The 66,736-nt window shown below is 46.9% G+C and overlaps 1 protein-coding gene, 1 long non-coding RNA gene and 1 other non-coding gene across 6 annotated transcripts; all 3 read right to left on the bottom strand.

The window, feature by feature from the left end:
* Window positions 1-28,005: 28,005 nt before the first annotated feature.
* On the bottom strand, window positions 28,006-29,304 carry LOC146829301 (uncharacterized). Its single transcript, XR_014962229.1, has 3 exons — window positions 29,166-29,304; window positions 28,398-28,498; window positions 28,006-28,220 (listed from the first exon to the last, which is right to left on the bottom strand). It is a non-coding gene; the product is annotated as an uncharacterized LOC146829301 (long non-coding RNA).
* A 795-nt stretch (window positions 29,305-30,099) lies between these two features.
* Window positions 30,100-36,472, bottom strand: RBMX (RNA binding motif protein X-linked). 4 transcript variants are annotated; one of them, XM_085607967.1, is made up of 9 exons: window positions 36,211-36,472; window positions 35,316-35,436; window positions 35,034-35,140; window positions 34,826-34,934; window positions 34,218-34,340; window positions 32,711-32,825; window positions 32,508-32,624; window positions 31,492-31,571; window positions 30,100-30,669 (listed from the first exon to the last, which is right to left on the bottom strand). In XM_085607967.1, the coding sequence occupies exons 2-9, from the start codon at window positions 35,422-35,424 to the stop codon at window positions 30,365-30,367; spliced, it is 1,065 nt and encodes a 354-aa protein (XP_085464093.1). In that variant the 5' UTR covers window positions 35,425-35,436; window positions 36,211-36,472; the 3' UTR covers window positions 30,100-30,364. The 4 variants fall into 4 exon arrangements, with proteins under 4 accessions (XP_085464093.1, XP_085464092.1, XP_085464094.1 ...); XM_085607966.1 differs by having other exon boundaries at window positions 30,100-30,683; window positions 31,497-31,571; window positions 36,211-36,343; XM_085607968.1 differs by lacking the exon at window positions 34,218-34,340 and having other exon boundaries at window positions 30,100-30,683; window positions 31,497-31,571; window positions 36,211-36,343.
* On the bottom strand, window positions 35,206-35,274 carry LOC146829303 (small nucleolar RNA SNORD61). Its single transcript, XR_014962364.1, has one exon. It is a non-coding gene; the product is annotated as a small nucleolar RNA SNORD61 (small nucleolar RNA).
* Window positions 36,473-66,736: the final 30,264 nt, after the last annotated feature.

Consider the following 66,736-nt stretch of genomic DNA (forward strand, 5'->3'; position numbering starts at 1 on the left):
GCCCCGTACATTCCATGTACCTATTTTAAATGCAGACATAGTTTAGACAATGTACTGAGCAGCTGTGCGTCTGCAACAGTCCAGCAAACATAGACAGCGTATGTAGCCCAATGATGTACAACTTCCCCAGCATAGTGATTCGCTGCATTTTGCGCTGTGTGAGTGCGGCATATAATAAAACCCATCTCATCATAAAACAGGGACATAACCAAGAAGAATTCCAAAAGGGCGATAATGCAACTGGCAATCGTCCAAACCCTCAATAGAGGCAACAGTCCAAAACGATCTAGAGGGATGCACTGCGTATTACGTACAAATTACTTACAATATATGTGTCCAATGTTCTAGAGGCTCCCCGTCCACAGGCATAATACAGTATAATGAAAGCAAACGGTGCACCCCAGCTCAGGGACACCCTCCAGGCGAACCATTTGTACTGATGCCTGCGCAGTAGTGTCAAAGCATGCAATCAGGACCCGCCCTCCCCTCTAATATCATGAAGCCACTCACCGTTCCATGTGGTGCTCGGAATCACAGCAGTGGCTATTACATATTACTATAACATCAACGACTACATACTCCCACATATAAACCGTATTACCTCAGGTTACAGTTCAATCAAGGATAGAATCTCGCATTGTTCATATGATTAAGTCAGCTGTCTGCGGAGTAACGTCCGGCTGTTCAGTCGAGTCCTGTGAGTTTTACAGGCCATATATTCTCTCATCGTCGCTGGATAGGTCACGCAGACTGGAATTGGATGCGTTCTCAGCCACCAAAGAGCCACTGATCTCCGCCACCGCCTGCAGGGCATCTCATTGGCCGCTAAGAATGAGATCCGTGTGCGGTCCCACCGCAGGCAAGGGCGGCGTCCGGGCCCTCAGCGATCTTCGCTCCCTCAGGCAGCGGCGGCGGAAGGGGCACCTCAGTTTCGATAGGGTCACCGTCGCAGTGACGTCCGGAGGTTCTGCAGTAGTAAAGGTGTCTAGCCAGTCCTCTGCCTCTTCTGTCCTTCGAGGGTGGTTTCCAGAACGGTAGTGCGATCCGTTAGCTTCCGGTGATCTGCTTGGAGGTGAGTGAGGTCGATGGCCACCTTGTCGATCTTGGTTTCCAGGGAGGTGTGGGTTTGATTGAGGGTTTCTTCCATTCACTCCATTGCAGCGAGCACCGCATCTAATTTATTCGCAGTTTGATCTGCATGGCTATGTTTCGCCATTTTGTCTGCTTTAATCTTAGATGGCAACTGCGGGGTCTGCGTCACTCCCGTTCAGGTCCGTGCCCGGTACCTCCCGACATTAGTTATCATCGCACTCCTGTGCCGCTCTGCGTACGGTAATGTGTGGAGACGATGCCCCTGGGCGTGTATTTTACAACGGGGCCCGTAGCGACATCAGTAAGACGCTAGCAGCAGCAGCAACTGTCTCATAGCCTCTGGCTTTTAGTGGTAGGGGATCCTCACTGTGCACAGGTGCCACCACAGTGACGCTATTAACATTCACATCTCATAATCATGTGGGTTGCTTTAGGTGACGGTCTTGATGTTCGTCTCGGGAGGGGTAGATCTCTCCCATGTCTGTGGCGCAACTATCCGTGAATGTCAGCAAAGTTCACCTTCGAGCACCACCCAGGTGATTTGCACAGTGCCGCATGAGTGCGGCATGCCGGTGCGGAAATTCCCTCTCGCAGTAGATCAATAATTGCCAAATCAGCTGTGCATGTCTCTGCGCCAGTACAGGCTCCAGGATGTCACATACCTGACAGGCGTTGGTGTCACTGTGCGGCAGTGGCCCAGAAGGGTTCGCAAACACCTTCGCTCTCGGGCAGCAGGCGGGACAGACACAGGCCCTTGTCAGTTACCACCACATAGCTTTCACAGGGGCACAGGCAGTTTGTTCCTCTCCTCTCAGCCACAGGAATGGTTTAAAATATCTGCATCACAGTTTTCAGTACTTGGGGCAGCATCGGCTGTGAGGGCGTTGGCAGTCCAAGAACAAAGCTACTGGTTGTAACAAGTCACTCTGGGTTCATTCCACTGGATCGTGCCTGAGAGTCAATTCTATTACCAGCAATCCTGGCAGCCTCAATGTCCTAAATGTCCATCACTCTCCACCAGTGCCAGCGACAGCCATCTGCTCGACCGGGGGTTTCGCTCGCGGCAACCACCTACAGGCGGGTCGGCGGAAGCCCCAGCAACTCCTCAATACACAGCTGCAGGAGGCATTCAGGAGAACGGCCGGGCAAACAACCACAGCCCTCCTCTCATTGCAAGGTCCGCTCCGCTGCGAAATGGATGCGGGGGCAGTGCAGACAGTTCAGGCGGTATTTACGGCCATCAGCCCGTCCCTCTCGTCACGGCAGACAGCAGCCAATTACAGGGGCACCTCGCAGGGGAAAGGTAGAACCGGCCCGGCAGGGGCTCCGGTCGCGTCAAGCCGTCCGCCGCTGCCCTCCTCCTCGGATGCGATGAAATCAGCCTCTGTTGTCCTCCGCTGTCGGGGGCCCATAGAGCACAGTCACGCCGTGAGGGCAACGTCAATGCAGGCAGACCAGTCAGCGTCGCCCTCTACAGGTCACTCCCGCCCGGCTCAGCAGAGAACAAACGACCAGAGGGCCACAACTGGCGAGAGTAGGTAGGCGACCAGGCGGGGGGTTCAAACGCCGCTCGTCGTCCATCAGCTATTGATTTAGTCGGCAGCAGGGTTTGAGCCACAGCCCGATTCCATCCAGTTAAAAATGCTTCGCCATCTTGCGTGGCCTTGTGGGCGGAGCCAATCCCCGGGCTCGCTTAGTTTGTTCCTGCCATAGGGATCAGGCCCTGAGCGGTCCGCTCAAGCAAAGTCCACGGAGCGAGGCCCGCGAAGGACAAAAACAGCATCGGGGGCCCGGGCCATGTTCTTGATAAGGTGATGCCCGGTGAGGGCTGCCTTCGGTGCCCACAAGCGGAGTGTAAGGCCTGTTTGGGGGAGCCTCCGGCATAGCTCTACCCGGACAAGTCGTAGCCACGCCCCCCTAAAGAGGTGGTCTCTAATAGAGGGGCAAAATTCACGCCTGCATTATTTTAAGTCTTTGTGGGATGAATGTGGAGTGAGCTACATGTTTACCATTCCCCATAACCCTTAGACAAATGGTTTGGTTGAGAGTTTCAACAAAAGCACGAAAGGCATGATAATGGGCTGCCCTGAAAAACTCAGAAGGAGATGCAATGTCCTGTTACCCTGCCTGCTGTTTGCCTACCGATAGTTGCCACAAAAGGGGGTTGGATTCAGCTCTTTTGAACTTTTGTTTGACCATCCTGTAAGGGGTCCTCTGAACCTAGTGATGGAAGGATGGAAGAGACCTCTCAAAGAGCCTACGCAGGACATGGTGGACTATGTACTGGGCCTGCGTTCATGTGTGGCTGAGCATATGATAAAGGCAAATAAGCAACTACAGGCCAGCCAGGAGCTTATCAAGCACTGTTATAACCAGAAGTCAGCACTGGTTAAGAACCAAAGTGGTCAGCTGGTGTGGGTGTTAGAGCTTATGGTTCCCAGTGCCCTCCTGGACAATTGGAATGGGACCTATCCAATCTTGAAAAAGAAAGGGTAAGTCACCTACTTGGTAGACTTAGGCATCCATTAGAGTCCTCATTGATATCGCCATGTCAATCGCCTAAAACTTCACCAGGACAGAGCTGACATGACTATCCTGAGCGTCAGCGACAGAGGTCAGGAGGAAAGTGGATCCCTCCTGTCAAATAAACCACAAGATGTCAGTCTACAGCTGGTGCTGAAGGTTTCTGTCCTGTCCAAAATTACATTTAAATGTCTGATTGGGTTGCTCACTTTTCAAAAGTGTACTCCCCTGGCTCCCTTGGAAACACTGCCCACATGGGGTATACATCTCCCCAGTGGTCAGGGTAACGTGGTGGGGACATGGGACAAACTTATGCAAGCCAAGCAACTCTCTATTCTCGTCTCCTCACTCTCATCAATGCTGGGGAATCCAGATTTTCCTCAGGCATTAAAAGGCACTTCCCTCTCTTGTTGGCAAGTAGCTAAATGTAAACGCATAGGGGATCTCTTTGACGTACCGGGCCATTAGATTTCTATCCAATAAAGGACTTTGGACTCCCAGACGCTGAACACTGGCATTACACTGCACCTACTCAATATGTGTAACGCCCACCAGCATGCGAGTAGACCACTCACACCTTTTGAGAGGTGGCTCCTCTTTAGATGTAATGATCAACATATCCTCTCTGACATCTACGCTTTCCTGAACACTGCCCCAAAAGCCACTGCCTCACCCGCCCGCACACAATGGGAAAGGGAGTGTGAACGACAGTTCACCGATAAGGAGTGGTCTGAAATTTTACAGCAGGTCAACACCTCGGTGTGTAGCGCCTCCGGCAAGGAGACCATTCTTAAGCTGGTTCATTATTGGTATTACACACATGCACGCACAGCTCAGTAGAAAAGCGTGAGACGACAGATGCTGGCGCCACTGTGGTATTACGAGTACCCTAGCCCATCTGTTGTGGCACTGCCCCAAGCTACATCACTACTGAGGTATTTGCAGACATCAACCAACGGTTTCAAAAGGACATACCTTGCTTTCCCAGTTTCATCCTCCTGGGTCTCCCCAACACACTGACATACCCCTTACGTTCTCCCAGGGGAAGGGATGTTACTTTGACACTGTGCAGCAAAGGAGGTCCTGCTTTCCAGGTGGAGCACAGATGTGGTGCCCACACACACAGACTAGCTCTGCAAATTCTGGGACCTTTTAAGTATAGTAAAAGTATAGTAAAACTGACGGCCAATGTAGAGCATACAGTTCCCCCGATTTGAGAAAACAAGGGGCCCATGTTCAAAGTTCTTATCCACCACTCTCCGCGAACTCTCCTGTCCAAGATACCTCCGGGTACTTCGTCTCACGGTGGATAACAGACTCAACGTAACCATTTTCCTATGACAAGAGTTGGCATGTGAGTTGGGATGTAAGATACAAACTTGAGAGCATCTTCCTATATCCCCTCCGTCAACCTTCCTCTTTGAGGTCCGAGTTTCCTACCCCTGCATCCCTTTATTTTCTTCTCCCCGATTTCTCTATACCCTCACCAGCCATTGGATTTAAGTGACTTGTTAGGTTACCCCGTTTCTCGCCTTTCAAAATATAATAAACATTTATTTTAATCATAAAGCAATAGTATATTAATATTGGAACTGGTTCAAAGCTCTTAAATGTGTTCGGTTAAGTCACCTGAGACAGAAATTATAGAAGTGTCTCACAGATTGATTCAAATAATTACTGCAAGTCCAGCAGAGCAGCAGATAAGAGTTCCATAATCATAGTTAACAGACCTGGTATTTTATTTTGTTCCTTCTTCCTGGAGCGTTAAGCCTTTCCCCCCTTTTCAGTTATGTTGATTTGTAAAGCACACTAATCAGAAGCTTGGGCAGGTGTGTGGTTCCCAAGGTGCTTATACAGAGAGTCAGGTCTTCAGCTTCTTGCAGAACTCAAGAAGCAAAGAGAAAGCTCTGATGAGTTGAAGGAGGTTGTTCCATGTCTTAAATGCTTTAGGAAAGTGCCCCCTTGTGTATGGTCACCCCACACTTTTTTGCTCTAAATGCCGATGGTTAGGACTCCGATAATGGAGTCTGCTGACTAGACCCCAGTTCCTGTGCTCTCTCCTACTGTTATGTTCGACTTGGTAATCCCAAACTAGCAAAAGCTTTACCCCCTTATAAGACCCTAGAATATTATAACAGGGAAACTCAAGGCATTGGTGGCAAAGGGGGCCCTACGGCTCCAGCACGGTTTTGTGCCACCCTGGGTGGCCCATGCAAACTACTGACAGCAGGTCTGCCATTTCAGACTGCAGGAGCAGTGCAAATTGATCGAACTTGACCGTGCCCCCACCATGTATGACAGTCACCTACACTGCCTTTAATGTATGTATGGCACCCCTAAGATAGGCCTCCTCAGCACAGGAAGCAGGGTGCATTATATTAAAGGTGTGGACATATCAGTGCAAGCCTATATGTCCCTATAATGGCGTTCCCAATTGGAAACTACGTGTTAGCGGTCCATAGGATAGCATAGACTGTCAAAAGGGCACTCTCGAGATTGGCAGTTCCATTATGGTACCAGTAAAATGTCACATTTGGTATCAAACAACCTGCCTTCTCACCCGACATGATTCTCGTGCCCTGGGTGATGTGGCTTGCACCTAGGTGGCACCTTAGAGGTTGCCCCTTCTTTACTGTGCTCCGGCTGGCCAGCCTGTGCCTGCTGCCACCAAGACAGGATTCTGACCTCCTGCCAAACAGTGTAATCACTCCCAGGAGTCTGAAACAAGCATTTACAATGCAACGGTCTCTGCATTGTTAAAGTTAGAGCTATTGGCATTGCTCATGACAATGCCGTTTCTTTAAATGTTTTAGAAACAAAAACATAAACAAAAATAATGTCATGAGCAATGCCAATAGCTCTAACTTTACCAATGCCGAGACCATTGCATTGTAAATGCTTGTTCTCCAATATTTTATAAATTCATTGATCATTTTGTTCAGGGAAATATTAAAACAATCTAAACAATACCCCTTGGTGATTTTAGATTTTTGTCTAGCTTCTAGAAATGTGTACCTTTCTATATTCACCCTATGTTTCAATCTATTTTCCTACTAATGCAAGCGAAAGTAAAACAAATTGGCGAATGCTAATACAAATTAATGAAATAATGGTGATAAGAGTTTATGTTCCTTTAACACAACAAACACTTAGTTTAATTTGTTTTTGTGTATACCCTCCGCATTTTTTTCTGCAATCCATCTGTGCCACCTTTAGGGAAAAACTAAATTTGTTATATTCAAGCTATATTTTAAGACTCCTCCGAATTAACTCACAAAATCTGTGCCTTAACAATTCCTAACGTGGGAAGACGTAATTTTTCCCCGAGCAAAACTATAGAATAAAGCTTGCACAGCTTAAGCATGAACAGTGTTAAATGTTGAGAAGTGCTAAAATGGCAAGCAGGGACATCTTAAGGATTGTGGGGGCCCTGGGCCAAATATTATTCGGGGGCCCCCTGCTCAGAAAAATTCTGAATTTATTATACATTTTCAGATCATAAAATCCCTCAGCAGCTATAGTCTGATCATCAACAACCATCTTTATTGGTTAAATTTTTTTTTAAGGGGGCCCTAGTCCTTCAGGGGGCCCCCATTCAGTGCAAAGCCTCTGAATATTTATGAGGTATTAGAGACCTGGGAGCCCCCTTTTCATATTGTGTAGGTAGCCCTATCATTTTTGCGTTAAGCCACTGTCTGGGACTGTCCTGGATGCTTAATGATGGGGCCCCTAGAAAGGTGGAGGCCCTGGGCCAGAGCCCCTTTTGCCCATGCGTTAAAACGTCTCTGATGGCAAGAAGGAAGCAATTGGCACCAGCAGGGTTGATTAATGACAGCATTCACTCACTTGGGGCCACAGCACAGCAACTGCAGAAGCGATGACCTTTCCAAGAGACGATCCATGCTTCTGATAATGGGTCATAAAAAGACTGCATCCAGGGAGTCACTTCCTACAGCAGAATTCAAACCACAGCCTCACCATTAAGAAGGCCATAATGCGCAGGGCGGGGGGGGCAACATACCTGTATCCCTCGCTGTGACTGCACCAAACTACTACACTTCCTTCTCCCACCCCCTCCACAACTATTGGGGCCCCTGAGGAGGGGGTACATAGCTCGACCTCACAGATAATGTTCTTGCCTCTACACCATTAACAAGAGAAACAGGTTCCTGATTCAGCTGGCAGATGAGGGTGAATAATTCGCTCCCGCCCCCCACCCTCTGCCTGCGAGGCACACATTGCACAAGCGCTTCCTGGTGCTCAACGGGGCGTGCTCGGCCTCCTGGAGTTGTTTACTAGCATACGAAACTGAAAGACACAAACTAAATTCGGGGGCTGCCATTTTGTGTATTGTACAAACCTGGAAAGCCTTCCCGAAATTCCCCGCTTCTGTATTTCTATGGTCCCGGCTCCCTAACGTTACATTTTCTCCTTTTTCGAGGAGCACGCGGTTGCCAGCCCTTCCAGTGACACCCACTGCATTCTTTCAATCCCGCTCCGGCAGCTTTTGGAAAACTTGTCCGGGCAAGAGAATCCTTAAACTGTAGCTGGCCGGGGGGGAATATTTCCAGGGAGACGCTTTCTAGCCTATTATTGTATGTCGTTGCGAATAAGGTGGCCAAGTTAGTAAACACCACCAACAGATCTTGAATCAGTGGGTCATGAAGAAAAACAAAAATAAAACGGTATTTTAATATGTTCCATTAATAAAAGCAGGAAGGCGTGAAAAACAAAACCACCGAGACGGGAATGGAGACAAAAAAAAAATTGTTAACGTGTGAGCGACCAGCCATGGGTAAAAACAAACTGAAGAAAGAGAAGTCAACCGACTGGCGCCGCAGCCAACAAACGAGATCTAAATTCCAAGAAAGGGCCAGGACATACACAGCACTCGTACAGTGAAAAACAAGTAAAGAGGGCACCGGAAGACACCACCGCCTTTCTCCGAGGCAGAGCAGAAATGCCTCGGAGAAAGGCAGCGTCCTTTTCGGATTCGGTGTGTTTTGCTGTTGTCTCCTCCTTGAGACTTCTTGCAAAAAACACGCCCCCCGATCCGAAAAGGACGGGGCCTAATCTGAATGACTGACCTCTTCTCAAATGGCTGGCCAGCATTCAAGAGGCCAGCCAATGGAGAACAGGGGAGAAGAGGGGCGGGTTCAAGCCCCTCTTCTCCAAGTCATTAAATCTCGGAGCGAGAATGCGCAAGCGCAGCCTTCGCAGCCGAGACCTAAAAAGGTCTGGGAGGGCGATCACACCTCCCTCCTCCTTCTTCAACAGCTGGCTAGTGAACTGACACATGAGAGAGTTGATCTTTAAAAGCTGAACTGCCTCTGATATGCATAGTGGCACTAGTCCTCTGGAACTTGCAGGTAAAAACACTCAATGGATCCAAACAATCGCTGGCCATCAGCCCGTCAGAGGGACTGCCCAAATCCAGGTGGTCCAGTGCATTGTGGAAAATTTAGTCTCGACTGCCACAAAGTTTCGGGACACTACATTACTCCCCTGGACCCCATGAAGGTACAGAAGCTTTTTGCTGTGCTTACCGCTGCCACGGTTGGTTGGTCACCAGTCCGGTAACTGATCCCCACACTGAACACTGTATCTGCAGGGAACACCGTGCAACCATCATATGACCTCAGCAGCTGTGTACCTGTTGTTGTTTTGCTGCTTACAGGGTGCTGCAAGAAAAGATGTTAAAACACATCACCCGCAGCTCCCGTTCAGTACCAACAGCCAGAACAACTCTGCACCTGGACTCCATGGCATAAGTAAAATTGGACTGTTTTATTGGTGTGTATTTATTTGCATAAGTTAATTAAAACCTTTGCAATACAATAATAAAAATATATATAAGAAAATTAAAAACATTGTAAAAAGCAGAGCCATAATCCTGGACATGCCAATACGCGAGAATTAAAAGTTCTAGTAAAGTGCAAGTATTGAGTGCCTTCATTTGGCTGGGAACTGGTTTTCATGTTTACATATGTCTTTAGCTCTGCGACCGACCCCAATCATCCATCTGACTCTCGGAGTTCCTGGTCTTACTTTCCTCCCATTCTCTTCGGGTGCAACGTGTTCCATCATTAGACCAATATCCCAGGTAAAGTGCTTGTGCACTGCCGCTTAGCCCAAGTTTGAAGCAACCTTTTGTTGAGTGGTGTTTGTTGGAAATCTCCAGTTGCAGGGCAGGGACGGAGGTCTGTCGGAATGCTGAGTGCTCCATCTACTGTCATGTCTTCGAGAGGGTACGTAAGAATTTTCCTTTTTTTTTTTTGTTGGTCTGGTCAGTGGGTTGGTCCTGCTCACTTCACTTTAAAGTAATCCGGGATTACCTTTTGGACTATTCGAGGGCGAAGTTGGGGCCTGGGGCGAGGCTATATAAATCACTCACAGTGGGCCAGCATGTAGGGTTCCTTTTGAGTAAAATATGTTGCCTAAGCCTCTAGGCAGGTACTTGCTTTTTCTATCAAGTATAGTTCCCTAAGAATTCTTTCAGTGGCTATAGCTGGGCAGCAGCACAGAAGGTGCAGCCATAATTCTCGTTTGTAGTCACATAAGCAACATGCCCCACTTGTTTTTGGTTTGCCCAAGCCAGGCTATCGCTATCTGGCAAGGCCAGCAGTCGCATGTATAGGATCTCCCTTCAGGTCTTGGAGCTGAGAGCCAAGCTTAGGTTTGGATACTAAATTTGATGCATTGAGCGTGGCCAGGAAGGAAGATGTTTTTATTGTTTCCTGGTCTTGCTGGAATAAAACTAATTGCACTTGCTTATTAATGCACTTTTTCCAGGTAGAGTTTGAAATAAAAGGCAAGTGCTGATTTGGTTTATTTCTGTATTGATCCAGCTTTTACAAATGTTATCTTTGAGGCAGCTCTTTAGAGATTGCTCCGGGGCTTTCAAGATTAAAATGTAATATTTTTAAAAGTCTGTGTCAAGAGTTAGATATTGTTTGGTCAGACCAAACTCCAGTCTGAGTCTTGCCCTGAAAAGATGTTTTGGAAGTTCGAAGATCTTTTTGTAACCCAGACAGAGCTCGTTCCAGGATTTCCAAGCAAGCACCGAGGAACATGTGATGCTCATATGAGAGTGCTAGCAGGAGGGACTTGCGTGACTATCGCTATGCTCTCTATTGGCGGACTTTTTAGCTTGTTAAGTTTGATTAGACTGTAAATAATGGCCGTCGATTTCTTAATCAGATCTTTTTTTGGGCAGAGGGTTCAGCGGATTCTGTAAACAAGACCCCCAAGTATTTGTATTTTGGAGCGAAGTTGATAACACCTATGTTGCAGGTGATTTGCTTTTTGTACTTATGCCTAAGTACAAGAATCTTGTTTTTTTCTGAATTGACGATTAGATGGTTTGATGTACAGTACATAAGTAGGCTGGTCAGAGTGCGTTGCAGTCCTACTTTCGTGTGATCCATGATGTAAATGTCATTCGCATATTGAAGAACATGTAGGGGCGGTAGCTGAGTCAAGGAGGGACCAGACAGCTGATGGAGAGAGCTTTGCCCAGAGCCGCTGTTTACAGGTTGAAGAGTAAAGGGGTTAGAACACAGCCTTGCTTCAAACCTCCAGCCACATACATTTTAGCTGACAGAGATATGGGGCCTGTTTTCACGCGTATCCAGGTTTCCGAATGGAGGGATATTATAGCAGTTAGGAGCGAAGGTTGAATGCCCCACTTTGCTAATTTCTTCCAAAGAGTTTTTTTCTCCACTTCGTCAAAAGCTGCTGTTAAGTCGACAAAGCAGCCGAGGAGCGGGGGTTGGTTTGTCTGAGTGACTCTGTGGCAGAGGGCACGATAGTGCTATTATATTATGAGTAGTAGCTGCTCCTCCTCTAAAGCCTGTTTGAAAAAAAGGGAGTAGCTTATTTTTTTTCGCCCAGGTTTCCAGTAAGGTTCAGGCGTATGCTTTTGCCTCCAGGTCTAACAAGGCTATTAAACAGTAATTACGTGGATTCTGAAGGTCGCCTTTTTTGTGGATGGGGCATAGTATTGAGACTCTCCGGGATTCAGGTGTTTTACCCAGGGTGTAAGCGGTCTTAAATACCGAGGTTAGGAGCACAGCCCAGCCCTCTCGGGCCGATTGAAAAATCCCAGCAGGAAGCCCGTTTTGGCCAGGCACTCCAATAGCCTTCATAGATTTAAGTAATTTTACTATTTCCATGGATGAAATTGGGGCTTGGTGTTCTTTTACGTTAGGCCAAATAGTCTCAAAGGTAGCTGTAGGATTGTGAGCGACGAACTGGCCCCTCACGTGGTTCTCCCATACTGTTGCTGGAACTGCATTTGCCCTTAATGACCCTAGGGATTTTAGCCTGTTCACATACTGCCAAAAACGGGCTAAAAATCCTTCCTTGAGCATTTCCATTTTTTTTCCATTCCTCCTCTTGACATGCTCGTTTTAAGGCCCAGACATTTTGTTATGTGCTTTCCGTGCCTCTTTTGCAGCTGCTAAGTTTACAGATGCTAAGTTGGATTTGAGCAAACTAGTTCTCCTTAAGTTCTGCCGCGTTAGGTTAATACTCAGTTGCTGCAGGGGATTATTGTGCTGGCTGGGGTATTGCAGATTTCGCTTTGGAAGTCCCGTGTGTCCCTTCAGAGACACGGCCAGAGTTTTAGTCATGTGTTCCCAGGTTGATAAATATAAGTCCCCTGGTTGGTCCTGCAGCCAAGTGTCCCGTCCTCGAGCCATTTAGCCACTGGGGCAAATGGTAGGATGCCACTTAATTCACCTTACTAATGTGTCTCATTCGTCTCCTCTTGAGAAGCCCAACACCTGGCCAGTATCAGCTTTCTGGTGGTTTAGGTTCAGGCTTATCACCAGGGGATTATGGTTGGTTTCTGCATGAGTTAGTATGTCAAAGCTCTGACGGTAACTTGTTAGGCAGTTTGCCGAGTGTTTCTTACACGTAGGGCTAGTTACGTTCTCAGCATCCATCTGGGTCTAGTCTGACGATTTTAGACCAAATATGGATAGTTCGTTGAATTGGACTTGTTCGTTGGTATTTTGCGCAGCATTGTAGTAATGACGCAGGCATTTAGTATCGAAGTCCCCTGCCAGGACAATTTCATTGGCTGGGTAGTTTTCAATGATTTCTTTAATGCCCGAGCACAGGAAGCCCATGGTCCATGCTTAAGATTTAAAGCTTCAGATAACAGTTGATGAGGAGCAAGAATAAGGTCTTCTGGCCACATTTTTGGCCTTCTATTGATTAAGCTTGTAAGTCCCTGTAATATTGCATGGGTATGGAAGTTGATAAAATGTCTTGATGAAGAAAAAAAAAGAAGAGAAGAAAAAAAAAACATTCGAGGCGCCCCCTGAAAAGGCTTGTTTGCGTCGCCGGTTGGAAGATTTCATATAATCCATATATTGTAGCGGGATTCAATTACCATGTCTCCTGGGGGCGTAAAATGTTAATAGGATTTAAGAAGTAGCGCCCCGCCATCGCCATCCCGGAGGGCTACAAGATCGTCCGGAGGGACCGCAACGCCAACCAGATGGGAGGAGGCATCGCCATCATCCACAGGAACACCATCCGTCTCACGACCAGCACCGACAACTCCCTGACCACCGCCGAACACCTGCACTTCCAGATCCACACCGACCCAAACACCACCCTCAGAGGCACCCTGATCTACCGACCCCCGGGACCACGCACACAATTCAGCGAGGACATCGCCGACTTCGTCAGCCCGCATGCCCTCCCCTCCGCCGACTACATCCTCCTGGGGGACCTCAACTTCCACCTGGAGAACAACAACGACCGCAACACCAGCACCCTGCTCGACAACCTCGCCAATCTTGGACTCAAGCAGCTGGTATCCACCCCCACCCACCTCGCCGGACACACACTCGACGCCGTCTTCTCATCCTGCAAAGACATCATCTTCAACCACGCCACAGAGCTTCAATGGACGGACCACAGCTGCGTCCACTTCACCTTCAAGAGAACGACGACCCACCACCACCAGCAACAGGCCGCCCGCAGAAGCTGGAACAAGATCACAGCAGACCAGCTCGCCTCCTCCCTGAGCCAGCACCCCCCTGCCAGCTCAGCGAACCCCAGCCAGGCCGCCAACAACCTCACACAGTGGATCAGCGACTGCGCGGACGAACTCGCCCCGCTGAGGACCCCGCCCAGCAGACCCGGCAGCAAGAAAGCCCCGTGGTTCACCGACGAACTCAAGAGCTCCAAGAAGAACTGCCGAGCCCTCGAGAAAGTCTGGAGAAGGGATCCCACACCGGACAACAGGAACACCTTCAAGCTGGCCACCCGGAAACACCACCAGCTGATCCGCGCCGCCAAGAAAACTGCTTTCAAGGACCGGCTGGACAACAACGCACACAACTGCAAGGAACTCTTCAACATCGTGAAAGAGCTCTCCAACCCCAGCGCAGAAAACAACGACATCACCCCATCGCAAGACCTCTGCAACTCCCTCGCCTCATACTTCCACAACAAGATCGCGGACATACACAACAGCTTCAGCAACCAACCAACGCACACCAAGACCGAACAACCACCCCTCACCACCACCCTCCAAGCCTGGACTCCGATCAGCACCGAAGACACCATCCGCACGATGAACTCCATCCACTCCGGATCACCGACCGACCCCTGCCCTCATCACGTCTTCAACAAGGCTGACGCTGTCATCGCACCCCACCTGCGAGACATCATCAACACATCCTTCGACACCGCCACCTTCCCTGAGAGCTGGAAGCACGCCGAACTCAGCGCTCTACTCAAGAAACCCACAGCGGACCCCACCGAACTCAAGAACTACCGCCCCATCTCGCTCCTCCCGTTTCCAGCCAAAGTCATCGAGAAGACCGTCAACAAGCAGATGGCCGCCTTCCTCGAAACGAATGGATCCCTCGACCCCTCACAGTCCGGCTTCCGAGCCAATCACAGCACGAGACCGCCCTCATCGCCGCCACCGATGACATTCGAGCCCTGATGGACAACGGAGAAACAGCGGCCCTCATCCTCCTAGACCTCTCCGCAGCATTCGACACTGTCTGCCACCGCACCCTAGTACAGCGCCTCAGCAACGTCGGAATCCAGGACAAGGCGCTGGAATGGATCATCTCCTTCCTCGACGGAAGAACACAGAGTCCGTCTACCACCGTACAAGTCAGAGGCCACCGATGTCATCTGCGGCGTCCCTCAAGGATCCTCGCTGAGCCCCACCCTCTTCAACGTCTACATGAGCCCCCTCGCGGCCATCGCACGGCAACACAACCTCAACATAATCTCCTACGCCGACGACACCCAGCTGATCCTCTCCCTGACCAACGACCCCGCCGCCGCCAGAGCCAACCTACACGAAGGGATGAAGGACGTAGCCGAGTGGATGACGACCAGCCGCCTGAAGCTGAACTCGGACAAGACGGAGGAGGTCCTCATCCTGGGCTCCTCTCCCTCCGCCTGGGACGACTCCTGGTGGCCTCCCGCCCTGGGCACCGCACTCAAACCGACAGACCATGCACGCAACCTGGGCTTCATCCTGGACTCCTCCCTCTCCATGACCAGGCAAGTCAACGCCGTCTCCTCGGCGTGCTTCAACATCCTACGCATGCTACGGAAGATCTTCTGGTGGATCCCCACCGAGACCAGGAGGACCGTCACCCAGGCCCTCGTCACCAGCCGACTGGACTACGGCAACGCCCTCTACGCCGGTACCACCGCCAAGCTCCAGAAGAGACTCCAGCGGATCCAGAACGCCTCAGCCAGACTCATCCTCGACATCCCACGAACCAGCCACATCTCCGGACATCTGAGAGACCTTCACTGGCTCCCCGTCAACAAAAGAATCACCTTCCGCCTCCTCACCCACGCACACAAAGCCCTACACGACCAAGGCCCGAGCTACCTCAACAGCCGAGTCAACTTCTACGCTCCCAAACGCCACCTCCGATCAGCCAACCTCGCCCTCGCCGCCGTCCCCCGCATCCGAAGAGCGACTACAGGAGGAAGGTCCTTCTCCTACCTGGCCGCCAAGACCTGGAACTCCCTCCCGACCGACCTGCGCCTGACCCAAGACCACCTCTCCTTCAGGAAGAAGCTGAAGACATGGCTGTTCGAGCAGTAGCGGCACCCCCCCCCACCCCCAGCGCCTTGAGACCCTACGGGTATGTAGTGCGCTCTATAAATGTCACTGATTGATTGATTGATCATAACTTCAAGGCCAGCCGTGCCACATTCCAACTGATAGAAAGTTGATCTTTCAATGCATGTCGACTGATCTGAGGGTGCAGGAGGGGTATGGAGGAGAAAAACTCCATTGTGCTAGGACGCATGATCAAAATTGCTGGCCCTCGATATGCCAGATTTCCACCTGATGGACCGGTGCGTGGAGCGACAGTGTACCATTCAAACACCAGCATTGGCGGATCTTGCCTCCCCCAGCTCCCTGGGAGCGGCATTGATGGAATACTTCAATCACAATGTCGGCCCTACAGATTGCCCCTGAGGGAGTTGGGGGGGCCTTTAAGGCCACGACTCGAGGTCACTGCCTAGGCCTCACCTGGAACATCCATAAGCAACTGGACACATCTTTGGCAGCTATTGAGAGGAAGCTCCTCCACTGGGAATCCTCGTCAAACACCAGAAGGCCAAAACATGGGACACAATGCAGACAGCAACCAAAGCTCCTGGATAGGCTGCAGTGTCATAACTATCTGGCTCACTCGGCACGCACCCAAGCAACACCTGATAAAACGGGTAAACTACTGGCAGATCTAAAAAGACAGTAAAACCCACACTGCCCCCATACAGTCGCTCAAAGACAAGCTGGGGCATGTGGCATACACACAGCTGGACATTCATACGGTCATGACCAGGGACTACTCTGCTCTACACATCCAACCCACATTGGGACTCCAAGCAAATAGCCTCATTCCTGGAGTTTGTAGAATTGCCTAATCCCTTGACCAACATCTAGCACTAGAATCCCCCTTATCACTTGCGGTACAAGAGGCATTCCAGTCACTGGCCTCTAGGAAAACGACAGGACCAGACAGACTCCCTACTGAGATTTTTTTTTTTTTTAAGACATACACAGAAATCCAAGTTTGCACACACTCTTCACCTCTGCGAGACAACTCTGCTCTGCCACCTTCATTTTGCATGGCCAATGTGATATGGTTGTTGAAACTAGGGAGAGATCCCACGGCCTTGGGATCCTACAGGCCCCTTGCTTTCTTAAATTCAGACTATAAAATATTAGCAAAGATTCTTGCTAACCGCCTTGCATTCCCTCATTGGGACACACGGACCAGAACGGGTTCGTCTCTGCTCGAAACACCTCTCACCCTCCGACACTACTTTAGAGTGGCAGAGTATGCCCCGTCAAACAGGCCACACGCAAGTTGCCTGGTGCTAGACCTGAGGAGGGCTTTGGACTCTCTTGAATGGGACTATCTATTCGCAGAGTTACCCAAGTTTGGTTTGGAATCTTTCTTTATTAGCATGGGTAAATTGCTGTATAAAAACCCGACAGTCCATGTGGAAACTGTGCCCTATATATCAGATTCCATCAAAGTGGGCTGCGAGACCCGTCAAGGCTGCCCATTATCACATCACTTCTCCTTAGCAGTAGAACCGTTGGCTAAATATATACACTCGTGTGGACATGCACAAACCCCTGGGAGATGGTATGCACCTTATTTCACTGTACGCCAAATAATTCTGCTCTATGGGTGAGACCTTCATTCCATCTTCTCCCCCCCCCCTACATATTTAGCACTTGCATTATTTGCCACAGCATCAGGTTTGCATGTCAATGCAGCAAAGTCCATTCTCTTCACCTTCTCCTCGGGCACCCTTGCCCCTAAGCACTCACTGGGCAGCGTTCAGGTGCCATGGCGTATTGGCACATTGTTAGCTGGGTGTCTGCATATATTGGAGCAAAGCTGACCTTCAATGGCATCACTGTCAGAGCCTCCACCGCTATTCAGTCACAGATGGCCTTCTGGGAAACACTCCTGTTCGTCTCAGGAAGAGTAGCCCTTAAGACGGCGATTCTTCTGCACCGTCCCTACTCGTCTAGGCATAGGGTTTCCATTAAGAAGCTTTATCTACTGGCGTGACAGGGTGGACTCTCGTTGCCCAACATCAAGCACTATTACCTAGCTGCTCAGCTACAATGGATAGCCAGAAGGCTAGCTTCCCATCACCTATCCGACACAGCCACACTGCATCCTCCCACACCACATCACACACTGCTGCACATGTTCCATTCCTGTGCAAAGCCTCAACGCATGGATTTCTTATTGCTCTCCATAGCCTACAGTAGAAGCCTCTTTCTCACCCACATCATCACACCCTATGCCCCTACTATTCTCCTTCATGGGACTTCAAGGGGATGTTCTCTTATCACAGCAGCTGACTTAAGCAATTGGGATACAGCAGGAATCCATGAAGTGGGGGACCTGTATCACGATGGTGCCCTCATACCAAGCTCATTTCAGAGGAGGGTCTTCACACAGGAAGCTTGCTACACAAAGCGCTCATAACCACTCAAAAATGGGGTAACCCAACTACAGAAGCTCCCACACACTGCATGATCCAATACTTACATATAATGGGGGTAGGGGGCTACGGTCCATCAATATAGTGATCTCACTGGCTTTCTTGAGACCACATTGGGAGGAAAATTTGAGTCAAGCCCTCAACACAACTCGCCCGTAACCAGCGCTTCAATCAGATTGTTCTTTATCCTCCACAGGACATACCTCCTTCCAGCCCACATTAATTGGTACTTTCATTGCACAGACTCAATCTGCCCCAGGTGTCATTTAGCCATGCTGATCTACTACACATGTGGCATTGCCCCACCCTGGTGAAGTACTGGGCTGGAGTTGCAGCCACCATGGCTCACTGCACAGAACAAGACATTCCTTTTTGTTGGGAGGTATGCATCTTACACCTCTTCCAAAGGGACAGGAATAACGGTCACTTCCTGTTTTCTGGGCCTAGTCACTGCAGTGTGCCTTATCACCAAACGATGGACAATGCCAGTGACCCCACATGTTAAAGACCTGGCACCACTCTTTACTTAATTGGGCCATGGCATAAGTTATGGCCCTACTAAGGGAGGACATCCTGGAGCTTTGCAAATTTCCCCTAGCGGATAGGGAGGGGGGTGGGGAGGCTGTGGCTGATCTGCTGGGACTGGACACATTTTGGTTTACCAGGGGAGGGATATTAGTCAGGTCACACGTCATAACATAGGTTCATACACCAGGCAATGCATATGGGTCGGCAAACCACAATACCCTGTCAGCTAGTCAGATATCCAGCACCTCAGTAAAACATAAGTTCTCGTCATAGTTCCTCACAGCAACATGTCACAGGTAGTCTCCCCTACTCTTTCTTGCATTTTGTCCTCCTTTGGTTGAACCCTCCCATTGTTCATGTTTATGGCATGCCACAGGGGGATAAACCATGATACACATTAGCGCACATGCAGTTGTTGTAGATGGGTACCATCTATTGTATGCTCTGTTTTTTCAACTGCATACAACTCTACATTTACCGATAAAGCTCCAATGCCAACAATGTGTGAGCTGGTCACAAAGTTATGCTATTGTATAAAACAAAATAAAAAGATTCAAACAAAGTGGTTGTACACTGAATGCCATTTTACATTTGCAACCAGTTTGCGAACCTCAAAAGACTTAGCATTTCTGACCCTTGGTAACTTTGGAAAAGTTTTCTAATTTTTTTAGTAAGGTCCACCAGCTAAGTAAAAAGTTAGGCACAATGGAGGCTGGTCAAAATTCAGACCTAGCAGTCATTCCAGCCTTGAGGACCATGGATGTAAGGGTGTTGTGCAAAAGCAAGGGGGATTAGCTACAAAATGATAGCTAAAAATGAGGACCTGGAGATGCTCCTCAGCTCCTATAAGAATGAGAGAATATAGAGGGATGGTCATGCCTCAGAAAAGGACCCTGAAGAGGATGATGCCCTGACCCAGAATAATTATGGGGGAAAGGTGAATAACCTCAACTCTTCACCCTTTCCCAGACCCCCCCCCCCTTTAGTGGAAAGTGACACTAGTCTTACCCCTCCACAAGTAGGCACACTTGCAGATGAGCTTGACCAACTCTCCCTTGGAGGCGGAAAAAGCTTAAACTTGGTGAGAAAATACTAGCCCTTGAACAGAGATGCATTAAGTTGGGCCTTCGCCAAAAAGGTGGTGGCAGCAGTAATACAAGGGACAAAGCGGAATCCTTTAAGCACAAGATCCCCAAAGGGAGTGTCCCCTAATTTAGTAATGGTGATGACAAGTGGTTTGTTGGCTTTGAAGGGGCCTGCAGAATGAGGATAGCACACCAGCGCTGGGGTTCGCTACTTTGGGAGTTATTTTCAGTGAAGGGCAGAGATGGACTTCTAGCCCTTAATAAGGAGGTAGCGGAGTCTTATCAGCTTATGAAGAGGACAGTGTTAGGACGAATTTGACTCGCTACAGAAGAGTGCAGAGACACGCAAAGGTCAAAACCAGACCTGGGTGGATTTTACCTTTTATCCAGCCATCTAGTTCTTTGAAGAGCCCGCAATGAGGTGGGCACTTAGGACGAGCTTTATAATGTCCTTATTAAGGAACACATTTCAACTAGTACCTCAGAAAAACTGCTTCAGCATTTGGCGGATTTTAAATGTCTTTTCGAAAAGTTGGGTACGGTAGTTGACAAAATAGGTCAGATTCAGAGTGCCCAGAAAAACCCATGGCAGGAGTGACCACAAAATGGGTTCAGACTTCCCGGAAGGGGGTGAGCAACAAACAGAATAAAAGGCGCTCTGAAGGCCCAGGGCAAAGGGTACTAGGGTAGAAACTGAGATCCAGCAAAAGCCTCTGGCAGGTCATAGGAAAGGAGATGTAGCATGCTCCAAAATGTCCCCCAAAGGTGGACAGTCCGAGGGATTGGCTAACAGGAGTGAGGGTAGAGGTGTACTCGAGGCCTGAGTTTACACAGAGGATCTTTTTTTTTTCAAGTGGGGTGGATATCCAAGCCCTGGCTGACCTGTCTCTTTGCTTGGAGAAGGATAGACAAAGGCCACAAGATCAATGGGACAGAGGTAGAGGGGCTCTGGGGGCTACAGATGCCAGTGTCACTAGGATGGCAGCTAGACTGGTTTCAAAAACAACTATTGATGGACAGAACGCAGAACAATGTCATACATTCACCCCAGTACAGAGATCTGGACCTAAACCCATTGTTTTTTGCTCACCATGCCATTGCAGTTTGGACCCAGCCATATGGCAATCAAGTCTTGACCCGTTACCCAATGGGAGAAGTCCAGCCTGAACTGCCAGGCCAGGTCCTCCCTGGACTGGAAACAAGCATCCAAGGACCGGTTTCGGGGTTTCACCCCTCTTCAGCCAGGATAGTTTGATTCCAGTGGCATGGAGTGTACAGGACTCACGTCTGCATACCAGTCCCACTCGGGGTGACAATTGCAAAAAGAACTATTGGACAGAAGGCAGAACAATGTCATACATTCACCCCAGTACAGAGATCTGGGTCTAAATCCATCGTTTTTTGCTCACCATGCCATTCCAAAGAACGATGGATTTAACCCAGAATTTGACTGGGGAGAATGTTTGCAATGTCAGCACTCAGTCCATCATTTGTTTCCTGTAACACTTTTCGCCCCAAGTGGGATGGATATGCCCAGACGTGGGTCCCTTGCTCACTGCCACTGGATTCAAGCTAGCCTGGCTGAAGGGCGACACCCTGAAACCGGTCCCAGGATGCTCATTTCCAGTCCAGGGAAGGCCTGGCAGTTTGGTCTGGACTGTTCCCATGGGGGCACATGGTCAAGACTGATTTGCATATGGCTGGGGTGGTGTAGTGGGCAAAAGAACGATGAATGTAACCCAGATCTTTTGACTGGGGGAGAAGGTTTGCATTGTCAGCATTCAGTCTTATCATTTGTTTACTGTAACAGCTACACTGGATTCTCCAGGCAAATTGTAAGTCACCAGGTTACCAATGCAGACAATGAGACTAAGCTCCATCTAATTGCCTAGGTAAGCTTAGAATGGGAAGCGGTTACTGGCCCTATGAAGGTGGTCTTGTGCCCTGCCATTCCAGTGGATTGTCCGTTCTTAAATGATCTTGAATTTTCTGCAGAGGTGAAGGGGGAAGGCGAATGCAGAAATACTTGTCTCCCAGAGTGGGTGCGTTACTACCAGAGCACAGGCAGCACATCTGTCCACTGTTTCAGTATTACTAAGTGACCCAAACAAGCATTTACAATGCAACGGTCTCGGCATTGTTAAAGTTAGAGCTATTGGCATTGCTCATGACAATGCCGTTTCTTTAAATGTTTTAAAAACAAAAAGATAAACAAAAATAATGTCATGGGCAATGCCAATAGCTCTAACCGGCCCCTTTAAATTGCATACGGAAACTACTTTGTGATGGACATGTTGGAACGAAATGAGCCGACGTCATCAATTCATATCGTGGTCAAGGGAGCTTTAACATCCACCTATGCTCACCAGCAAAGGCACGCTCACATGGCTGTGTGCGTGGAGATGCGAGGTGCTCAGGGCTGTGAGGCTGAGCGGCAGCTCGTCTGTCATTCTAACACTGCAATTTCCTGACTTGTGAGGTCAAAACACAGCTATTAATACTGGTAAATACTCAGGCAGGCAAGCTTAAAGAACTAGAAGTCATTTTAAGAGGTCGATGAACTAACCGTCAAAACTCCTCGGGCCAGACCATTTGGCAATAGGGGAGATGTGGTATCACAACATTTTCACAAAGGCACTCCTTAGTGCTGCCACAGTCTATGTTAGTTATCAGTCTTACTGTAAATATTGATAGTTGTTCGCCAACAATAATTTGCGCGAAACTCACCCATAGACCTGTACCCCCCCTCCAACAAGCAGGTAGAACTTACAAGATGGTACGTTCCACAGCAGCTTTTTTCCCCACCCCTTAAGGGGGGCTCGCGCTCCGCTCGTTGGTGCGTACCAACGCACGAGCCAGCTGGAGGGGCAGGGGCGGAGGAATGAGGAGATTACTTCAGTCTTTTGTCTCCGTGCCGAGTAGCTGATTGGCTATGTAAGCGGTCGAATCCAAGAGAGCCGAGGAGTACCGGCTCGACGCTCCGAAAGTAAAAGCGATAGCGTGTGTGCGCGGGAGCAACGCCGGGGCACCACCGCCTTTCTCCGAGGCACAGCAAAAATGCCTCGGAGAAAGGGAGCCTCATTTTCGGATTTGGGGGCGTGTTTTGCTGTTGTCTCCTCCCTGAGACTTCTTGCAAAAAACACGACCCCCGATCCGAAAAGGACAGGGCTTCAACGGAGTGACTGGACCTCTTCTCCAGTGGCTGGCCAGCATTTAAGAGGCCAGCCAATGGAGAACAGGAGAGAAGAGGGGCGGGTGCAAGCCCCTCTTCTGAAAGTCACTCCAACTCATTAAATCTCAGAGCGAGACTGCACAAGCGCAGCCTTTCGCAGCCGAGACCTAAAAAGGAGAAATGAAAAGTCTAAGGTAACTCCTAAGAGGTCACAGGACCAGGGAAAAGTCTCCCTGAAGAAGGTGCTCTGGTGCCTGAAGAGGATCTGCAGCTGGTGGAGTCTGGCCTGACAAACTTTAGTGCAAAGACCAGTTCACACTCTTGATGGCCTTAGGCAACAAGCTGCAAAGTGGGATGTTAATGGTACCCACAGGGTCTACTGGGAGAATGGGCACCTGTTGAGTCCAGGGACCCTAAACCATATGCAGCCTGCGGGTCTCCAAATCTACAGCAAGGTCATCCTTACTTAGGCCCATGATATTCTTCCCCCCCCCCCCCCCCAGGACATCTGGGACAAACCAAAACCTGAGACATGTGGCTTGCCTACTGTTATGGGCCCTAGGCGTCTGAAAAAGTGAAGTGGTCACTCCTGTAAACAGATGCAAGACCCGTGCAAAACCCAGGGCTCCCTTAGTTCTACTACCAGTGGTTTGACTGATCGGGTAGGGATTGCCATTGGTCACCTTGACCCTCAGACTGCATCTGGGAACAGATTTTTGGTAGTGGACCATGCCACTAGATACCCAGAGGCAATTCCCCATAGGTCTGCAACTGCTCCTGCAGTAGCAAAGGTCCTCCTTGGTACCTTAAACAGGGTTGGGTTTCCTAAAGAGGTGGTCTCAGAGGGACCAGTTTCAGGTTTAAATACCTCAAAGCTGTGGGAATGAATATGGTGTGAGCTGCAAGTTCACATCCTGGGTACACCAAGTTTACATCCTCCATGTCAAAAATATGATTTACAGGTTGTCAGACAAGTTATGGCTTGCATCAAGACATTCAGCAAGATGTTAGAGCTTGAGGTTATTGAACCTTTTGCCAGTCCCTGTACTAGCCCTGTGGTGCTGGTCACCAAACGTCACGCCAAGTGTGGGAAACCTGAGATGGAATTCTGTGTGGATTACAGGGCTCTCAATGCAGTTAAAACAGATGTTCACCGTTTCAAGAGCAGAATCGGTTGACAAGCTGGGTGCAGCCCAATTCTGGAGTACCTTTGAACACTAGACTCACCCAGAGAGCAAATGGGGCACCATTTTTTACTCCCGGTCACTACCAGTTCAGAGATGCAGTTCAGGTTAAGAAACGCACCTTCCAGAGGTTGGTAAATAGTGCTTTCAGGATTGAAGGACACAGGTGCAGCATATACAAATTATTGCTGCTTTAAGCTCCACCTGATCGACCTCAAGAGTAACAGGCCCTGCATTAGCCAGGCCCAACTATCAAGCCCAGCAAGTGCCAGACATGGCAGAGTTCTGCAGTGTACTTGTGCCACCTAGTAGATGGAGTCCACATACAACCCTCTACAAACTAAGATTCAGGCTACACTGGACTGAAGCTCCCAAACCTCACTGAAGTCTGAGCCTTTCTTAGCTCGACTGGGTACTACAGGTGGTTTGTATACCATTGTGGCCCCTCGCTGATCTTTCCTCAAAAGCAGGCTAAAACAGCAATAAACTGCAGGATGTCAAAGGGTCCTTCACACCCTGAAAAGGGCTATGCACGTGGCACCAGTATAGACACTTCTGAACATGGAAATGAGTGTTACAAACCAATGAGTGGCAGGATCAACAAGTTTACTTAATCAGCATGCAACTCCTCCCTAGAAGGGCATAATTGGAGTGCCATTTGGTCCCTGAAGAAGCTGGGATGCTTTTTTAGGATTCGGTTCAAGGTTTAGACAGACCACAGGCCTGTCAGCAGAAGCAAATTAGAAAAACCCCAAACTGTTGAAGTGACCATCTCCCTACAGGATACAGACTTGTGGAACACAGACCAGGTGCTGACCATGGCAACACAGATGGCCTTTCCAGGGGATAGGTTGCCTAGAATCTTTCATGGGGGGGGGAAGGGGGGTTGGTGAGTCATGAAGTAACGTGCCACTGGAATTATGCTGCAAGGTTGATTTAATTGTGCAGCAAGAATACTTATGCAACACATTTTGGATTAGTATTTCCGTTTTTTTAAACTTTGTTTTAACACTGTCTGGGCAGTGGTTGCACCTAATTGCCAGTATATCAAAAAGTCTAAATTAAGCTTTGCAAAGGGCCTTTCAGACCACATAGTTTAATTTAGTATTTGTTAGAATCAGTAGATTATGCCCTAGAATTACGTAGCAAATCCATAACTATGTAGAATGCCTGCACCCACACAATCAGTGACCGTGCTGACGACATCTGTGGTGAAGACCCCTACCCCCTTTCTGGGCTGCACCACCATTTTGTGCCTTCCTGGGTGACCTAAACAAACTAGTCAGAATGCCTGCCATTGCTGAGTGCAGGAGCAATGCCAACTGCTCAAACGCAACTGTGCCCTCAACATATGTGGCACCTCTAAACAGCTTTTAAATTATGCAAGTCTCCTCAGCCCATGAGGCAGGGTGCACTAGATTGAAAGATGTAGATGTACAAGTGCAATAAGTCCCCAAGTCGTGTTACCTATTGGAAACTAAGTGGCCTATAAGGATAGCATGAGCCGTCAACAGGGCAATCTAGAATGACAGCTCCATTATCGTACCACTAAACTACATCACCTTGCACATGGGCTGTCCCAAGAGGCAACAGCCCTCCCCAGACACTTGCACCTGGGAAATTGGCTATACAGGAGGCATCTACCCCCCATTAAGGTGACCACACCTCTAGGTTGGAAAGCATGGTATAAATTAAAAGTGCCATTTAATAGGGGAGAATAATGGGTTCTGGGTAGAAAAGGACCTACATCAAATGTGATCACCTTTAATAACCCATAATCTAGGATTTAAGGGACACGACCTACATCAGATCTGATAAAACTTATTTAAAAAAAAAAAGAGAGACTTGTATCACCAACTTAGACCACCAGCAGAAAGCAAGATACTGTCCTGGAGGCAACAGACATTGAACAGTGTGCAACCCTCCTGGACCAATACTAGACTCCCTAAGAGGTCCTTGTGGAAACCAGTGCCATTGGTCCCCCTGGACTAGTGGAACTAGTCCACTACAACTTGGGGGTAAAAACATCCACAAACATCGCTGGCCACGGTCACTGTGGGACAGCCTATACCCAGGTGGTCCAGTTCACTGGAGTGGTCTCACCTACCAGGAATTCAGGACACTACATTACTCCCAAACTATTAAGTACCAAAAGCTTTACTACATACAGGTGCCACGGCTTGTAGATCACCAGCACAGTACCTAATCTCCACACTACTGTACCTACAGTGAACACAGTACAATTACCCAACCTCAGCAGCTATACCTGTTTTTTTGTACTGGTTTCTTGCAGCACTGTCAGTGGTAAAACAGCACCACCTGCAGCTTCCGGTTAACACAAAGGACAGCCGGAATGACAGATTGTCCAGTGTTAAGTGAACTTGAGCAAATTTCTGCTCTACATGCTCTTCTAGTAAAGCCTGACTGCTGTTCACTACCAGAACAGCACTAAACATTGTGTGAATCCGATGGGCATTATGATTGCAAAGCAACTCCGTCATACCACAATATTCCACATTGCAACAGGAAAGTTACCTCTAGTTTTGAAGATGTAGGAAGCAGAGTATAGGTGCTAGATTGGTTGGGGAAGTATTCAGGCCCTTTGTTGTACAGGGATTTGGACTAGGCTTGTGAAAGGGGAACCAGCGAAGCTATCCTTACCCAGCTGTTTGAAGTTAGTCTTCTACCCCCCCCCCACACACACTTTTGGGCAGCCATTCCACTCTAAGTGCCCTTTTGAACAAACGCTTTGCAGCATGTATCAATTCTGTTCTAACTCCAGCCACTACTCCAAACAAAAGTGGTCAGTTTAAGAGAAAGATGCGGCAATCGAGACAATTCATCAGAAAACATGTCACAATGTAGAATTGAAATAAGAGGCAGAAGAAAAAAGTAGCTTAACTACTTTAGATTAACAGGTTACTTGTTACTTTAAACAGTGTTTATGGGTCACATGCATCAATAGCTTTCTGCAGAAGTGGCCATTTGAATTGCAATTGGAAACACTACTGAATCGCAGTTCGGAATTGTGGACACATTCAGTGTGTGTTTAGGGCATCCCTTCTTGATAATACTTCGTACCCAAGAATATTTAGCAACTGGAAGGCGTCGCTAAACTACTGTGGTAATCTATTTACCCCTTGTGAAAGTCGTTAAAAAAGTTTAGAGCAGGCACTGGTATGTGTGACCATTGCCTGTGCTTAGTCATTTTAAGGCAACCAGTTTAAGGGAAAAGGGCTGTAGCCTGCCGACCACAGCAGGCTACCATCCCTGTGATTTTAGCGATTCCTAACAGATTGCAAATTGCGAACTCAATATTGAGGGAGGTTGGTTTGCACGGTATTAGGAAACCCTAAATGAAAAGGAGCTCATACATTCAATTACTGGAGATTCTGAAAATCATAATTAGGTAATGCTATTTGGAATAATACGTGTGGCATTAGGTGCACAATTTAGTATTTTTCCAGGCAGCAGACCACTAAAAGTGCCACGGCTCAGCATGAACCTCAATGAGTGAATACTTACAAGTACAAAGAACTTTTAGCATCTCAGCATGTAACCCAGGATAGCCAATAAATGATCAACTCTAGGTGCACATGGGACACTAATGGCACTAAAGACACGCACTGCACCAAAGCCCCCCCCACCCCCCCAGCTCAAAGTTTACCCATGCTAGTGTAAATATGGCTACTAAGAAACATACTGCATGTTACCACGACTGAAGTCAGGCGCTGGTTTAAAGCAGGTATTTTGTATACCTGATTAGGAGACAGCCACCCAGGCGCAGAATACAAATCTGCCTCTTTGAAAACCACCAGAAAACATAGAAACTTAGTAACAAGGAACTATCAAGAGTAATAAATTACAACAGGCATTTACAAGAATTTCAAAAGATTTTTATTCTGTTTGTTTACCATACAAACCCTCGGTATGGACGGAACGTTTAAAGCAAATGTGGGCCTCACTGAATCGGACCCATTAAGATTACTAGCAGACTTTCTTCAGTTATCACTGCAATCCAAGAACGAAGAGTTTAAAACAGCTATAAGACGATCTGAAGTGTTCACCCGCTTGGCTGCAACCCGGGACCTGCATGTAACCAAAAAAAAACGGGGGGGTCAATATAGCCCTTTAAGTGTTCCACTGACCACTAGCTTCATACAAAAAGTCCACTAATCCAACCGATCCCAAAATGAAAACGAATTCGGAACTCACAAACCAATGTTAGAGAGCACGCATTGATAGTTTAGAAAGCACTGTGCTTACCTCACCACATTTCAACGCTGTGAACATTTCGGTACTGTTGACACGTGGAACAGCACATCTTTTAAACTCAAGTCACTTCCATCACCCACTTACGTGTCAACCTGGAAGAAACGCTTCAGTAAGAACAAAGTATTGAAATTATAAACCATACCACCCCAACCCTTTATACCCATGCGCCACCCAAAAAAAAAAAAGCACTTGCGAGCAAAAGCTGTCTAAGTCTAACCATTTATGGCAAACTACACATTTTCGTTTACTTGTTCCAGATCAACCACTCCCTCCCATTAAGGACACTTGTGGGTTCATTTTGCTTGGATAGGAGTTTCTTGAATGAGCACTGCTGCACAGCTCATGAACTGCCACGGTTTACTGAGACATGTAACCCTATCGTTGGAGCCATTTTTTGCAGAATATCGTAGAGCAAGACTTCATCCTCCGGTTATTCAAAATATTGTTAGCGATTTTACTTTGCGACAACTTGTCCAAAATGTAGTTAAGCACATTTGACCAGTAGACCAATCTACATGCTGCAATTTATTTTAAGATTCGTCGTTACTTAAATGTTGGTTGATTACTGTCAGCCAATTAAAAATGTAGATAATCCTTGAATCTACCTACACTGAGTGACATACTATTTCGTTAAAAGGCAAAGAATTCTTCCAAGTTAAGATTGTTGTGGCTATTGTTTTCGAAAGGAAAATACCCAGCACGTTTTTCTTTGCTAAGATGAACTGTACTAGTGTGGTAAAGACTAAATAACTTGCTTACCATCGTTGCCGTTCACTGGAATTTGATGCTTTAATCTGTTGAACGTATAGCTGAGCGACTCCTTGTGTTTTGGTGGTGTTAATTTGTTGCACTGATTACCTTATTGCTTCATTTGACTTTAAAGGTTGATCCTTGAAAAGGTGAGAGACTGCAGAGTTGCAAACAGATTTAAAACAGTAACATAATTTGGCAGTTTTGGCAAGTGTGATGTCAGATCGCATTAACTAAGAGAAAGGCGGATTAGGACGCTATATATCCATTTGGTATGTGAATGTAGACATTTGCCCTCAGTGACAAAATGGAGTTGGCTCTCGGGGAGTTTGGCTAAGAAGTGGTCAAAGGAGCACTCAAGCTTGTCTGTCAATGTAATCGCTAATACCGAGAATTCCTTTCAGAACTTCATAAGGCAATTTACAGGTCTCAACCCAATACGTATTTTCCAATAAGCGTTGCATTTTCCTTAGTTTTGGATGTGTCGATGCTTGCAACTTTCCCTAGTGTTTTAATGCATGTGGTTGATCCTGGAAAGGTGAGCCTGGAGTTGCAAAAAGATTTAAAACAGTAATACTTTTGGGGGGCAAGTGTAAAGTCAGATCGAATAACCTCAAACTAGAGGCAAGGGCTAATTAAGGAGTTAAATTCATTCGGTACCTAAAAATGAAATGTAGCCATTTGATCTCAGGGGCCAGAATTTTGAGTTAAACTATCAAGTGGTCAAAGAAGCTCTGGATAGGTTGTGAATGAATTTTCCGTTTTGAGCTTAATGTGGCAATGTACAGGTCACCCCATGTTACTTTCCAATAAAACGTTGCATTTTCCATCAAGGTTTTGGATGTGTCGAAGTTTACAGGTTTCCCCATGTGTTTTGATACATGTTGGGTAAAGCTGGATATCCATTTAGAAGCATTTGTGTGGCAAGTAATCAGGAAGAATATTTGGTTTCAGAGAAACTTTACTTTAAAAAATTACAACACTAGTACAATCAGACTTACACATTTATCATCTGGCTTGAAAGTAGTTAACAGGTTTGAAATGAAACTATGCATATTAACCTTTCCTCACAAAAAGCATAAAATGGAGGAACTGACAGGTAATAAAAAAGTTAAATAAAAACAACAACTTCCTTTCAGTAGTCCTCTGGTAAAGACAGAACAAGCTCCATTTATGTGGATAAAGAAAAAAGTGTCCCAAGAGTTCATTTAGTATCTGCTCCTGCCCGCGCCCCTTTCAGAGCGACTTCCTCCACGCCCACCTCGTGGTGCTCCACGGCTTGAACTGCTGTATGAATCACGTGGTGGAGGATAGCCTCGATCCATTGGAGGAGGAATGCCACGTTCTTGTCTGCCGACACGTTCACGGCCACTTGAGTAGATCTCATTCCTGCTTGAGTAACTGTCGCGACCGCCGCCATAGCCATCCCGAGAGCTGCTGTAATCATCATATCTGCTGCTTCCACCATATGATGGCGGTGGCCCTCGTGCAGGCGGCGCACTACGTGAGTTACCTGCAGGGTCAATGGTCAGGTAATAGGGCAACACTATAAGTCAAGTGCATTTATTTTGTTGAATTCACAGATTTGAATCAATACTTTGAATCCATTGAGTTTAATAAAGGTTGCCAGTGAGGCATTGCATTACACTTGCATTTTCATTCGTGTTTGCTAGAGATTTTAGGTTCATTGAATACATGTCAGCATCCGGGAGTCAAGTGGATTGCCACAATGGGGCAGGCTCAGAAACAAGTATGTGTGCAAAAAAATACTTCAAATTGGATTCTGAAGACTTGGACGTGGGACTATTGAAGGGGTTGTATTCAAACGTCTCAGAATACAAGTTTTTGCTGCAGTTGGAGGACTCGAGCAAGAGGGCTGCATCTGTTAATTGCAGGCCTGTTGTGGCACTGCAACTGCCACACTAGGGGGAATTGGAGGCATGTATACATTAAAGCAAAACCTCTATTGAAATGAAGGTTTAAATCTAAATGCCAGAATAGGGCATGCATATACATTGGGCTGAAAACAGATTAAAACTGCAGAGTAAAGACTGCCACTAGAGTTTTGAACTCCATTTGTTGAGAGAAGAATTAAGTTTACTTTGAAACTGCTTCATGTGAGGCACTGGTGTACAAAGTATCCACAATAGCTTCTTTATATTGGCTAGTGAGCCACGATCCAGTTGCTATAGACTTATTGGAGTGCCATTGGCGAGCTCTTGTTGAAGTTACTTTGGTAGCAAGAAACTAACCCTGAGTGGTAAGCACTTTACCTAAATGGAGCAAAACAGCAAAAAAGCTAGTGTATAGAATACATTTCAGTATAAAGACTTACCATAGCCATCATACGAATCTCTGTAGGAGCCACTGGGATGGTCGTAGTCCCTATCCCGTGCACCATAACCGTCCCGGTCACTGTAACATTGAAACAGTATTAGTTAAAGCTCCCATACAGAGATCCCCCCTTAAACTCGCTACCAAATATGGTCTGATGTGTTGAAATTAAACGTATTGGGACAAAGCAAACTGAGGTCAACTAACTAAACGCCTAGTAAGTTTATTTAAAGAAAAAAGGTCTCCTGCGCGATACAATCAAGCATTGCAGTAATATCAAATTTGAAATTGATTAGGAGCACAGAAAAGCTATGGGTAGCCGAATTGAACAGACAAGCTCTTACTTGCTCCTTGAATTCAATTTGAGGCAAAAAAGAAAATGATAATGTAAATTACCAGAACATAGTGTCTGGTCCAAATAATGAAGCGGTTACTTTGAAAGAACGCCAACCTAGGAAGCAATAAAGCTCGTTATAGTGCAGGCTTCTTTAACGAGCAGCTCAGGACACTAGTAGCTGCCCATGTAAAAGCTCCCCTGCTTAGAGCCTAAACTAAAATCGTATTGCAATTGTTTATATAGCGCTTTACCACCCCCGATGAGGCGTCAAAGCGCCTTTTCAGCAGCTAGTGCGGTACTCAGGGACCCATAAAAGATACGTGTTGAATTAGTGGTGGGTAGGTTAGCCAGTTATTGGATTGAGCATGATAGCGGAGATAGAGGGAAAAAGGTTTGCATTTATATAGCGCTTGTTAACCCTGATGTACATCAAAAATCGAAAAGCACGTAAACAAGACGAAAATGCGCATTTCAGAGCATGTATGTATAAAACTTGCATTTTTACAAATTTAGAGGAATTTTCCTTAAGTAGCCCTCAACCCATCCAAACCAGGAGGCATATTTTTTTATTTTTCACCCGACTAAGAACCGTCACCTCGCATAACCAGATGCTACTCAATGCAGAAGGCCAGACTTAAACTGAAGTAAACATTACACCAGCCGTTAAACGGACCAATTACCTATATCCCCTTGATCCATATTCATCACGACTGGAATATTCACGGTATGCATAATCTCTGGGAGGTGGAGCATAATCTCTGGAATCCCGTGAGCTAGGGTAATCTCTGCTGGAATACCTAAACAAAAAAAAAGTGTATTAAGTAAGGAGTGCCCGAGAGCAAATATTTACTTTAATCCGAGATTAATTAAATAGGTATCGTACCCATCTTTGCCGCCGTAACCATCATCTCTTGGTGACATATAAACATCTCGCCTGGATGGCATTGGTTCTCTTCGTGGAGGCCCGCCATAACCATCACGTTCACGTGACAAGTGAGCTGCAAAATGCATAGACAACCCGTTACTTCAAGACATTTAGCCCTCGTATTTTAGAGCATGCATTTGTTCTGACCGACCAGAAACAGTTACCAGATAAAGTCTGAATTGGATACCTAAAACCAGACACGCCATTAATTATACAGGCACATTACCAGACTCAAGCCAACATGCCCTCATCCTTTTTTGGCGAGAAAAAGGCTACCCCGTTACGTTGTGCTTAAACTGAACGAAAGCATAGGTCTTCAGTGTAATTCAACCCCCCCCCCCCTTCCTGGAAATAGGGTTCACTTCGGGAAGAAAATAAGCCTTCCTGGAAATAGGGTTCACTTCGGGAAGAAAATAAGCAGGCCTGGCCACTGGCTTTTGGTAAGGCTTGCTCTTGGTGCAGTTAGGTACTGATCTAGTTTAGGAGCCAACTTGTCCACTAACAAGGTTTCATTGAAATGTTCAGGTGCATGGGCAGAAAGCACTGTTCTATGTGGTTGGTTCGAAAATCAGATGGCCAAGTACAGTGATGCCCAAACAGCAAACTACACTCAGAACACAATGGGTATCAGCCCAAGTTTGGTGTCGTGTAATAGTGCCAAACTCCTTTACTTTCAGACCTTAAAACACAACTTCCTATTCCGGTCCTGCGATGGCCGGAGTACTGTTCATGTGAACATAACTCCATTGACGGTTGGCGTGATAGGCGCTCGGACCAAAAGACTCGGTCGATTTTAACTCACTGCTTTTTGGATGTCGGTGAGCATTTGGCCCACCTGCGAAGCTCACATGGGCGTGGTGGCCAAGTTAAATGTCTTTCGGTCTATTGCTCCTAGTTAATATCTGCACAGCAATCATATTAGTCTTAAGAGCCTCTCGTACCAAAAGCATGTAGTTTTATTTAGGCTCTTATGATAAACATCTCGGAATTCCTAGATCCGTGGCTAGGTGGGAGGCAGTTGCCAGTTTTCCGTACCGAAGGCAACGCAGGTTCTTATTCAGATACGTAGAACAAAGGGTGCGCCGCAAGGCCAAGCAGTAAACGTACGGTTGTTGTACATCAACCTTCCCAGATTGGAACACCTTTAAGCTGGCCTTAATATAAAGTAAAAAACTATGGGCACATTTATTATCAGATTATTGTAGGCAGGAGCACAATTCAGTTTCTTCAGCGAGAACGCTCACCACAGTTGTGGAGCAGAGTTAAACAGCGTACACGCAAACCAACACCATGTCCGGCTACAGCAGACTGCACGTTTAAGCTTAGATTCAGTCTACAGGAAATCACCTGCTCAAAGATTGAATCTGGACTGCGTGCTTTAAACGAATACGGTACGAGTTATGGCACTGGCTGTATTACTACTTATGGTGATGAACAGATGTAATGCCTTGGTATACAAACCTACCTCTCCCTCCCATTCCACCACTGCTGCGGATTGGTCCTGAAGGTGCAGACCTTTTAGGTGGAGGACCGCCACTTCGTGGTGGTGGGCCCCTCTTCATAGGCAGCTGTCCTCTAGAAGAACCCCCTGTAGTACACAAGGACATTTTAAACTCTGGTAGGTGTATAAAGTCATCACCAAATTAGATGCAGTAGTACAATACTATTAGTAGGAACTTCAGCCATTGTGCCAAACCATAGTTTCTATAGCACGCCCCGCCTCATTACCGTAAAAACTACCCGCTTACCATTAAAGTTTCTATCCATCCCCAATTTACCGGAAACGTTCACTAAATCAGGCGTTAACCACCAACTAAACAAGTACGGATTCACTTAAAGTGAAGAACCGAACAGGTATCCTACACCCCTTTGGCAGACAGCGCGTTTTTATTTCACGCAAGTCAAAAATCATACATAGCTAAAAAAAATGCTAATTAGTCCCACATCAAATTCATGCGTCATAGAAGTTATGACGTCGTCAACTAACGCGTGTTAATTTTACTCCCGTAGTATCAATAAACCCTGTACTACTACTGGAAACCTTCCACTGCTTCCCCTGGTCCGCCCTCTTACCTCTTGGAGGGCCACGGCTTCTCGGAGGTGGAGGTGGTCCTCGTCTCGCTCCAGTTTCAAATGCTGGCTTAGTTGCTTGTTCGACCTTTATAGGCTTCCCATCTAAAGCCTGCAAGTTTATATAGTATTAATAAAATATTTTGTACGATAATTGAAGATGCGAAAACGACCTACTAAATTAAGGGGGGGGAAAAAAAAAAAAACTCACCTTTCCATTCATGTCCCTCGCTGCATCTTTCGCGTCTGCCGGATTCTCAAAGGTCACAAAAGCAAAACCTCTGGATTTGTTCGTGTCGCGATCTTTCATCAAAAGAACTAGAAAAAGGACGCGTGTTAGGACAAAGATGGCACATATACACAATTAATTTGACAAAAGGGTCAAACTCAGAACTTCTTAGAGGACTATTGGCTCTATCAGCATCACTCAATGCCAGGTGTATCATCACAGGTCGACCACACGCTAAAATACTACGAACAAAAATGTACATACCTTCCGCTATTCGTCCATATTTCCCGAACACGGACTCTAGCGCCTTCTCGTTAGTCTCGGTGTTGAGACCGCCAATGAAGAGCTTTCCGGGACGATCCGCTTCGACCATTTTGAGTTAGTTCTAGAAGACAAAGAGTAAGTTACAAACGAGCACGTTAACGCCCGAGCACAAGGTAAAGCCTTCACACAATAGTACCGCCCCATTTCAGTGCACGCCGCATGGATCTTAAAATGGCGGCCACCGCCTACCACAGGAGACAGCGCAATGATTCTGCCACTGTACCCCACTGCTCTACCAGCAACTAAATATGTGCCGCGAACTATACATCGTGTCAAACTATATATACACACGTACCGACTACCAGCTACATACATATAATAAAGTAACACGTATTTTATAGAGAACAGCTAGATAAAACCACTTATTTTGCCTTACATAATCGTCACTTTCGTTCCTACACGCACTAGTGACAGTTTTTACTTGAAAGCAGAATGCTCGACACAGGTAAGCCAGTCAAACCTTGCAAAAAAAATTACACTCGAACGATTCGATCGAGAGAAATGGCTACGAAGAAACTTCAACTGAGACATTGACTTCGTTATGTACCAAAGTCATGCGGAATAAGTAACGATAATTTTGAGTGTGAAACGGCACAGAATCGGGGTATATAGAAATGAACGCAAAACAAACGCTTCTTTTAAGACCGTGTGCCCAATACACAAAATGGCGGCGATGACCACACTGCGCCAAAAAAGCGGACACGCATAAGACTTTGTCAACAATATCACCTAAATCCCATTCAATACTAGTTCGCACAGACGCCAGACTCAACATCGGACCACGACTGTAAGAGTTTTTACAGTAACTGTTCGGCAAAATAACATGTCCACTTACCTATACCCGCTTGCAGCTGCGCAACAAAATGAACGTGAAACAAAGAGCGATTCCCTTATAAACCCCTTGCGCAGTGACGTAAAAAAAGAACCGCGCTTCTCGAATCGGACGTGTGGGCGGTGCAATAGAAGTTTACGCGAGAGAATCAATGTATCTCGCGAGACCAACACCAGACAACGACAAAAGCTTAAATTATAAGTAAAACACCGGGCTCTAAGAAAACAGTGCCTCAAGCCTAACGTGAGACAGTATCCGGAAGTGCAGCCATGTGAAGATCAGGCATGACGTTAGTCACCTTCCGGTTTCAATAATGGAGGATGGCAACGACTCATACCACGTTGAATAACCATGCCTTCCACAAATCTGTCTTGTTTTTACCATAATGTAATTCGTGTGGTCTTAAGAAATAATGGGGCATATTATTAAGGACGGCGTTAAAAATTATCGGCGGTTTAGCGGCAGAAAACCGCCGTTAAACCGGCGATAATGAGCTTGATAATATGCTCTATGGAATTCCCATACAAGCCTATGTTCTGGTGTGAACATGGGCTTCTATGGGAATTCTCCAGGGCATAGTATCAAGCCCATTATCGCTGGTTTAGTGGTTTTCTGCTGCTAAACCGGCGATAATGTTAACACCGTCCTTGATAATATGCCCCAATGTTTTTGCCACTGGTTTCCCTCTAACTTTCCAACGGCGCAGGTCAAAACCAGTGTAGGCGTGCGCTGCTTTTTACTGTTTCTTTTTATGTATGTATGCATTATCATATTGCACGAAAATTACCCAAAGGTGCTAGAGCGCTTTGCAAAAGAAATGGCAATTTTTTTTACGGTACAAAATTACATTCCCGAAATGTTGCTACACCACAGTAGGTCATTACATAAGGCATATCATTACATTACCCCAAAATATAGCTACATTAAAAGGCATAAACATTGATTTTAAAGATAGTCTTTAAAGTAGTGATGCATAGGTTTTCTTTTAAACGAAGTATGGCCCTTGTAGGTAATTAGTCCAGTAACAGTAATGTAAGATGTCCACTTCTCATCTTTCACTATACTAATTAACCACTAATCCTTTATGGGTTCAAGAGAAGCGTGCTATTCACCGAAATGCGCTTCAACACCCCATCGGGTAGCAAGCGCTATATAAATGCAAACCTCTTCCCCTCTTCTATCCCGCCACTACCCTTCTAATTCCAAATAACTGACTAACATCCACCACTCAAATTACTTTCAATCAATCAATCAAAATAAGCTTTATTCGATTGCAGAAAAAACAATCATAAAAGCACAATAAAAAACAATTACCGAAGCAATTATTAAGACAATTTCATAGCAATTCAATTTCACTGTATTTATAAAATTACCATTTAATAAAAACTTTACTAAAACTAACAGGACCCCCTTTTGCCAAATATAAAATACGAGCTAATACAGGATCAGATCAGTTGTAAAGTTCATTCAAAAAAATTATTGTGAATGTGAAGAATTAATACCCATATCACCGGTCGCCAACCAAACTCCTCTGCTCCTTACTATCTTGTCACAATATTTTCCTGATTCGGAGCACTCTTTTAATGTACACAGCAATCCTCCAGGCAATATGTGCATTTTCTAGGCATTGCAAACGAGTTAGCGCTATACGACACTGTCTTAAACCATACGCCCTTAATACGGGTACAAGTAATGCTTTTCTTTGTGTCACATAAAATTTACAGAAAAACATCATATGTAATGTTGTCTGAGTTGATTGGGAATCACACAGGCATGCTGGTAAATTGTGCGACCAATCATTCATTGTAGGAAATGACAATAGTCTATGAATGGATCCTAACCTAAATCTAAAAAGCAGCATTCTATCAAACCCACTAGATACAAAAGACAGGTATGGCTCCATCCCTCCCGTTGTAAGTGTTAACTGATGTTTCAACACACTGGGTTTCGCAAGCTCACCTGATGCTCTCTCTTCAGCTAGGTACACAAGGCCCCTAGATTTTAACTCCTTCTAGAATTACAAATCATTGAACTGGGGTTTGAATAAAACTCTGACTTACCTAATAGTGAAAAAAAGGACTCAACATACTTCAGCCAGGGGATCATACGAACCCCATCAAGTCTAATTACATCCGACATAATAGTTCTGTTCAATGCCGTCTGTCCCTTTGTCCATATCCTGTGCCAGAGGAGTATGGGTTCTATTTTAATAAGATCCGTTATATAAGCAAGACCCAATTCTTCATGGCAGGCAAAGGTAGACGTGCTTTGAGGAACCAACAAGATAAAGCGCAGGAAGGCATTTTCCACCAATTGTATCTGAGGTGTATTCATGAACCCCCATACCCCTGCTCCATACATGGCCACTGAGAGACAGTTGGCCTTATAAATTTGTATGATCTCACCAGGTGGCTTACGCCCCAGTTTCCTACAAAAAGTGGCAAATGCGCTAGTGGTTCTCATAAATGCAAGTTTTTTTTCGCAGTTATGGATTTTGTCCAGGTATCATCATTATTAAATAGGATACCCAAATATGAAAAACTTGTCGTTTGGGATACTTTAATGTCTTCCAGAAAAATATCCCTTCCCTGGCCTCTATACTTCTTATTTCCACAATTCATAATAAAGGTTTTAGAAACATTAATAGATAAACCCAGATTCTTCATAACAACATTAAAACTATCTAAAACCCTTTGTAAACCATTTTGCGTGAGTGCCACCAGAACTGCGTCGCATACAGTAAGGTAGGTATCGGGCGACCACCTACTCGTGGGAAATCTTGACAGCTCTTAAGCAGCCCATCTCCTAATGCATTTATATACAGGTTAAAAAGGAAGGGGGCCAGGACACAGCCCTGCCTGACCCCCCGCCTAGCAGGAAAAGCTCTAGAGCACTCACCTCCCTTGCCATATCGGACCCTAGCAGCTGCCTCACTATATAGTTGTTGTGAAAAGGCTACTATATTAAGGTCCACACCCAGCGCGGCCAAAATCTCCCATAATTTACAATGTCTCACTGAGTCGAACGCCGCCGTTAAATCAATAAAGGCCATAATCATTGCCCTTATATACTTCCCCATTAAAATAAACAAATTTAAACTTTGCTCGACGGTACCTAACCCCTCTCTAAAGCCATATTGTAGATCCGAGAGGGTGACGGCATCTTCTGCCCATGTTTCGAGCCGTTCTAAAAGAATCCGGCCTATGACTTTTACCATTGAATCGAGAAGGGAGATGGGTCTATAACACCCAGGATTAGATCTTACCCCCTTCTTAAAGATTGGAATTATTGTAGATTCTGCCCAGGACCCTGGAAATGTGGAGCTAAAACTTGCGTTGATTACCTGAGTAATGAGGGGACCCCATAATTGCACATTATGTTTGAAAAAGTCAACTGGGACCCCATCGGGTCCTGGGGCCTTACCACCTTGACTTCGTACCAGAGCCTTTTCCACTTCATCCAGCGTTACCTGCATAGGAATAACCAGGTTTACAGCTTGAGAAGTAGCCATTTGGCTCCTTTCAAGAGCCAAAAGCGAGTTATCATTATAAACTTTGGAGAAAAAGTTAACCCAGTCACCTTCCAAAATCGCAATCCCAATTGACGGGCCCTGTTCCACACTCAAAAAGGTGCTCTAACTGCTTTCCAGAAGACCACATTATTTTTCTGCATAGCAGCAGTGTGAAGGGCTTCCCAGGCCTCATCCCTTAGGCCGTTTTTTCTTGCCTTTAATGCTCTCTGATATTCTAACCTTGCTTTTCTTATCACAGGGATGGATCTCGGTTTCATACCTAACACCCTCTTTAAATTCTTGTGGGCTAATGTACAAATTTTTATCGAACCAGTCTTCCTTTTTCTGTTTTGTTTGGAATTGAAACCTTAAAAGATTCTTCACCTGTTTTGTAATCTCTATGAAGGATTGAACTATCTCTTCACAAGGTGAATGCTCATCTAGACAGATGTCCATGTTATATTTACTATTGGTAATCAGTTGTTTTGTCAACCCCACTGGGTCCACCTTTGACCACGGCAACGAGTACCCGTTTGTCTGATTTAGGGCTAGTTATCCTGGTAAAATATCACCTCTTTTATGTTTACAGTTGTGTAGAATAATCAGCGGCGGGATAATCACTAAACTAAGCGGGCAGTGGTCACTCAGCGCTATATCCTCTACCTTAAAGGCGTGGACCCCTGATACATGGATATGAGAGACTAACATATAATCAATTATTGATGCAAACCCTCGGCCGTTAAAAGTGTAGGACAGAGGTACAAAAGGGACTAAAAGATCATTTACAATACTTATATCAAACATATGCAATAGTTCATTGAAACACTCCCAAGTCCTTGAATGGCAAAAGTGCGTACAGTGTTTTTCTTCCTTCTCGGCCAAACCACACGACCTAGAATCAGTGTTACTACATGGGGCACAGTTTAAATCTCCCTGAACGATTCACATACAATCTTTTCTACCCTCTTTATAGATGGCATTCAAAGCCCCACTCAATGCTCTGACCACCATGCCAAGTTCTCCCTCTGGGACGTTGTTATAAAAATTAACCACAATCACAGATTGGGTTGCACTACATACCATTTCCATAATGTGATAATAACAATCACCTTGATGAAATACTAACTTATCCACAGTCAAGGAGTTAGAGATATAGGTGCAAAGTCCTCCTTTTGGTCTACCCCCCTACTCTTTACAGCCTGCGTGTTAAATGTTTTGTACCCGTTAATGTGTATCAAGTCTATACACCATGTTTCTTGTAGGGTTGAAATATCCTTACCATGGATAAACTCAATCCACTCCATATTGTCTATCTTCGAGCGCAACCCAGCTACATTCCATGAACAGATGTTCCAGATTGTAGCAGGAGGGGGAGATAAGATATTTCTCTTACAGGGGTGAGATGAAAAATGACAATTTTCATCACCTAAACCCCTAATTTTGGTGCTGGAATCGAAGGTCTCCATCTGCGCAATTGTTGGAATTTCAGAAGTTACGTTTCTCCTTGAGACCTCTAATAAACCTGGGGTAATAGGGTTGTTGGGGCGTTCTCTAAATGACGGGCTCCTTATAGTCACCTGCCCCCTAGATTGACAAACACCCAGGACTACGTCTCCTATGGGCGGAGGGGATAAATTACTGAGTCAATCTATCTCCTCCAGGTTATTCAGAGCCTCAAAATGGTTAAAAGTGGCTGCAGAATAAGTATGAGAAGAGGGCCCAATGAATGGTCCCTCTTCTCTACGATTCCAGATCCGTCTTGGGGGTGATAAAAAAAGTCCAACTGGACCACACTAATCCCTTTAATCCTTACGGGCCAATTACCCATTCTCTCCATAATCGTTTGAACTAATTGTTGTGAGGAAAAAGATAGCACAATACTGTCTCCGGGCAGTCTTTTCTCCAAATTGCCCACCCATTCAATCCGCCTGGCCATACTAAATTCCGAGAAAAGCCTATTCTTAATTCCTGTTCTCCCCGATAAAAAGTGCAAGACTTTATTTCTCAGAGCCGACCAGTGTTCCGTTTCCCCGTGAGAGCGGTGTTGCTTCAGGTGGGAGATGTAAACTCAGCGGGGCAACTGCAAAAGGCTGTGGGACCTTTTGCCTAATTGGCAGAGAAATTACTATGTCTTCCTGGTTCGCTCTAGCTGTTTGTCGGCCTAGAGGATCTTGTTCAGGGGGCACTGATTGTAGGTGATCAGTACCTATCTCTGAATCTCTGACGCTCTTTAATTCCCTATTCCAGTTTGGGGTAGTTCTGATGATCTAGCATTACTAATTTGTGAATGCAGGCATGCCTGTGTGCAGTTTTGGTTGTTCTTATCAGAAATACTACTCAAATGAGATATGGAGGTTTGCCCACCTACACGCGGGGGAGGGTCGAAATTTGCAAGAGTATTACTTTTAGCAGTCAGTGGGACAGTCTGGCTATTTAGTTGACAGCTACCCTTGAGGCGGAAGCCGGGGGTGTCGCTCCTTGACTTTTTAAACTTGCTAAAACGCGCTATTTGCACATTATTGTATTTTATGTTTGTTCTGGATTGAGTGTCTTTTACCTTGTTGCTGGCGATTCTGGGCCTGTCATTTCCCCGTACTGCTGAGTCAGTGCTGGTGTGAAGGGCGAGTCCTTAGCCGCCATCGCCTCACGAGACACCGGGCCACGCCCCTCGCAGTTAGCCACGCCCCCTTTCTGACGTATATAACGCCGTTGCTGAGTAACGAGCCGGTGTTGACAGCTACCCTTGAGGCGGAAGCCGGGGGTGTCGCTCCTTGACTTTTTAAACTTGCTAAAACGCGCTATTTGCACATTATTGTATTTTATGTTTGTTCTGTTTGAGTGTCTTTTACCTTGTTGCTGGCGATTCTGGGCCTGTCATTTCCCCGTACTGCTGAGTCAGTGCTGGTGTGAAGGGCGAGTCCTTAGCCGCCATCGCCTCACGAGACACCGGGCCACGCCCCTCGCAGTTAGCCACGCCCCCTTTCTGACGTATATAACGCCGTTGCTGAGTAACGAGCCAGTGTTGACAGCTACCCTTGAGGCGGAAGCCGGGGGTGTCGCTCCTTGACTTTTTAAACTTGCTAAAACGCGCTATTTGCACATTATTGTATTTTATGTTTGTTCTGGTTTGAGTGTCTTTTACCTTGTTGCTGGTGATTCTGGGCCTGTCATTTCCCCGTACTGCTGAGTCAGTGCTGGTGTGAAGGGCGAGTCCTTAGCCGCCATCGCCTCACGAGACACCGGGCCACGCCCCTCGCAGTTAGCCACGTCCCCTTTCTGACGTATATAACGCTGTTGCTGAGTAACGAGCCTGTGTTGACAGCTACCCTTGAGGCGGAAGCCGGGGGTGTCGCTCCTTGACTTTTTAAACTTGCTAAAACGCGCTATTTGCACATTATTGTATTTTATGTTTGTTCTGGTTTGAGTGTCTTTTACCTTGTTGCTGGTGATTCTGGGCCTGTCATTTCCCCGTAATGCTGAGTCAGTGCTGGTGTGAAGGGCGAGTCCTTAGCCGCCATCGCCTCACGAGACACCGGGCCACGCCCCTCGCAGTTAGCCACGCCCCCTCCCCTCCCTATTACTATGCACATGCATTGGAAGCGCAGCGGACGAGCGCAGCGGGCACGCGCTCAGCACGCCGAAGACACGCCAAAGACTAGCCCGTCTGGGCCCATCTGGGCCCGTCTGGGCCCGTCTGGGCCCATCCGGGCCAGTACGGGGCTTGGGGCAGAGGGCCTTGCTCCTCCCGCCCTCAAGAAGCTGGTAAGATCCTCATTGGAACTACGAGCGCTACGCCCAATTCCTAACCCGAGTTGTACCACACTCAATCTCCATAGTATTGGAGTTGCTTCGTGTAACAAGTGCAATCTTACCACTTCCATCCTTCAACCTTTCCCTGATGCTGTTAGGAGACATAGGAAACACAAACAACAGCGTCTGGTTGAGGGAAAGAAATACGTGCTTTATAGTACGAACTGCCGTTCACTACCCAAACACAGATTGGACATTTTCAACCTCTTATTGGAGGCAAATCCCAGTGTACTCTTTTTGACTGAGACGTGGTTGCACGAGAGTGCGGGCCCTGATGTGGCTACTGCCCTCCCCGCTAACTATGCTATCACTAGGATTGACCGACAAAACCAATCAGGAGGCGGAATAGCTATCATCTTTGATAGAGACTTGAAGTGCACTTTAGAACAAATTACCATCCCTGACTGTGAAGCTGGTCATTTTAAAATCTACTTGAATCCTAATTGTACGATGTCAGGCATATTGTTATACCGGCCCCCCGGAAATTCTTCCAAATGGGCATCCAACTTAGCCAACCATATTACTCCTTATTATATGGCATCTAAAAACTTCTCTCTCATTGGAGATTTAAATTTACATCTGGAGGATCCATCCATTCCCGTTTGTGCTAACTTACTTGACGACCTGAAAGCCCTTAATTTGACTCTAATTAATACTGGATCGACTCATATAAAAGGACACCTGCTTGATCCTATCATTTCCAACTTTTCCGAGCTTAAATGGCACAATACGTCTCCTATTTGTTGGTCGGATCACTACTTAATAGAATTGAGTATAAAACTGCCACCTACCACCTTCACGACACCAGACGTCTTTGTTACATCGAAGAAAAACTGGAAGTCACTCGACATGGCCAAATTTAATGAGGCACTTCTCGAAAATCCCCCTAGGAAGGTCCATAACATGAATTGCCTGGCGGAAGCCACTCATAAGTGGCTGAGCAATGCTGCTGATTTCTGTCTACCCACCACCTCTGTTAAGGGAAATAGACACCATCACCCTGCTCCATGGTTTAATGATCTTCTAAAATCTGAAAAATCTAGATGCAAGGCACTGGAGCGCAAATGGCGCAAAGACTACGCCCCTGCAGCTAAAAACATCTATCACGTGGCCAGGAACTTATATTATACGGCCTGTGCAAAAGCACGTGCAGCCTTTGTGTCTCAGTCTATCACGGAAGCAACAAACAAATCGAAAACTTTGTTTAACCTGGTCAAGGACCTAGCTGGCGCCCACACCACAGCCGCGGCTCCCCCACTAAACTCACAACAATGCCAAGATCTTGCATGTTTCTTTTCTGAGAAAGTTGAGAAAATTATCAGGGACATAAACACCAGCAATACCGCATCTCCCCCTTCTTCTGATTTGGAACACGCTTCCTTCGACGGTAATACCTTGGAAGCCTGGCCCCTCATTACAGTTGACACAATGAAAACTATACTTAAAAACACTAAGTCTGGTTCCCCTAGGGATCCCATCCCGATTAAAATCATCAAACAACTTGATGACCAGTCCCTAGGAGTCATCGTTGATACACTCAACGCTTCATTTGAACTCTCCTCAGTCCCGACTCTCTGGAAACACGCCATGGTCACGCCATTGTTAAAAAAGCCTACAGCTAACCCTGAATGTCTGTCAAACTATAGACCCATATCCCTGCTCCCGGCCTTCTCCAAGTGTTTGGAGAGACATGTCCACACGGCTTTATCCACTTTTGTCGAAAATAATGCACTTTTGCACCCTTCACAATCTGGGTTCCGAGTTGGGTTCTCGACTGAGACCACTCTGCTTGGAGTCACGGAACACATCCGCAATCTCCTTGATAAAAGTCAGACGGTCACGCTCGTGCTCCTTGACCTGAGCGCGGCCTTTGACACCATGTCGCATGAAATCCTCATTAAGGCACTGTATAGAAATGGTGTTCGGGGCAAAGCGCTTGAATGGATCCATTCTTTTTTAGGAGACCGGACTTTCCAAATTACTTCTTCTATGGCCTGCTCTGGATTTTTCAATGCCCCTCACGGTGTGCCTCAGGGATCCATATTAAGTCCACTATTTTTTAACATTTATCTCAAACCCCTAGCTGATTTAGCGGAAGAATCCGGACTCTCCCTTATGACTTACGCCGATGACTCCCAAATTATTTTTTCCCTATCTGAACCAGGCTTGTCTTCTTCATCTCCCCTCAAACTTGGGCTGCAAAACATCCTAAATTGGATGACCAGAAACCAATTAAAACTTAATGGGGGGGGGAGGAGCCTAGCGCGCAACCAAGATGGCCGCGTAGGTGCGAAGCTCCCGAGGACCTCCGCGACCTCCTGAATTAATCCTGATTATATCCTGTCTTTGACGAGGGGACTGTGTCTGTGTACCCGAGCTGAGGCGGCACCCGTTTTCCGTTTTCGAATCGGACCCCGGACACTGGTGGGAGCACCGATCGAAGATTGCGGCCTTCTCCGCGCCGGCCCCCCGGATTGGAGTTGTGGGGCGATCCGGGGACAAAGCGAACAACAACGGCGGGCAGGGCTGGGCGACTCGCGTACCCCGCGCTTTCACTTTCGCTTTTGCGCCCTCCTTGCCCTCAAGCGAGGTAGGGTTGCGGAGCGGGGTGCGGTGGTGTGGCCTTGCCCCTGTGCCCGGCTGACCCGCCGGCTGTGAGTTGTCCTGCGGTGCAGTGGTCAACCCCCCCCCCCGGAACCTGTGAACTGGTTTATCGGCCCCTTCGAGGAGATTGGCACGACTTCGGGAGAGCGACATGTCCACAAAGCAAGATGGCGACCGGGCCAAGGTGAAATCGACCCGCCGCGGCCCGGCACAGCAGTCAAACAGTATGGACCGCTACACCCTCCAGAAGGGATCCCCAGAGGCACAGCGTACATCCCCCGCGGGCCCGGCTAAGGCGTCTGCTCAACCCTCGGATCCGACCCTCCGGGACGTCATGGGCGCCATTGCCGAAATGAAGGCCTCGGTGGACCAGCGCTTTGATACTCTGGCGCAGAAGATAGACTCGGCCCTGGTGGAGGTGGGCCTGGTGAGAGCCGACTTGTCTAAAACAAATGACCGGGTCGATTCCCTGGCCCACACCACCTTAAGTCTCACTACAGACGTGGCGGCCCTTCAAAAGGAGGTGCACCGGCTTGGCCAGGCGAGCGCCATGATGGACCGTCGATTGGAGGACGCCGAGGGTCGGGCCCGGAGGAACAACGTTCGTATTGTCGGGGTGCCGGAGGGACGGGAGGAGGAGGCGGCAGATTTGTTTGTGGAAGACCTGATCCTCACCCGTCTCCAGCCCCGGGGGCTGAGTAAACTTTTTGCGGTGGAACGTGCTCACAGGGTCCCCGGAGGAAGACCTAAGGTCGGAGCTCCGCCGCGGCCTCTCATTGCCCGGATTTTTAACTTTAGGGACAGAGACGCTATCTTGCAGACTTCCAGGCTACAGGGACCGGTCAAGCTTGATAATATGGACGTGAATTTTTACCCTGACTTTACTCCGACGGTTCAAAAGCAGAGACTGAGTTTTCTCGGAGTTAAACGTCGCCTACGGGACATGAGCCTTAAGTACTCAATGCTTTTTCCAGCTAAGCTGAGGGTAGAGGTGGATGGTCGCACGCATTTTTTTGACCGTCCCGAGGCGGCTGGGGACTGGTTGGATACTCTGCCTGGGGATCGGGGCCGGGGGGGTGGGGGGGGTGCGGTTGGCGGGGAGGGCGCACCGGATCAGAACTGAGGGGTGAAAAGTAGGCCTTGCTCTGGACAACATTTTGGTTACCATTCACTGATCGTGTATGTTCCCCTCCTATGGAGGTCGTACGGGGTCCGTTGGGGGCTTTCCCTCCTCCTCTGGGGGACTAGTTAGTTTTTCATCTATGGGGCGACAGGCACACTGCACTTTGGGGGGGCTGTCTGGGCTCATGCAGGGGTGCAGGGTGGGGGGAGTTCTGTTGGGATGGGTGGGTGGGGGTGGAGTGTTGTTTGTTTGCACCGCAAGGCGAACCCTTTACTGTATTGTTGTTTTTGAGATGCTCTTTGGGGGACGATTGATGGCTTCCATGTATGATGGGGGGTAGGGACCTGACTGTGTTATCATGGAACGTTAACGGACTGGGGGATAGGATTAAGCGTGGTGTGGTCCTGCAGTATCTGAAACGAATTTCACCAGATGTGATCTTCCTGCAGGAGACACACCTTATAGGTAATTCCTTTCATGCCATGAATCGGAGAGGCTATCGCTTGGTGGCCCATTCGGGCTTCACCTCGGGCTCACGGGGGGTGGGCATCATGATTAAGAACTCGCTCCCATTGGAGATTGATGAGGTGCGCCATGATGAGAGGGGACGTTACACTGTCTTGGTGGGTAGAATGGAGGGCAGAGTGGTCGTTTTTGTATCAGTGTACATTCCGCCGGGGTTGCAATCTACCACGTTTGCGGACCTGGGGCGCCTCCTCCTTGACCTCCCGGATGGGCTTCTGGTAGTTGGGGGGGACTTCAATGCGGTGGCTTCAGGGTCTATGGATCGTCATCCCCCCAGGGACCTCCCCCGGGCACAGGCGTGGCTGTCCGGCCTCTTAGATACACTAGGATTGGTGGATTGCTGGCGATTAAAGCATCCCGCTCAGCTGCAATACACCTTCCACTCGGGTGCCCATGGTAGCCTCTCGCGGCTTGATTATATCCTTGTTCCTGCGGCCTATGCTGGGAGGGTGGGAGAGGTGCGCCATTTGGCGCGGGGTATTTCAGATCACTCCCCACTACTGCTGCATCTGGATGTCTTCCCGAGGGGGGAGGGCAGGGTGGCCCCAATTAATACCTGGTACCTGCGCGACCCCACTATTCGAGCCGAATTGATCAAATCCTTGCAGCGGTACTTTGAGGAGAATGTGGGGTCTGTCCCTTCTGCCATCTCCCTTTGGGAGGCTTTTAAGGTAGTTCTTAGGGGGGAGGCCCTCTCCTTTATCTCCCATGCCCGGAGGCGCGAGCGGGAGGAGGTAACCCGGGTGGAGGCCGAAATTGCTGAACTAGAGGGTGACCTGGGGAGCGGGGTGACGGATGCCACATTGCATGTTCTACACCTCAAGCAGGCGGCCTATAGGGCCCTCGTCACGGAGGCGGCCAGGGGCCTCAGTAGAGAGCAACAGGGGCGACTGTATGATGTGGGTGATAAGGCTGGTAAATTGATAGCGTGGTTGGATAAAAAGGAGAGAGCGAGTCGTGTGGTTCCGTTGATCGAGAGGATGGATGGTGTATGTGTCACCGAGCCGGACGCCATTGTCTCCTGCTTCGCGGATTATTTCCGCGAGGTATATTCCCCGGTTTCTCCCTGCTCGGAGGAGGATTCCCATGCCCTGCTTCGGGACATCGCGCTGCCCTCCCTTTCGGTGGAGGACAGGGATTCGCTGGACGCTCCTCCCACCTCGGACGAAATTGCCCTTGCTATCCGCTCGGTCGCATCTGGCAAGGCCATGGGCCCCAATGGCATTCCTATCGAGCTGTACAAGCTGCGACCGGATGTGCTGGCGCCCCACCTGCGCGCGATGTTCCTGGCGGCCTGCTCGCGGGGTTCCCTTCCGCCGGACCAGCGTCTGGCCACGATCGTGGTGATCCACAAGGAGGGGAGGCCCCGTGAGCGGGTCACATCCTATAGGCCTATCTCGCTCTTGAATGCGGAGCCCAAAATCCTCGCCAAGGTGCTGGCCAACCGGCTGGTCGGCGTGGTGGGCGACTTGGTCCACCAAGACCAGTCCGGCTTCATACCCCATCGTAACACGGCCCTAAATCTGCGACGCTTGCACGGGGTGCTCGCGCGTGTTCCGTTCGTGCGGGAACCGGCCATCTTGGCGTCCTTGGATGCCACCATGGCGTTTGATACGCTTGAGTGGCCATACATTTGGGCGATGCTGGCGAAGTTTGGCTTCGGACCGGGCTTCATCAGCTGGGTCAAATTGTTGTATTCCGGCCCATTGGCGCAGGTGGTGGTGAATGGACGAGTTTCGGCCCCATTCGCACTGGGACGGGGTACGCGACAGGGCTGCCCCCTGTCGCCTCTCCTGTTTGCACTGGCCCTGGAGCCCCTGGCGGAGTGGCTGCGGTGGCACCCTTCCATCCGTGGTCTCCGTTGGACCCCCGAGCATGAGGACCGTGTGTCCCTCTACGCTGATGATATCCTTCTATATCTTGCCTCCCCGCGTAAATCACTGATCGTCCTAGTTGATGTTTTGCGCTCATTCGGTCGCAACTCAGGCCTCGTCATCAACTGGGCGAAATCCTGTGTATATGTGCTTGCCGGGGAGGCTCCGGTCCTACCACGGGACTGTCCGATCCAGATCGTCTCCCAGGGGTTTCGGTACCTGGGTATATATATTACTCTGGACCCGGAGGCCCGCTACGAGCGGAATTTGCTGCCCCCCCTCCAGCGCTTGAAGGAGGACGTGGTGCGTTGGCGGCGTCTGCCACTTTCGCCGCTGGGCCGAGCGGCCTTGTTCAAAATGATGTCGTTGCCGCGCTTTTTGTACGCTCTCCAGAAAACTATGGATTTGGTTCCGGCGCGCTACTTCCGAGAGGTGGAGAGTTTGCAGCGTCGCCTGTTCTGGGACGGGAGGCCACGTATCGCCTTGGCTAAATTGACGCTCCCGTGGTACGATGGGGGGGTCGCCCTCCCGGATATTAAACGGTATTACTGGGCCTCCCAGCTAGCTGCGATTAATCATGGCCTTTACGGGCCCGCCCTGAACCCGGCATTTGAAATGGACAAGATGCTCCTGCCCGGTGGCGACTACAATCGGGCGCTTTACTCTGGCGCGCCGGACCCTCGCCTGACGGGACCGACGCATGTCATGGTGCGTGTATGGCACGCGGCTAACGCAGCTATGGGGTGGAAGGACCGTTTGACCCGGGCGTCACCGCTATATGCATCGGCGAGGTTGGGCTCCTTGTGGACCTCGAAGGGCTTCGAGAAATGGGACACGATCGGCATCAGCACAGTGGGAGATCTCTGGACGAGGGGGGGATTCAAAACTTTCGAGATGCTGCAGACGGAGTTTCAGTTGCAAGGCAGTGAGTACTTCCGGTACTTACAAGTCCGCCACGCGCTGGGCTCCGTCTTCCCGGATGTCGCGTCCATTCCGGAGTCTTCCCCCCTGGAGGACAGAGTGCTGGATGGCCATGTCCCAGACAGCACGATCTCCCTCATATACAAAAAACTGATTAACGACCGATCGGGCCTGCTGACTGGCCTCCGCGAGGCCTGGGTTGCCGATGGGCTGGAATTGGACGACGAGGACTGGATGTCCGCGGTGGCTTCTCCGAAGGAGGTGGCCATCCCGGCTCGCCTTCGCTTCGTCCAGCTTAAGATCCTCCACCGGGTCTATGTGACGGGGCCAAGGCTTCTACGTATGGGCTTAGCTGAGAATGGACTGTGTAAGCGTGGCTGTGGTGCTTTGGCAACTTTCTTGCATATTCTGTGGGAATGCCCAAAGGTGGAGCGATTCTGGCGTGGTGTGCATGAGGTCCTGCGTGTGGTTACGCGTGTCGTGCTGTTGCCTGAAGCGAGGAGATGCTTGCTGAATGTGTGGGAGCCAACTGACTACTCGGTTCCGCAGACGCGGTGGGTGACTCTGGGATACATGATCGCTAAGCGTGACATTGCTCAATTGTGGGGATCCCAGAGGCCTCCGGCGGTGTCGGCCTGGAAAGAACACATGGATTGGTGTATGTTTCGTGAAAAGGTGGTGTATGTTGCGAGGGGTAAGCCTGGGGCGTGGGTGAAAATCTGGGGCCCCTGGAACGCCTATCGCGGGGGTATTTGCGAGCCGCCGCTGCTGCCGGCTGCTTCACCAGCTCCGTCCCCCTAGCCGATCCCCTCCCCCAGCCATGGGCACGTGGTACCCCAGTCCCTGATCTGTTCTCATTCCCCTCTTCAGAGTTTGGCGATTGGTTGGGGTCCCCCACTTAAGGAGCGCGTGCTGTCACTTGGGATTGCGGGTTGCCTTGCGGGTGTGGTTGTTTTTGTGTTGTTGTGTTTTGACAAAAGGAAACCGTATTGTGGGTTCGGAGTTATGTGGCCTGCACTACTGATATCTCCTGATTTACTCTTTTCGCACCGCCAAGAGATTTTTCTGTATGTATGTCATATGCTACTGCTACTCTAGCGGCCGGCCAGAAGGTTGTAGGCCCATACTTGTAACTATTTGAGATTGTAATAAACGGTTTAAAAAAAAAAAAAAAAAAAAAACTTAATGGGGACAAGACAGAGGTTCTTCTCTTAGGAAAACAGCAAGAATTCTGGAATCCCTCCCACTGGCTTGACCAGTTGGCCGCTTTTCCCACTCCAGTGACGCAAGTGCGTAACCTGGGTTTCGTCTTGGACAGTGCCCTTTCCATGAGTAAACAGGCCAATAAAGTTGTTGGTCTATGCCTCACCATCATTAAATGGTTGAGGAAAATTATCTGGATGCTACCCCTTTCTACTCAGAAGACTGTAGTCAATGCCCTTATCACTTCCCGGCTTGACTATGGTAACATTCTATATCTCGGGTCAAATAAAGCTGTAATCAGCCGATTGCAACTTGCTCAGAATGCCGCAGTCCGTTTACTGTGTAAAATTCCGAAAAACACCGGGGTTTCTAGCCATCGCCGGGAACTTCACTGGCTCAAGGTTGACAGCAGAATCCGCTTCAAAGCCCTGACATATATGTTTAGAATCAAAGCAGGTACGGCGCCTAAATACATTCTAGCTCTGGCCCATCCTTACATCCCCAAGCGTAGTCTCCGTTCACAATCACATTCAAACTTTTGTATTCCGAGATTTAAACTGGCAAGAATGGGAGGCAGATCGTTTGCCTACCTTGGTCCGTCCCTTTGGAACGCACTCCCTCCTTTCATTCGAAAAGAGGTAAACTATGTCAGGTTTCGAAGAAATGTTAAGACCTGGTTATTCGATCAATAATCTAGAATAGCTAGTATTTCGCCCCTGACATTTTTGGCTGCATCTTGGCGCCGGGAAACCTTTTTTGGGTAGTTGTTGCGCCTTAGAAGTTCAAAAAATAAATAAATAAATAGTTGCTTCTCTATACTGGTCAGTCGGCTCTCCATATCACCCAACATACTCAAAACAGGTTTTAGCGACTCTGTAAAGATGTCTCTAACTTTATTCCAGAAATCTTCAGTATTAGCATCTTGAATGGTATTAGATGCAGGTGTTGACTCTGGCAAAGGGACGTTTAGCTGACCCGTGGTCACTTTTGTAATAGGAGTTTGATTTTTCCCCCTTGCAGAAACCTCTTTGACTGCCCCCTGACTTCTTATTTTTTTGGGAGGTGGTTGGTGAGATTTTGATTGGTTAATTTTATATTTTTGACCACGGGACCTCGTAGTTATTGGATTATGCTCAATTGATGTCTGTTGTCCTTGGCTACGGTCTGATGAATTTACCTCAATAGGCTGTGGGTCCAGAAGTACCACAGTCAAGAGTATTTCCTGGTTCTGAACATTAGTGCTAGTTAGATCATGTACGTCTGAATTAGCATGTACTGGTCTTACCATGGGTTCAAGGGAAAGTCGCCGTTCGGTTAGTGCTATTTCATGCATTAATACCGATTCCGCTCTCGACAGGAAGGCATCAAGCGTTCCCACCTCCCCCATCCCAATTGGTGCCTTACCCTTACTCATCGCACAATCAGAAGAGAAAAGAGAGAGTCAGTGTTTCCCTTGCGCTGGGTAGTGACGCGCTCCCCTCGCTATTAACAGCTCCACTCAGATAATAAAATGACGTGGTGCTAAGTACAGAAGGGTAAACAATTAAAGAGAAACAAACCGGCAATGTAGATAGTTAATATAGCACTAGTACAGATTCAATTCCAAGTCATAGACTCTAGGCCAAAGGTCTTCAAACTGTGGGGCGTGCCCCCCTGGGGGCCGTGGAAGTGTTCCCAGGGGGGCGCGAATGGGTCTGCAATTGCATGTAAAGGAAGACGACTTGGAAGCGCAAAAGGCGCCTTTCTAGGATTGCCTTGATTTACATGCAGCAGTTAAAGGCCATAAAAACGGGCCAGGAAAGTAATTCCGAGTGACATGGAGCAGGGTGAGTGAGTGTGAATGCATGGTCCTAGACAGGCGCGCAAAACCCCCTCCCCCCTGCCCCCCACCTCAAATTCTGTGGACCGCGCTGTCATTGCTGAGGGTACTGGCTTGATCTTCAGTTACATCTAAAGTGTTCCCTACAATGACGGTTTAGATCCCAGACAAGCTACAAGGTGATTTTATTACTTTCTAAAATCGCTGCTGCCTTTCTGTCTTATATACATGATTATTTCAATGCCATAACTTCTGCACTAACCCTATCTTCAAACACAAGACTTTAATGCAGGGAAGATCTTCATTGCATAACTCTGCTCCTCTCACCAGCCTTCATACAATGTTGGTGTCAGTGGGGGCCCTAGGTTCCTCTTTCTGCTGCCCATGCTGTACCTGTACTGTCTTTGAGGTGAGCGGCTATTGCTATTGCCAATGATGTATATGTTTTGTGTGGGAGAAAACATGCATAAATAGTACTTATACTCTGGTTGTTTAGTGTGTCTTTTGGAAGGTGCAACATTGCGACTGCCTTTGAAGTAACATTTCATGTTTGGAAGGTGGAGTGTGGTAATGTACCACATAATATTGTGGCTGTACTACTACCTTTGATTTTAGACCCAACTGCTGGCAGGAAGCATGGTGGCCATCTGGCAACATGCTTCCACTCAAGTTGGCCTGTCCAAAATTCTACATTTGTGAGATGTCTGTTCTTTACAAATATCACTTGCAGCTCACCTGGGAGAAACCTTCTCCTACTATTTTTTGTCAAAGGCCCACTAGGCCAAAGTGGTGGAGGTCTGAGGGAGAATATGATGATGAGAGCAAAATAATTTTCAATGGGGAAGTGAGGTGGAGAAAAGTAAGAGGGGAGATGAGTACGAGGGACTGTGGAGGAAGGAAAAGTGAAGAAGTTGCTAAGGATGTTGATAGTGATGGGATGAGAAGAGTCAGAGGAGAAAATACTTTTTTTGGTGGATCTAAAGAAAGAAGGCAGAATAGGCCTATGGATAAGTCAGGATTGAAGAGGAAGTGCTATGTGGTTGCAGGATGATGAGCAGAGGAGGAACTCAGAAGGAAGAGGGTGTGAAAGAGAACAAGAAAATGAGAACGAGAGAGAGAAAGACTGAAAACGTTCCTAGAAAGAGCGATCCAGGAGAGCATAAAAAATCTAGAGGAAATGCAAGACTACAAGAAAGTTACAGAGAGGGGAAGAGAGCAAGAGAGAAAACATTGGGTTGAAATTCAGCAGACTTCAGGCTGTAGAATTTCCTATTCTTGCACTATTACTATTTTTAGAAATCACTACTATTTTATACTCCCCTTCTACTAAGGTACATATATGCGATGCATGCTTGGGTGTTGGTCCTGTGTTGTCATGGACTTCAAACAATTAAAGTACCAAAATGAAATTCATATTTCATGTTTACCACAAAAAGCTGCTCCTAGTGTGATAACCCAATAAAGAAGTTACGAGAACGTCGTGAGTGTGGGCATCTCACAAAAAGTTACGGACTGGTCTCACACACCACCTGGTGTCATGCTTCATCATTGACCAGTCCTCGCCCTCTAAAACCTTCGTTTGATAAAGGGCGGGCATACACTTGGCGACAAGGATGCACTTCTAAATGACTAAGTGGGGGCCCGTGATATTGTGAGTGGATTTAAAAATCATTATGGTTATCAGGAGTGCTTTTTAATGTGACTGATAACTATATGATATTAAAAATATATGCGACGGTGAATGGGGTAGTTAGTGTCCCCTAACCGTCTTGTGAGTGGTCAACATGTTTCTGCCGTGTCGGCCCGGTTGGGTCCAAGGCATTCATCAGGACCAAAAATAACAGGGGGCTCCTTTCTTACCAACTGGTGGCAAGATACTACCACTGCGCGGGTGTGGCAAAGGCCACTCTCCACTTCCTAGGTGGCTTCCAACGGTGAAGCCTGAAAGGAGTATGGAAGAAATCAGAGTTACTTCGAACATATTGGGTCAAAATACCTGTAAAGGAAAAGAGAACAATGCATGCATTGATTTCTATAGGTGAGTGAGAATTGTACGTGACTTCGTGACACTCTATTTGTGTACACATGTGTGAGAATTCGAGAGATGGTAGTAGCTGAGGCTACCACCAGTCTTACCCTAATTCTATGGACTACTTGCCCCATGAGGGGAGGGGGAGGAGAGAAATCCTGTTTGTCCGCTCTGCGAAAAGAAGCATAAAAAACCATAGTTTCCATCAAACAAAGTGGTGGAGCACGGTCTCCAAACATTCGGAACAACATCTACTCATGCACCCGAGCGAGTACGTAAATACTCGCATGTCTCTCAGTTCATTCGCACTCTTACTATGACAGGTACTGGATTCCTCCTGGGTCCTATGCGTCCGCTCCCGGTCCTCCCGAATGTGGAAATGAGAGGGAGCGGCCGCCGTCTTTTATAGTGTGGCTGTGTCACTAAGTATGTGTAATTGGCATCAATTGAGAGAAAAAGTGTTGCCTGGTGTGCGTTCCCCGGTGTCCCGAGCGCTAAGAAAATAGTTCGCCTGGACCCAATATGGCGTTTATGGGCGTGTCTGTGATGGTAATACGCGAAGAAAAGTGAGCCCATTCAGTGTAAGGCTGGGGGCGAACCACGTGGTCGCGTGGTTGGCTGGAGAACCAGTAGGGGCGTGAGCAGTAGTAAGGCAGACGCCGCATATGTGAAAATCAGGGCTCGCGCATAGCCTGGGCGCGTCAGTGCGTGCTGGGTTGGCATGGTGACGCCGCGCGCGACGTGAAAAAGAAACGCTAAGGGCACAAGATCCAATCTGCCTATATTGTATAGTGAGAAGGAGGCTTAACGTGTGCCCTTGGCACCCGCCCATGAGGGGAGTGCAATAGAGTGCGCTGCTGACACAATGGTGTGTTTTTAATGGAACGAGTCCTGATTGGGGCTCGCTCTTGAGGGAGACTTGCAAATATGCTTAGGCGCGTGTGAGCGTATGCCGGTATCCAAGTTCTATTACATGTGATCTAGTGTTGAATACGGGGGAAAAACACCCAGTATGCAATGCGTAGTAATCATAATGGAAGCGCCCGCCTTGTGGTGTAGATGCGTGCATGGTATCGCTGTGTGCCATACAGTATTTATGTACGGGGGTGTCAATGGTTGCGAGGAGGTCATAGAGGTAATGCCTGCCATTAATAAAATTCGATGGGTAAGTGTGTTAAATAAACAGATATACTGGGAAGATATGTTTGTATATACCTCTGGTTCAGTAGAAATTACTGAAGGTGTGTGAACCAGACATGGTTGAGAGCGTGTGGACGGTGTCAGTGTCTTATTGCGTGCGCTCTATAGGTGCTGAACATGCTCTTTATGTAGGTATGGATGTTGAGTGGATTTTTAACTGGAAACAACAGCTGCCATACTAGGCAAAAATTATCATTGCGCTAGCTGCAGCCATGGGATGTCGTCATTAAGGCCCCTCTCGTGGGATCGTAAGCGATAGACCCATCGTTGCTCCCTCACATGCAGGGCTTTGGTTAGGTCGAATTTGCTTTTTTTCATGACCTCGAGGATGGTCCAGCTTAGATCCGTGTCATTATGGTTTTTTTCAATAAAATGCTGTGTCAACCTTGTGTTTGTGTTTTTTACACCTGATCGTACTTCGGTGTTCATTAATGCGGGTTTTTATCTTCCTTGTTGTCATTCCCACATATTGAAGGTTGCAGGGGCATGTTATCAGGTACACAACATTTTCTGTGTTGCAATTACTGAATGTTCGGAGCTGCCATGGTTTGCCTGTGCCTATGTCCACTTCTTTAGTGTTTTTTGTGAGATTGCATGAGTTGCACCCGCCGCAGGAGAAATGGCCCACTGCTCGTGGCTGATCACAGAGTCTCTGTTGTTCTGCACTCTCTTTGGTAGTCATCTGGGCGTGTACTAGTTCGTCCCGTAAGCTTCTGATGTGTTTGAATGCAAACAAAGGGGTTTCCCATTGCTTTCCGGCACTGTTCAGTATATGCCATCTTTTCCTGATAATTTTTTGGACTAAGTTAGATGCTGGGGTGAACGTGGTGATGCACACTGGTCTTCCTGTGTTTTCTTTCTCTACGTTTTCCAAAAGTGCTTCTCTTGAGTTGTTTCTTGCTCTTTTCTTCGCCTGTCTCACCATTTTCCTGGGATAGTGGCGTTCGATGAGTTTTTTCTCAAGGTGTTCTGCCTGTTCCTCATAGGTGTCTTTATCAGAGCAATTCCTCCTAACCCGGAGGAACTGACCGACCGGTAGGTTTTGTTTGAGGGCTTTTGGGTGGTAACTCTCGTATATTCATGCCCTTTAACCATGAATGGCAATACATGGATTTGAGACAATGCAACTCCCTACTAGAATTCCGTAAAGGACTCAAAACCTGGTTATATCCCAAAGCATAACTGCGGCCGGCTCTCCATCCCGTCCTCTGTCACCCTTGATATTGGATTATCAGTCTAAGCGCCAGGATGCCGGTAGGGCGATATCTGCGCTATACAAGTTCCACATCAATCAATCAATCACATGGTTGATCATCTGATGCACCTTAGGCCTCTCAGACCTCCTTTTGATTGATCAGTGCAGGACTTTCAGAGCCATTTTATTGTTTTTTTAACCTTTGGGTAACTGCATATAAAACCATGCACACACCTCAAATAAAAAGTTAAACTAATCAAGGGGAGAAATGCAGTTTTACCTTATGAAACCTCAGTTGGCTATTGGAATCACTGCATACGGCTACGTGCGTGACCAGACAGAGAGTCACAGAATGACATCCTGATTGGTGCAATGAGGAATAGTGATTTGTTTCGCTACGAGGTCCCAGTCTGTGACAGAAAGCACTATGAATGCCATTATTTTAAAATTGTTTTACATTGTATAAAACAGGCTGCTGCAAAATACTGTTTAAGGAAAAACAAGTGCTTTAAAAACACATTTCAGTGATAAGCATTCAAACTATATTTCAAATGTAAATCTATTTTTATTTGTCTGTTACAAAATGTGCGCTCCTTTTAGTGGACACATATTACATCTCAAAAATAATAAATGATTGTCACCATGTAGCTGATTGACTCCTTTAATAAAAAGCTACAGTGACTCCAAAGCAGCCTTTATATTTGGTGATTAACCACTGCACACATTTCCGTTTCTTTCAGGTCCCAGGCGCATTGGTGAGAAGGCATGCTTCTTCTTAAGTTCTCTACTATCTGTTTCACAGCACAGGACCCCCCCCCCCCTCTCACCCCCTGTGAGTGGCTACTGGAACCCAGTTATGGCAGTATTACTATTGAAAAGAACACAGGGTGCATTTTGCTTACTAGCATTAGGGCTCAAATCACTATTGTTGCGCACAGAACAGGGCCCAAGAAACAGGGGAGGTGGGAGGAGTAAATGTACTTTGTTGTTGATGTTTTTTACACAAAGTGCCCTGTTTGGGCATCTGGCCTAGAAGAAATGGCCCTGTTGAGTGGGCATAGTGGACAGCCTGAAGCTGTAGGTATTATTGGTGCAGCTGTTGCATTAGAGAGCCAGGGCATACTTGCTGTGCCAGTGCTTCTTTGAAGCCTTGGAGCAATGAACCTAAGGGAGAGGAAACATTAGTGCAGAGGAGACACCTTGATTTGGACATCGGAGAGATGAGAGGGATGCACAGAGATGGGAGGGAGAGGGATTGGTGTGAGATAGGAGCCTATGTTGTTAACAAACATCTGTACCTCTCATTAGTGAAACAGGTGCAGTGACACTTTTGCCCAGGGGTCCACTGCATCACACGTTTGAATGTCTTACAATAAAAAGCGTGCATGGGGGCTCATTTTCGTTGCTAGCATTAGGACAGATGGTGCCCTTGGAGCAAAAAAGGTGGGTAGCATGCAGTTTCTCATTTTCTTTCAGAAAGAGACCGGGCTTGTTTCAAGATTGATGTGACAGTCAGACATGGTGGGGAAAGCGTGAAAGAAGAGGAGATTGCCTGCTTTTCAGGGCTACAGTCCTCATTAATGTGGCAGATGGAGTGCATTGAGGCCCACAGCACCCCAATTATGGGCAGTAGTGTTTTGGGTCAATGTTATTCTCGTTTGATGCTGTTGCACATTTAGTGTGGATTACGAGCTACAGAAAAGCAATCCTGAAATCAAGACATGATCCCCGCCCCCTGTGATCATCCCTCCGCATCCCCAAATCCTTGCCATATAGTTTTGGAGGGGGACCCAACTTCAAAACATTTTGCTTAGGGGGGGCTCAGAGCAAAAAAGTTTGAAGGCCTCTGATCTAGGCTATCAAAAGCAACAGGCGTATAGAAAGCAGTAATAAGTTCACACTCTGTCCAAAATAGGAGCTCCTTCCAAGGACTGAAAAACTGAGTACTGACAGGCTCCCTTCACGCCAAGTTGCAATGTGGAGGTGCGATGTGGAGGTAATAATCCTGTATCTCACGCTGTTGATGACTCCACTCAAACAATAGAGTAGCAGAATACTAGGTTCAAATAGGCTGGGCTGTGCAAGGAAGCAAACGGCTTCAAAGTCAATAAGTCAGTAAAGTGGCGTAGTGCGTAGTGCTGAGTGCAAAATGTCTAAGTTGTGCAATAAGGCGGTCCGGTTAAAACCAAGAATAAAAAAAACACAGATAGTTACAAATTATGGATTTCGACACAATGACAGTACCTTCGAACTTAGGACTCCACACCTGCGATGTCAGAGGGCTGGCCCGGCCCGTCCTCTTCTGGACTCTGATGGGCGCAGACGGGCCCGCCCTTGGCCCGGGCGCAGCCCAGGCACCTCTGCGCGCATCCCGCGCTGCGGGAGCCCGCGACCTCTTTTCTGGCGTCTCCTGGTGCCTGTGGATGATGTGGGTGGCCGTGCGCCACAATCAGAAGGCCGGTTAGTGTAGTTCCCTCGGCCCGGCTTCGTGACTCAAGCGGCAGATGACGGAGAACGGTGTTGCGTGACCCGCCTGGGCCGGAAAAGGCAGCAAGCAAGTTCCTCCAGGCTCCTGCAGTCTGTTGCACGGTTTCTTTCCCCGATCCCCCTTAGTCTGTCCTGTGCACCGCGGGACACAAGTAAAGTTCCTGCAATTCTGTGCGCGCGCCTCACCCCATCTGGGGTAGCCATCGCTATATAATTGCAAAGCCCTTCCCCTCTTCTATCCCGCTGCTACCCTTCTCTATCCAAATAACTGAATAACAAATCCACCACTCAAATTACTTTCATATTTCACTATACTAATTTTCAAAACTAATTCTTTATGGTTTCCGGAGTAGCATGCTGCTCGCCAAAAAAGCGCTTCAACACCTAATCAGGGGTAACAAGCACTATATAAATGCAAACCTTTTTCCCTCTTCTATCCATCCACTATCTTTCTCACTCCAAATACCTGAATAATATCCACCACTAAAATTACTTTCATATTTCACTATACTAATTCACCACTAATCCTTTATGGGTTTCCGGAGTAGCGTGCTACTCGCCAAAAAAGCGCTTCAACACCCCATCAGGGGTGACAAGGGCTATATAAATACAAACCTTTTTTCCCTCTTCTATCTTTCTGAATGCAAATAACTGACTAACCTATCCACCACTCAAACTAGTTAATATTTCACTATACTAATTCAACACTAATCCTTTATGGGTTCCGGAGTAGCGTACTATTCGCTGAAAAAGTGATTCGATGCCATGTCATGGGTAGTAAGCGCTATATAAATGCAATTACAATACAATACAATTTTCCAGTGGTTTAGTGCACCAGAGAGCTTAAGTTGTTTTCTCTTGCAACTGTGTCTAGTTAATGTTGTAGCGTAAGCCTGGTAATCTTTTAGTACTCTAACCGTGCTGGGTTCTTTACAATTAGATAATCTACAGCACTTCCATTTACCACAGAGGCAATGATCCTCTGACAAATCTTTCTCTGCCGATAGGTGGGGTGGAAATTAAGGTAACCAACCACCCTGTTAGCTGTCCAATTAGGACCATTTATTGACAGACAAGTCACAAATTTGACATCAGATTTAGATATACCACTCTTAAAACCATGCTGTAAAACTAAAGAATAGCAACAGGAAGACCCAACCTCCTCAAGAATTTAAGTCGAGTTAGATTAATGTAGACCAAAAGCTCTGCAACAGTTATGCAAAACAAAAGAAGTAATACTTGATGTTCTGTCAGAGCTCGCTGATTCTCCCTAGAACACATTTAAATCATTAGTAAACAGCACAGTCTGAATGGAAGAACCACCAGGACTCAATAATAGACTCAGACAGAGATTAGATTAATTTGGTTCTTGTATTAAAGATTCAAATTTCATTGCCATAATCAATTTCTTAAGTTCAGGTAAGAATATCACAGCTTTTCTAATAGTGCCAATCATTAAGCAGTCTTTGTTAGATGATTATTATCAGAATCAGCATTTCAGAGTTGCAGAGACCCACTACTATTAAGATGGAAGGATAGTTTGTTGTCTAACAGCTCAAGTCCTGTGAAGAAAGGGAAAAGGGTTCTAATTTAAAGTCCATTAGCATAGATTAAAGATATGAAAAATAGAAATGGCTCAGAAAAGAAGGATTCAGTCCATTAGCTACCGACTGTAGCATCAGTAAGGCAGTCCAAAAATAAGAGAAAAGTTCAACAAAAATCGGTCAGCATAGCATCCTCTCGCACAGGGAAAAGGAAAGTATTGCGCATCTACTCCTTTTCTTCTTTTATAAAGTCTCTAGCACAGTGATACTCAAAGCTTACTGCGCTCTTGCCCTTTACATGCGGCACCCCTGGTGAACAACAGCACAAGCTGCTCTTTATTTGCTCTCCCCCTCCCTGATTTCTGGTTCTGGTGATTGTTTTTGTTTTTTGAGTTTCTTTGGTATTCTCAGGCTCTCAGGGTGATGTACTCCCCCCCTTTATGCCTGCTGAGTAGGCAGCGTCATATTAGGGGAAGTATTTTGACCTTAGCTAGGTAAACTATTCTGTGGAGCAGACGAGCTTCTTGTGGATGAGGAATGGGACGGTAAGACGGACAAGGAGGTATTCATTTTCAAATGTACTCAACTCTTGAGCAGCATAAAATCTTGAAAAACCTTGCACTGAATGCTATGCCAGCACACACAGATGACAAGAACAGTAAACATCATTCTGAAACAAGTGTTCCTGAAGCCAGTGGTAGTAAATAAACACCAGTCTCTCTCACTGAACATTGAATAGACATGAAATAATACCGTGATATAAGTTCATAAGTACAGACATTTCTTTGTCAGAACGGTATTTTTATTGTATTCATTGAGAGCAACACATAAGATGGCTGCTTTGGAATGGATCTTGAGAATGCATTCCAAAGAAGCTTCTGCCGTCTAGTTTGTTGCTCCCAAAGACTAAAAGCAGTGATCTTCTTGGAAGCATAGAAGATCCCGGTAGCAGTGTGAGAAGTTATGGGGCCCTCGTAAGAGAAAAACAGCAAATATACATATTTTAAAAGAAAATAATTCAAAATACAAAAAGGGTGGGAATTCTTGGACTACTCTAACTTATGTCGGTTAAATGTGTGATACTAGTAGTTTACCCCAGAGAAAGCAATACCCCTGTACCCACATATACAGAATCAATTTGGATAAGGTAGTGATGGAGCAGGTAAAACTAGTTACGTAATCATTCTAAGAATTAACTCATACTAATTAGGTTGAAGTGAGAAAATCATTAACCAACCCTTACAACTTGATAAACACAAGATACACGTGGGCCTGAATTGCTAATTGCATGGCAGAACAACTCATTAATTAACTGTGGTACGCAAACTAACTTTAGATTGTGGTGAAATAGAGAATTGCATGACTCATGTTGCTTTTGTGATGGTTTGTGCTTTCAGTACTGCAGAATGGTGAGTATTATCGCTTTAAATGTTGCTACAAGCTAGGAAAATACTAATATACATTGGGATTAGAGTGGGATTAAACATTAGAATCTCCATTTCTATATTCTAATTACTGTTATGTTTGTTTTTGCTTAAGTTAGCATCCGGGCCTGCTAGGCCGCAGTGCTTGAGATGGAGCTCCTGTGAAGCCGTCGTCATGTGAGTGCCGATAACGTCTGCGCAGAATCGGATGGCTCTGGAGATCTCCAAGTGACCACAGCCCCTGTACCATTGTGTTCCTTGTCAAGGATAGGAGCATGGAGGGTTGCCAAGTGATGAACGGTGTGAACTACTAAGGGGACAATGGGAGACCTGTACGAGGAGGCTTGCTTATTATTACTTCGGAACTTTTGCCTGTGAACCGGAGGGAAAAAAATAAATCATTTTGCGCATTGCTATGCCAAGTCTCATGGAAAACCAGTGGGTCATATTAAACTTTTAAGAATTTGCAAGTTGATCCGGACTGGCCAATTAGAACAGTTTCTACCCCTAAATTGTTGCATGTTGATCTGAAGTAAGAGGGAAAAAGTATATAAAAGATTCTCATCCACCCAAGGGGGGTGGTTCACTGGGCTTATCTTCCGTGGCATTAGGTCTAAGTTGAGCTGATGAAGAATTCCACGGTTTACCTTGGGTTTCTTTGATTTCTGGGAAAGGTTATTTCGCCTGATTGTTTGATTATTGCCGTGGGTTGGACAGTTTATCCTGGAGATTGTAGCCGAGACTTTGAATAATCCTCTGTGTGGTCGGAGGGTCGCCAACGTTTGATATTTGGTAAATATAAAAGCGTTTCTAAATATATGCTTATGTTCCAAAAATTTGATTTCTTCTTGAAATAAACCGAATTATGTTATTTTCTGTAGCGCCTAAATGCTAATGCAGAGCAAATTAATATTAGATAAACAAATTTGGATTAATAAGAAATGAGTTTGTGATTCTTTAATTGAGTACTGAAAATTAATCAAATGTTTCCTAGGCTTTAATTGTGTTTTAGCTGGTTCAAAATCACCATCAACCGGTCCAACTAATTGGTCCGTCGACCAAGTGGTGGAGTACCTTGATGTTAAGGTCAGGATTCTATAGGTGCAGATGTATATAATGTGTATAATGTAAAGAAATTCTAATCCTGATAGTTAAAAAGGTACCCACATGTCCAGCGCTTTTTCTCCTGTGTACAGATTTGTGTAAGACAAGTGCGTGTTGGTGTTATGGGCCCCACCAACGAATGAGTGTATGGATGAGTTAGTGTGATGAGGAGTCTGTGACATAGGGAGAATATGTAAATTTGTCTTTTCCGCTGGAGCAGTTTTCTTGGTAGCAGAGTATAGTTATTATTGACTAGTTTGGTGATTAGTAATGGTTACTTTTACTAGTTTAGTGTATATAAAACCCCTATATTCAAAGGTTTATGTCGAACACTTTGTGTTGAGTTTGTGTTGCGTTTTATGGTGTCAAATGTTCTAAAGACTACCGGGAAGTAGAAGTTGGTTGCCCTGTATGCAGGCAGGGGAAATGTGAGGCAAGTGAAGTCGCACAGCGCACTGTCTGGTTTCAAGGTGATAACATCGTCATGTGTTATCGGTAGGGACATTTACCGTATGAATGTGTGTGAGTGAAATAGCAATAGGTTCTCTTGTGAAACTCTAGCCTTAATTCTCAGGAGCATTGTAGTCTCCACATGTGTTTTATCCCCAGAGAAACGGGTTAGCTTTTTGCTTGTTAGAAGGGTAAGGTAGAGGGAAGTGCTACTTTATCGGCAAAATGGAAAAATTCTGTGGTAGGGTAGAGGTAAGCGCTGCCTACTGGAAAGACAGAATTCTTGTTTAAGTGGACAAAACTATCTCTTTGGTTTAGCGAAACAGGCAATGGAGATGTTTTATGTCGTTACTAACAGATTTGATTAAAGAAAACGTAAGAAAAGTTTGCCGAAATGTTTTGTAAAGGAGGGGTAAGCAGGAGCAGGAGTAGCGAGAAAGGCTGACGTCAGAAAGACCGCACTGGGATTGGTCAGTTGTAGAGAGACAAAGCTTTCACTGAATGATGCGTTAGTGTGAGTCGCGCTGGGATTGGAGAATTACCGGTGTGATGTAGACGCCCAGGATTGGTGCATTAGTGTGAGTCGCGCTGGGATTGGACAGAATACGGAGAAGCCGCAAAGGAAGTGATTTGCAAAGCCTACTGATTAAGAACTTTGAAAAATAAAAATGATGTACTACGATCCACCTGAGAAAGAGAAAAAATCAAGGTTTGGGAAAATTAAAAACCTATTTAAGAAGGATAAGCCGATTGTGACTAGGGAAGGACAGATACTTACTCCACCGAAATCACCTGCATCTTTTATGGTAGCGAAATATGGTTATCATACATGTATCTGGCTGCAGAATTGGGCAAGGTATACCAAAGTGGATGGAGTACTAGCGTTTCCAGAAAATGGTTTGTTTAGTTTGGCTGTATTACGAAATTTAAGAGAAAGAATGATGAGGTTAGAAACGAAACCCAGACCTACCCAGTTCGAGGCTTTGACTGAATGGGAAGAAGAGATGTATGAAAGGGAAAGTCATCGGAGAGGAAGAAGTTATAATGACATGTTTGGTAGACGTGGTCAAGAAAGTCATGATGATAGAATGAGAAGATGGCGGAATGCGAATATGACTGATGGTATGTTTCCTCTGAGAAATGCTGAAGAGACGAGTGGCAGGAAATGTACAGAAAGGAGAAATAACATAGGGCCAGAAGGTTATAGATATGGAGTGAGTGAATCAGAAGATGAAGTGCTGGAGGACATGTTCTATAAAAATCCAGCCCCATATCAACCGAATTCTACGTTACTGACGCCGAGTGTGCCGGTAAAAGAAACTGTGATGAATAAAAATTTTGAGCGAACGCCACCTAATTTGGGGTAAATTAATCAATTTAAGGATTCTGAAATGCCACAACCCGTTAGAACTGGAAATGAAAATTCAGCCGAGTTAGCTAGAACTACACTGGAATTAACTGATAAAATTAGAGAGTTAACTAAGAATATGGAAGTGGTGACCGTACCTGTAACTATAGGGCCGGTGATGCCTGTCTTTGATAAACAGAAAGATAGTGAGCATTGTTTAACAGTTCCCTACAATTGTGGTAGGCAAAAAGAGAAAGAAAGAAGCGGTTCCGGAGGGAATGAATGGAAAAATATGGCAGGAACATCAAGTTTAAGTACTCTTAAAAATGTAACTGTAAATCAAAGTCCAGCGAGTAAG

Source organism: Triturus cristatus, chromosome 5_2 (assembly GCF_964204655.1).
Source record: "Triturus cristatus chromosome 5_2, aTriCri1.1, whole genome shotgun sequence".
Lineage (NCBI taxonomy): Eukaryota > Metazoa > Chordata > Amphibia > Caudata > Salamandridae > Triturus > Triturus cristatus.

Coding starts and splice junctions, on each gene's coding strand:
- RBMX (XM_085607966.1), bottom strand. CDS start 35,424: ATGGTCGAAGCGGATCGTCCCGGAAAGCTCTTCATTGGCGGTCTCAAC. Junction 32,826..34,217: donor TGGTGGAATGGGAGGGAGAG/GTAGGTTTGTAT, acceptor TGCATTTTGCAG/CTCACTTGTCACGTGAACGT. Junction 30,684..31,496: donor TACAGAGATTCGTATGATGG/CTATGGTAAGTC, acceptor CTATTACCTGAC/CATTGACCCTGCAGGTAACT.